The 72,089-nt window shown below is 33.2% G+C and overlaps 7 protein-coding genes and 1 pseudogene across 8 annotated transcripts; 4 read left to right on the top strand and 4 right to left on the bottom strand.

The window, feature by feature from the left end:
• Window positions 1-3,456: 3,456 nt before the first annotated feature.
• LOC107905373 (U-box domain-containing protein 7) lies at window positions 3,457-6,917 on the top strand. Its single transcript, XM_016832016.2, has 2 exons — window positions 3,457-4,242; window positions 5,797-6,917. Exons 1-2 carry the CDS (start codon window positions 3,767-3,769, stop codon window positions 6,641-6,643), a joined length of 1,323 nt encoding a protein of 440 aa, XP_016687505.2. The 5' UTR covers window positions 3,457-3,766; the 3' UTR covers window positions 6,644-6,917.
• A 327-nt stretch (window positions 6,918-7,244) lies between these two features.
• Window positions 7,245-8,294, bottom strand: LOC121217742 (50S ribosomal protein L34, chloroplastic). Its single transcript, XM_041093871.1, has 2 exons — window positions 7,775-8,294; window positions 7,245-7,689 (listed from the first exon to the last, which is right to left on the bottom strand). Exons 1-2 carry the CDS (start codon window positions 7,992-7,994, stop codon window positions 7,436-7,438), a joined length of 474 nt encoding a protein of 157 aa, XP_040949805.1. The 5' UTR covers window positions 7,995-8,294; the 3' UTR covers window positions 7,245-7,435.
• Window positions 8,295-10,025: 1,731 nt separating this feature from the next.
• Window positions 10,026-11,681, top strand: LOC121217087 (phospholipase A1-IIgamma). Its single transcript, XM_041092656.1, has 3 exons — window positions 10,026-10,029; window positions 10,177-10,814; window positions 10,917-11,681. Exons 1-3 carry the CDS (start codon window positions 10,026-10,028, stop codon window positions 11,529-11,531), a joined length of 1,257 nt encoding a protein of 418 aa, XP_040948590.1. The 3' UTR covers window positions 11,532-11,681.
• A 5,901-nt stretch (window positions 11,682-17,582) lies between these two features.
• Window positions 17,583-19,283, top strand: LOC107960751 (phospholipase A1-IIgamma). Its single transcript, XM_016897037.2, has 2 exons — window positions 17,583-18,167; window positions 18,245-19,283. The coding sequence occupies exons 1-2, from the start codon at window positions 17,613-17,615 to the stop codon at window positions 18,884-18,886; spliced, it is 1,197 nt and encodes a 398-aa protein (XP_016752526.2). The 5' UTR covers window positions 17,583-17,612; the 3' UTR covers window positions 18,887-19,283.
• Window positions 19,284-23,883: 4,600 nt separating this feature from the next.
• Window positions 23,884-25,745, top strand: LOC107958419 (GDSL esterase/lipase At1g28600). The gene is made up of 5 exons (XM_041092657.1): window positions 23,884-24,145; window positions 24,262-24,489; window positions 24,674-24,822; window positions 24,978-25,251; window positions 25,336-25,745. Exons 1-5 carry the CDS (start codon window positions 23,884-23,886, stop codon window positions 25,560-25,562), a joined length of 1,140 nt encoding a protein of 379 aa, XP_040948591.1. The 3' UTR covers window positions 25,563-25,745.
• A 7,700-nt stretch (window positions 25,746-33,445) lies between these two features.
• LOC121217743 (pyruvate decarboxylase 1-like) lies at window positions 33,446-37,361 on the bottom strand (annotated as a pseudogene).
• Window positions 37,362-39,488: 2,127 nt separating this feature from the next.
• On the bottom strand, window positions 39,489-40,409 carry LOC121217745 (signaling peptide TAXIMIN 1). Its single transcript, XM_041093874.1, has 2 exons — window positions 39,837-40,409; window positions 39,489-39,730 (listed from the first exon to the last, which is right to left on the bottom strand). The coding sequence occupies exons 1-2, from the start codon at window positions 39,956-39,958 to the stop codon at window positions 39,607-39,609; spliced, it is 246 nt and encodes an 81-aa protein (XP_040949808.1). The 5' UTR covers window positions 39,959-40,409; the 3' UTR covers window positions 39,489-39,606.
• Window positions 40,410-40,590: 181 nt separating this feature from the next.
• Window positions 40,591-42,864, bottom strand: LOC121217744 (pentatricopeptide repeat-containing protein At1g28690, mitochondrial). 2 transcript variants are annotated; one of them, XM_041093872.1, is made up of 2 exons: window positions 41,178-42,807; window positions 40,591-40,861 (listed from the first exon to the last, which is right to left on the bottom strand). In XM_041093872.1, exons 1-2 carry the CDS (start codon window positions 42,717-42,719, stop codon window positions 40,850-40,852), a joined length of 1,554 nt encoding a protein of 517 aa, XP_040949806.1. In that variant the 5' UTR covers window positions 42,720-42,807; the 3' UTR covers window positions 40,591-40,849. The 2 variants fall into 2 exon arrangements, with proteins under 2 accessions (XP_040949806.1, XP_040949807.1); XM_041093873.1 differs by lacking the exon at window positions 40,591-40,861 and having other exon boundaries at window positions 40,985-42,864.
• Window positions 42,865-72,089: the final 29,225 nt, after the last annotated feature.

Below are 72,089 nucleotides of genomic sequence, written 5' to 3' on the forward strand. Positions count from 1 at the left end.
TCAAAATCATTCACTCTCAAGTCTCAAATATTTTAAATTTACTTTTTCATTTTACAAGAATAAATTGGTGAAATGTCTCATCAAAACTCGATATTTAGTTCAAAACTCGACAACCAACCATTTCTTCTTTGGGTCCCGGAAAGTCTTGTTTTCAAACCCAAGATGTTAGGGAGGGAACGCATTCCTTTTTTCCTGTTAGCTTAAATTGAAGTCTGTCAGGTCTCATTTAAAAAGAAAGAAAGAAAAAAAGAAAAAGTTGCAGCAAATATGACCCAATTTAACATTAGGCAGAATCTGGCTGCCTAATGCTTCACCCACCACCCATTGACTCTTCCCTTTTTTCTCTTTCAAAGTTCAGTCTAATGAATTTTCGATGAAATCCCAGAAGGCAAATATTTCTTCATATTTGACACTTCTGTGAGAATATTCAGTTGAACCCAACAACAAAAAAAGCAATAGTAAGTCTCCAGTTTCTCGGAATCTCAAAGCCTTGGAAAAAGGTCTAAGTTTATAGGTAGTGGCTTTTGCACTTTTTCGTTTGTGTCAAATTAGGATTCTGATTCATGTACGCCTCCATGTTTGTACATTGTGGATGATATAATCTTCCAATAAATTTCTTATTGCCATTGTTGCTTGTGGACATTAAATTTTGAGCTTATGTTTAATAATCAGTGGGATATGCACATCACTCCATTATACACTTAAATTAAAGCTTATTTGGCAGTTGCCTGCTGCCATGTGGCACTACTTGGAAATCGACACCTATGTTTTTCAACTTCTTGTGATTTGTTCAGTTTTGGGGTGTCTCATTCCCGATTTAGCAGACAATATTGTTCACGCCCGATTACATAAAAAATTAGAATTGTTCCTCTCTTCTTCTTTTTTAACACTTAATACATTACTTTTATAATTTTATTGAATTTTAAAAGATATTTTTAAACTAAAATAGCAATATCATATATTTAGAGAAATAAGGAGGATTTACCTTCTCTTGGAGTTGGAAGGGGTAGTTATTGGTGGTTCAAGCGCACTGAAAAGTTTTAGCAGATATTGTTGGACCTAAAGCATTAAAAATGATTCTTTCAAGACTTATAATAATAAAATAATTAATTTGCCCTATATATATATTGCTTTCTTCTAAAAATCAAGTTACCTTTTAAAGTTGATAAACGTAAAAGGTGTTTTACCTTTCATAGAACCTTTAAAGAACACTGATCATTGGCTTCCATAAAAAAGGATTGCTTCAACAACAGACAAACTTGATAAAGATGGAAAGATTGCCCCAGGCAACTCAACATTTTTCAGGTATCCATTCTCCACACACGGCATATCGAGTGGAGAGATTACAAAAGCCATAATGTTTTGATAATTATCAATTGTTTATATATTTTATTAAACATGTTATATTCGTGTCCTAGAGGTTGAAGATGGGTCGTGGTACACCTCATAGAAGCACCAAAGCCATAAGTTTTCGAGTTAAAATCTAATTACTACTCTCTTTTTGATAGTTGCCAGGTCAAAGCCATAGGATTGTTGAGGGGGCCTGTTTGGCATGTGGGATAGAAATTAAATTTAGTAGTGGAGTCTGACGTGCAATTTCTACGCCGTCGGAAGAACCCATCAACCACATTCTGCCAAAAGTTTTCACCTAGGCTTTTAGAGATAAGAGATAAAAGGTGGTGGCGGAGAGGTCAACTTTGGTGTTTATTAGCCTAAAGTGATGCACTGACAAATCTTTGTGCCCCGCACATTCTTCACCATATTGCTAGCCCTTTTTATTACCCGCTTTTTAAGGTTTATAAATAATTTAAGTGTTTTACTACTGCTCAAATGGGTAAAAATTGTATGCCAATTATAGAGGTGCTCATGGGCCGGGCAGCCCGCCCGAAATATGAGAGAGTTTGGATAAAAATATAGGCCCGAAATATGAGCTTGGATAAAAAATAAGGCCCATTTAGAAAATGGGCCGGGCCTCGGGCACCACTTTTTTGGTCGGGCTCGACTCGACTGGGCCCGATATAATAAATATATTTATTTTTAAAATTTTTTTAATTTTAAAATATTTTTAAAATACTTTTTTTATTTTTTAATTTTAAAATATTTTTAAAATACTTTTTTTTTAATTTTTAAAATAAATTTTTGGTATTTATTAAAAAAATGGGCCGGGCCGGGCCTGGGCTTATGATTTTTTCCCGGGCTGAGCCTGGGCAAAATTTTAGGCCCATATTTCGGGCTAGGCCAAAATCTTTTATGGGCCTGGCCCGAACCCGGCCCGGCCCATGAGCACCTCTAAATTGCCAAAGCATAAATTATTAGTTTATTGTATTGGAAAATGGCCAAAGTATTATTGAAGGTAAAGAAATTAAATACTTGTATTATTGTCCTTTGTTTAGGTACGTACGTCAAATTTTTTGGTACGTTTCCATAATTGTTTTCTTGACTTTGCTTTCTAGCTTCTTTGTTCTTATACAATGTTAGTAGATACTTTCATTTGAAGATGTCTTGGAAATTTAGATATATATTTGAATTTGAATATAAGTTTAAAATGACGTGGACATGTAAATAACATAAATCAAGGTTTCTTTCTGATTTTACCATTCGGTCCTTAAATTCCAATTGAAGAAAGTTGAGTTGTGCATATACAATGAACCTGAAGTCCACCATGCGTGAGTGAGGCCTAGGCCAGCCAGCAGGAATGGAAACCTAATTAATTAATTAGAGGGCAGATTAGGTAAGAATTTTAGCATTTCACATGAATTATTTATACATATGCACCATGTTGTACCCAATATCTTGATTTGCCAAAATTGTCAAATTAGAACTAATGTTCTCAATCCTGTCGCGAACCACTCGTTTCTGCTACGACAGCCATGGGGGGTATCAATCCAGTGCAGAAAATGAGATGGTGAAACAGACAAAGCCATACCTTAATGTAATTAAATAACCTAAAATTCTGATGAACATCTTAGAAGAGATAAAGCATACATGATTAAAAGAATCAAAATTGTTGAATTTTGTATAGGATCGGTCAGGGCTAGATGCATAGCGGAAACCCAAAACCAACCATGCATTTGAAATTCATTGATACAGATGATCAGATATTCTCATATCAAATTTCTTTTAAAGTAGTTGAGATTTTAAAACCTTTTTTAATTGAAACCCTGTTTCTTAGCACGTAGTCTATAAAAATATAATATACGAGTCTGCTGTTATGGTTGGGAGCATCTAGGCTCATTGCTCCCTGAATCCCACATGCCATCAACATTGGCTCGCATCAATACCCAGATTAAGTTCCTTAATAACTTAAAAGTAAGAATTTAATCTTGGCCCAAATATCTATGATTCATTTTATTTATTTATTTTGATACGTGGGAAGAACTTTCCTGTACCAAATCCATGATTATTGACCCTCAATTTATCACACATATTTTCATTAAACTGTTAAACAACAGGGCAATATGGGAAGCAAGAAAAAAGACACAAGTGAAGCAGGGAAATCTTGCTGTCTTAAAATATGCTTGTCAGGGCATAGGAAATTTAAAAGGCAGCAACGTTGTTTCCTTTGCATGTGATATATGCCCCCCCCCCCCTCGCTGCTTTTTCTCTCTCGTCTCTTACTCATCCTTGTATATTCCCTTCTCTCTCCTTTTAATCTCTGGAAAAAAAAACAAAGATTAAAACCCAAGTGTTACACTTTTAGTTGTTTTGTTATTATATAAACAATGAACCTTTAGAACACTTATTTCAATTTCCCGTCTTCAACCTTATGTTTCCCTCTCAAGTTCAAACTCTGAACATGTCTACTACTACTACTTCTTCTTCTTCTATTTGGTTACTTTCTTGTAGGAAGCTTAAGTTCTTTACTAGAATCAGAAGGTTCTTGCATTCCAAAGCAGCCAGGAAGCAGTACGGGTCATCAGCATCTGATCATTCGAACAAGTTGAGAATAGTAAACAATACTGACGAAGAGGAAGATCTGGTTGTAGAGAAAACTGAAAGTGAGCTCGATGGTTCCATGGCGTTGCAAAAATCTGTGAAGAGACTTCACTTTGGGAGCTGGGAAGAGAAAGAGATGGCTGCTAAGGCCATCGAGAAACTCGCTAAAGAAGACGTTAAGGTTAGGAAGTTGATGGCAGAGCTCGGAGTCATACATATGCTTGTGTCTATGGTGGATACTGAGGTGGTTGGCCGCCGTCTAGCTGCCATCAAGGCCTTGATCGAACTTGCTGATGGAACTTTTACGTAAGTTTTCTATATATTTTTTCTTACTATTCATGTTAGTTTCTTTTTCTTTTGATATTTCTTGTCAATGGAAAAGGATTGTCAGCTTTCAAAGTTTTTAGTTGGTAGAAACAATTCCTAATGTTGGATTATTCTAACATAATCATAAACGGTTTTTAAGATGAATGATTGAATTCCCATGTTATGAAGCAATGCCTGATTAGGAAAGAAATATATTTAGAGGGATGAGACTTAATAAGAGGAAAGGGCCCTGTTTTTGTCCTGGAAGCCGTAGCTTATTTTCTTCAGAAAAAGACGATGCAATGAAAAAGAAAGGTTTTCATAAGGCTGCTCGAAGTGGGGATAGGGAAAAGGATCCCCTATGGTTGATGAAATGTATGGCATAGAACAGTGACAAGTTTGAAATAATGGAGCTCTGATTTTGGCACTATGCAATACGTTTCATCGGGATAGGGAAAAGGGGTCCCCTATGGTTGATCAAATTTATAATTTATAAAATTAGTTGTTGGGATGAATTACAGGTATATCATATTTCAAAAATGTCAAGAAGATGGAGAATTGTTTTCAACCCACATGAAAATTAAATATTGGTGATAATGTTTTAAAACTAACTTCCCCAATTAGAATAAAGAAAATGATTTTAGGTGGAGGGTACTGCTCCACATTAATGAAGATATTATTACCCTGATAGCCTGATTTAATCCTAAATCTCTGTAATCAACCGCCCTACAAGCTGCAGCGTTTTGATAATCATAGGCCTTGGGGTTTGTTTCCAGTTTAATGCTGAGTAATCAAAATCAGAACAGTTATTTTTACTGTTAAATGGCTTTAAATATTGTTTGGTGAGGTGTCAAGCCCTTTCATGAATTGACCCTTTTGAATCTCTGATGGTGAAACTTTGTCATGTGACAGTAGAGCATAACTTTATCCATCCGGAACTTTTAAACATTAATGGCAATGAAAGTGAAATGAAATTTCTAAATCTGTTGCATGATTTTTGAATCATTAATACTTCCATTAAGAAAATGATTTTAATGATCCTCAAATCCTGCGTCCGCAAGGTACGGTGGCTGTCCACTGTCCACCGGACTCCCATGGTGGTAGGAGCTGGAAGGGCAATAATGATGTTAGAAGACAGACAGCGTTGTCTCCAAATAAAAAAAAATACAGATCCATATCATCCAATGATATTATTATGGACAATTAAGAAAAAACAATATTAAGTATTGTTGACCTTCACCTTCCTACCCCGATTCTAAATGTCTGATTCTCTTTGACTTTGTCTGTTTTATTTTATAAACTGGTTAGTTCTTCTCCCACATTTTCTTTGACTTGTAGGGACTCCTATTCATATTTTATGCAACAATGGAGGACTTTTGGGTTATCAACTTATCTACCCCCAATAAAATTATTGTTCTTTCTTCTATTATTCAACTTAAATTTCGATTCCATTGTTGACTTGAAGTTCTGGGTTGATTTTTCTTTTGTCAAAACTTAAGGTAGATTCAAAGAATCAAAAGTCTAAATCAGTTTATCATTTTTTCTTTTATTCAGAAACAAGGAACTAATGCTAGAGGCTGGAATACTATCGAAGTTACCTAAGGACATTGATGCTGTAGACGACCAAACGAGGCATGAATTTGCAGAACTGTTATTATCATTATCATCTATATCAAATACTCCTTTCTCTCTAGCCAAAACTGAGGTCCTCCAGTTTCTTATTGCCATTCTTGAGTCGGCCACCAGCATTGAAACAAAGGAGACCTGTTTAGGTGTTGCTTGTAACCTGTCTGCTGTGCTAGAAAATGCTAGACCTTTGGTATCTAACGGAACCGTGCACACTCTTTTGAAGCTATCTTCATTTAAAGAACTTTCAGAGAAAGCCCTTGCAGCACTAGGTCACTTGGTGCTGACCTTGATGGGAAAAAAGGCTATGGAAGATAGTTCAATGGTACCAGAGAGCTTGATTGAGATTCTAACATGGGAGAACAAACCCAAATGTCAAGAACTATCAGCCTACATTCTAATGATTTTAGCTCATCAAAGCTCCACTCAAAGGGATAAAATGTCAAAGGCAGGGATCGTCCCTGTGCTTCTTGAAGTGTCATTATTAGGAAGCCCTTTGGCTCAAAAGAGAGCCATGAAATTGTTACAATGGTTCAAAGATGAAAGGCAAGCAAAGATGGGGCCTCATTCAGGACCACAAACAGCAAGGATTGCAATTGGCTCACCTCTGCATCCAAGGGAGGTTCAAGAAGGAAAGAAAATGATGATGAATTTGGTGAAGCAAAGTCTTCATAAGAATATGGAAATGATCACCCGACGAGCCAATGCTGCCGGCGATTCTTCGAATCTCAAGTCTTTGGTCCTCAGCACAAGTTCTAAAAGCTTGCCTTACTAAAAAAACGTTTTATGTAATTCTTTTGCAAGGGCCTGTAATTATTGCAAATGATGGGAAAGAAGGATTTCCCAAAGTTAGATGGAAGAAATCAGCAACTTTGCGAGAGAATGCAATGCTTCTGCAGTAATTAGCGTATACAACAACTGTATATGATCATCAATTCATGACCAACAAAAGTAACGAAAAAAATTAAAGAAATTGGGGAAATACTGAAACTTTACCCTTGATGGCATGTAATTGAACACCTCAAGTTTTTTATTTTATCCTTTCCTGACATTGAGTTGTATAGTTGGAAATGAAATAAATCACAGTAAATAACCCAAACAGAGTAATATCTTTATTGCTTGAATGAAATTAAATACAATATAGTACCCTAAACCATGTGCTACGAAGTTGCAAGGAATGCATAAATTGTGCATTTTGCACAAATTTATTAGTAATTGGCATCTTTTTCCCCCCCTTTCACTAATAGTTTTGCCTTAGGTATGTCCCTCGTTTCTGGCTTTCTGCTAATAAACTTGCCATTCAAAAGGCAGTCAGCAAAATGAGCTAATAAACCATTCAAAAATTAGATTTTAGGTCTACGACTAGGAAAAGAACATGCAAGAAAAACAGCCCAAAGCGTATAACTTTGCAAAGAGGTTCATCAAATACAAAAACACTTAAACAAATAATGCCGAATTGAACCAACAAAAGCTGGATTGATTAAGTTTTGCCTAAATTATCCTTTAGACATCATAGAAGAAAGGATCAGATTAACAGAATTCTGCAAACGGAAACAAAAGAAATAGTTTAGCGCTTCCCACTGTTTGGATTAGATTTGGTGCAAAGGACCTTCCGACCCTTAGCACGGCGACGTTTCAATACAGCTCTTCCACTAGTGGTTCTCATTCTTCGACGGAACCCATGAGTTCGAGCCAAAGATTTCCGGGACCTATTCCTCTTTGTTTGACAAAGTGCAGCCTTCCCAGCCCTAACCACCAGGCCTCGCCTTTTCTCATTCCTCACCCCATTATTTGAACTAAAATCCATCCCCAATGATAACCCTACGTCCAAAATTGAAATTAAACGAAAAACATTAACACCCATTGAAGAAACACAGTGAACATATAAAACGGGAAATTCTTTTACCTGAAAATGAAGAATGTAAAGAGAGAGAAGATGAGGAAGAAGAGATAAAGGAGCAGTGAAGCAGGGAAGAGCAAGCTTTGGGGTTGATCGCTGCATTGGAAGAGATGGAAATTCTTCTTCTTGAACCTGTCAAAAGATTGAGAGAAGCTGAAGGGATTTGGGTTCTTATGGATTGAGTAGTAAGCCATTGAGATGATGTTAGTACTGGCATCGAAGCCATTGTTTCTGCCACACCTATCTGTTGTCTCTCACTTACGTTCTTATCTACTACTCTCTCAGTGGTCAAGCTACACCTACAGGGGTAGAGAACTAGAGATGGAATGTGCTGATGGAATGGATTTGAATTCAACTTCTTGTGAGCCCAATCTGGGGTTAACTTAACTAGACTGCAGGATATTGATCTTAGAAACCGTGAAAGTTTTCTTCAGTGAGCCCAAACCTCGTCGTCGTAGAAAAGTTTTCAGTTTCCCTAGAGCCTATGGGTTATGTCATTAGCCCATTTCATAATTATTTAGGTTTCCTATCTGCCACTGGAATTTGGAACCGGAACTTTTTAAAGTAAACCCGTCACAGCCCGGAATTTGATAACAGTTTTTATTTCTACTGATCTTAAGTAGTGGTGTTGAAATGGTAATTCAACCCAATATTATTAATAGAACAAATCAAAAATTTTAAATTCCTTAATCATTAACTGAACTGAATTTTCTGCGATAATAGTTAATAAAGTCCAACTCATTTCGATTACTTCGGTGTTAAGATTTTTGAGTTTTACTTCGGTGTTAAGATTTTTGAGTTTTAGTTTTGTTATTTATTACATACCTTACGTTTTATTTGAACTTTTAGGGTAAATTACTGTTGTAGTCACTTAACTATTAGTAAATTTTTTCGTCATCTAATTATTAACTTTTTTTGTCACTTGTCGTTAAATGGTTAATGAAAAAATGATCTGTCAGTTTTTATGGCATAATAACAACCTTAACCCTCAAACATTTATATACATTGTGTCAATATAATTTTAAATTTTTTTTAAAAAAAATAGCTCTTAATGTTTACACATGACCTAATTTATCCTATTCTTACGTGAAAATATAATTTAATACAGGATGAGTAAATTAGAAATAAAAACAAATTTTTTTTATTAAATTAGATAATCCCAAATACATTGATTTTCTTATACTTTGAAGGTTGAGAACTTGATCTCTCTCAATGACAATAAACTAATTTTTTGTAAAATTAGGAGCTAATTTTTTTTAAAAAAAATTAAGACCAAATTGACATAGTATATGAATGTTTAAGTGTTAAAGTTGTTATTCTGCTATTTAAAAAAAAAGTTGTTATTATGCTATTTTTAAAAGCTGACACGTCATCTTCCTATTAGCCATTTAACAGCAAGTAACCAGAAAAAGAAAATGTCGAATAGTTGAGCAATTATTTTATAACTTTTCCTAGTTGGGTGACAAAAAAAAAAACTTAATAATAATTGAGTAACTATTAATGTAGTTTATCCAAATTTTTAATATATTTTTTCTTTCACCCACTGACATTTACAATTTGGATTTAAGCTTTTTGGGTGAGTGAACTTTTATATACATAAGATTCTTATTATTTGTTATTAATAATTTTGATTAAACAGTTAATTTCACGTTCGAATTAAATTAATTAATAATTGAAATTTTAAAATATTTAATTAAATTAACTCCAATTACCGGCTTATTAGTCAAATTATTTTAATTTAATTATTCAATGAACTATTCGGTTTTAACCTAACTTTGAATTGTTTTAAGGTTATAATTAAGTGCTTTTATTAAATGAATTTAGTCTTTCTCAATTAAAAAGAAAAAAGGGGGAGAGCCAGCGAGGGGAGAGACCCTTTATCCAGAATAATTAAGTTGTGGTGCAAATCTTGTTGAACTTTGGCTCCAAATAGAGAGTTAGCCCGAATTGGGAGACTTGGTTAAAGTATCTAATCAGAAGTTATCTTCTTCATGGTGCAACCATCCTATTGTTGTCTTACTCTCTCCTTTCATGACTTCAAAACAAAGTCATCTATTTTAAGGCGTTGATGATAACAGAAACAAAACAAAGCTTGTAGGAAATATTTGCCTTTCGGTACATGTCATATGGTTTTTGCAAGATTAATAAAACTCTCTTGTCTTCTTGGAAGCTTGCTTAGCTATGCATGTTTCTCAATGTTTCTTCTTTGGATGTCTCCGCCTTTTCCATAACTGTTTTTATACTGTTGTGAGTGACAATGGGTAGTTAAGACTGTCTTTTTTTCTAATGCTAGCCTAGCTGTCTACTTTTTAGAAAGCTTGCTTACTCGTAACAGATTTATTTCCTTGTATTTCAATCTACTTGTCTTGTTGCTAGCATCATTACTTACGAAAATATTCATTAAGCAGTATATATACTCAACATTCTTAAGAAGTGGTTCGGTGAGAAAAAGAAAGTGATGGCTAGTAGCAGCATAGCAAAAAGATGGAAGCAGTTGAGCGGGCAGAACAATTGGGGAGAGCTTTTGGACCCTTTGGACATTGATCTTCGGCGTTACCTTACTCACTATGGAGAAATGGCTCAGGCTACCTATGACGCCTTCAACACCGAGAAGGCTTCCAAGTACGCTGGAAGCAGTTTGTATGGCAAGAAAGATTTCTTCTATAACGTCGGTTTGGAGAAAGGCAATCCTTACAAGTACCAAGTGACCAAATTCTTTTACGCCACATCTCAAATCCGAGTTCCGGAAGCGTTTATAGTGAAGCCAATGTCGAGGGAAGCATGGAGCAAAGAGTCAAACTGGATCGGGTATGTTGCCGTGGCCACAGATGAAGGCAAAGATGTTTTAGGAAGGAGGGATATTGCAATTGCTTGGAGAGGGACAGTGGAGACCCTGGAATGGATCGATGATGTTGAATTTAAATTGGTTTCGCCAGAGAAGATTTTTGGTGATCCAAGTGATGCCAAGGTGCATGAGGGCTGGTACTCCATCTACACCTCGGAAGACCCACGTTCGGCTTATAACAAAACCAGTGCCAGAGACCAGGTGAACGCTACCAATGCCATAACAATGCTCCACTAGCATCGATATCTTGTTTCAATGGAAAATACTAAGGTTCGTCTCTGTTCTTGGCTATTGATATTTTAGGTTCTCAACGAGGTTATGAGGCTAGTGGAGCAATTCAAGAACGAGGAAACCAGCATCACAGTAACCGGCCACAGCTTAGGTGCAGCTCTTGCAACTTTGAATGCCATTGACATCATTGCCAATGGATATAACAAGGCCAATAATCCGTCGGGAGAGGCCTCTCCTGTTACAGCCTTTTTATTCGCTAGTCCTCGAGTTGGTGACTCAAACTTCAAGAAGAAATTCACAGGATACAGTGACCTTCGAGCGTTACGCGTCCGAAATGTTATAGATGCTGTTCCCAAATATCCTATGGTAGGGTACACGGATGTGGGGGAAGAATTGGATATCGACACCCGTAAATCAAAGTACTTGAGGAGCTCTGGGAACTGGTTAAATTGGCATGATTTGGAAGCCTATTTACATGGGGTGGCAGGAACGCAAGGGTGTAATGGAGGATTTAAGTTGGTGATTAGTCGTGATATAGCCCTCGTAAACAAATCCGTCAATGGATTAAAGGATGAATATTTGGTGCCAGTGTCATGGAGGATTGAGAAAAACAAAGGTATGGTCCAGCAGGAGGATGGTTCTTGGAAATTAATGGATCATCAAAGTCAAGACGAGGATGATACTTGAACATCTCTCCATGGTTTGATAAACGATCTTTATGTTTTGTTCAAGATTTTAAAATAAAAACACTAATCCGAATTTTATTTACTTTAAAAATAATTTAAATTCAAATCATTACTATATTAAAAAAATGATATTTTAAAAAAATAATCTTAAATTCGAGCCTTTTATCGATTTTAATATAATAGTATAATTTACTTTTAAAAAATAATTTTCCAACAGAGCTAACATCCATTTGACTTCTACCACTAATTCAATTAATGATTTTAAACATTGTATAGATAAATAAATTGCTATATGGTTCCATTTACGGTATTGGGTAAAAATCTATATGGTAAATTCATATAGTTTATTTAAATAAGTGTCATTTATTAACCAAATTACAACTTAGTTGTTAAAAAATTAAAACCATTTTTTTATATTACTACTAGTTCCTAAGCTCATATGCATTACATATTATTTCAATTGTATTAGTAATGATGATTAAAAAATAATTATTAAAATTTAACTTTCTTTTCAAAATAAATCTACAAAATGTTTTCCACATGTACCAAACAAATAATGGAGAAACAAAAAGAACAGTTTTAAGAGTGTCTACTTCACATAATATAAACAACATAAAATACAAGTAGAAAAAAGATATTATATTATCTTCGTCAATAATAAAAATAATCTTTAAATTTTTTTGGTGCTATTGTAATTTGAATACAATTCAATATTGCCTCCTCAAAGAACCAATGCTATATATATATAATTTATTAATGCTAACAACTTCTCATTTTTTTATCGATAATTTTTTCTTAGATGTTAATTGATCAAATATGTCTAATTACAGAATGTTGTTTATAGTGCTAAACTTAAAATTTTAATTGGTATATAACTCTAAATTAATTAAATGATAATTAAGATGCTTAAAATTTTGTTCAAGTAATTACTCTATTTTACATTAATAAAATTGCACTCCTTTTTTACGTCAAATGTTTTAGTTATAATTATAATTATCTTAGTTTTTTTCCTATATTCTATAGACTTTTATTTAAGTAATAACTTTATTTTAAAATTAACACAATTGTTTTTAATTAATAATTGTAAATTCAATTATAATTATCACAAATTATATTTATTTATAATTATTTTTTTAATTGTATAATCATCACAATATCTATTTTACTTTAAATTGTTTAACTAATAATTCTAAATTAAATACTATAATTATTTTTAAATGTTAGTTTAGTAATACGACAAAAAAAAAAGATATTCTCCCAAGTTCAAAAGTTTCAAAAGTCATGTTTTTATATATATTATAGATCATAGATAAGAATCAACACCAGTAAGTCAAACTACTTAAGCAGAATTCTATTATGATCAGTAGTGTTGGCGACACAGATTCCACGTCCATCCCTCCTAAGCATTTGCCTGCAGAATATTTAGATGAAAACATCCAGGTTGAAGAAGAACTGGAAATTTTTGCCGCCACGAAAGGATATAAGCGTAGAAACTACACGGAAGAAGAAGAAGAGCTGGAAATTGGCGCCACCATCCTAGGATTTATGGATGAGCTTATGGAGAACTTGGGTGAACTTTTCGTTGCTCATAGTTTGGATATTTACGATCGAAACTATTTTTCTTTTGAGTTCGACGTTTTATTTTAAAAAATGAAAATGAAGTCATCATCAATCACTTTCGGGAGGTGTGATCGAGTTATTTCAAAATTTGATCGTTTTAATAAGAGATGTAATTTGCTAAAATAATATTTTTTTGTCTACAAAATCCAGAAAATAAGTTCAGGAGTCGGTTACGCACGAGAAAATATTAGCACCATTGTTATGCCCAAAATTGGTACCTAATAATTACTTCATGTATTTAGTGTTGAAAAATTGAAATTTTGAAAAGAGTTTAAAACACAATCCCACTTAGCATAATATTATTTTTAATCAAAATGTACAAGGGGCCTTTTATCTCAAGGTAACAAAAGGTCACATCCCATAAGTTAGGACACGATAGCTCGAACCCTCGAAAATAAGCTTGCTTTTTTTTATTTTACTATTTAATTAAATCTCATGTATTTTAATTTTAAAAGGATATTCGGTCATTTAGGTTCAACGAGGAAGTCGAACCCCATAAGTTAGGGCATGACTTCTCGAATATCTAAATATGGAACATTGCCTTATTTTAAAAAAATTCCTCCTTTTTTGAATAATAACAAATGTAATATTTAAAACGATCTGTATTTATCTTATTTGGATACAATACATCAATAAATAAATATATCTAAACCTAATATGTAGTATAGTGACAAATGGAATAATATATAATAACTATGTGAGTAGAATGTTAGAATAAATAAATAGAGGAATACTATAATAATACTAATGTAATCATAATAATATTAATAATCAGATCATACTGATACTAAAACAAATAAGATAAAAATAAAAATGAAAAATGCATAATTTAAAAGAGATAAATAAACGTGACATGAAAACATCAAAATAATAAAGTAATAATTACAAAAAATAAAAATAAAATAATAACCACAATAACAATGCACAAATAAAAGAGTATGGATAATCTTTTCTTTTTAAGTGTAAAAAAAGATAAAGATAACTAAATAATAAATAAATTTTTTTTATAGAAAGGTTGAAATATAAAGGATGAAATAGAAGTTTAAATGAAATTAAAAGGAGAAGTCAGAATAAATTGAATAATAAAGGATTAAATTGGAAACATAACAAAATTATCTATAGAAATCATAAATTAGAAAAAGGCACAAACGGATTGGATTAAAATAGGATGAAATATATAGGGACTTAAAAGGAAATTATCCCAACTCAGGACACGCATCTTTTCTCTTGGAGATCAGCAGACTGAGGACTTAAATGAAAGTGGGACAAAATTGAATGGAAAATTTTAAAAAGAGAAAATATAGAGAAATTAGGACTAAATTAAGATAACTAAAAAACAAAAGGATTAAAGACATAAATAGACCCCCTAAAAAATACACGGATCCTAGAACGAATCAGGTCGGGTCATCGGGTTGGCTGAAACGACGCTGTTTCAAGTGTTCCTCTTTTAAAATGGTCTAAGGACCAAAATAAAAATAAAATAAAATTAGGTGGAAAAATCAAAAAATAAATAAAATAAAATAGGACTAGATTGAAACAGACCGCAAAAGTGGAAGAACCAAAGGCACAATTAGGCTATTTTTCAAAAACACGTGGATCCTGTCAAAGGATCGGGTTGGATTTAAGTTTTGGCCCCTAAACGACATCGTTTTGGGACCTTCTGGACTCTTCTGAAACGACGTCGTTTAACAAAAAAATCATTTTACACATACTTTAAAAAAAAACATTTTTCTCTATTTTTTTCTCGCTGGGCCGTTGCTGCCGATCGCCGGCAACAGTGACCACTGTCTATGGTGGCCGAAAAATCACCTAAAAACCTATTTTAACCCCTTTTTCGCATAGAACCCGATTCATAACCGAAAAATCTCAAACCGAAGCCCAAAACTCCCAAAAAGGGAGAAAACCTTTCTGTTCTTAGCATCCTCCGCCGTGGCCTCAGCCGAATCCCCAGGCATCGGACAGCCTTCAGACCGGAAAAGCTAACGTTGGTGGTGGGAAGACCAAGCGGCAAGTAAAAAAGTCCCCTTTATATATATATATTTGTTGTTATTTTTGCTTTCGAATTAAAAATAAATAAAAGAAAAAAATTGACCTTAAGGATTAGAATCTGATTTCTATCTTTTGGATTGCTTTTTCGTATTTTTTTCGTGTGTTAAAAAAAAACTACAATATGGTTATGGCTTTTATAACCATAGATTACATTGTTTATTATTTTTTGCTATTGTTTCTATTGTTTCTGCTTTCGTTTTTGTTGTCCTTGTTTTTGTCTTTTTTCATCATTTTGCAGGTATTCTTGGAGAGTCAACGACAGGGCAAAAAGCCTGCCCTTGCCATTTTGGTGAAACGGCGGCAAAGGCGCGTCAGGCCTCAAGTGGCGTGCCTATTCATGTGGAGAGCAGCAACGCTGAGGATTTTAGGGTTTTTTATTGAAAACTTTGTTTAGGTTATTAGGCTTGGGTCATTAGGGTTTTTTTTTTTGGGCTTGTAATTTTGCAATTGGATTGTAACAGATTTTATTATTTTATTTTTGGTTTGTTTTTGTTGGGTCCGAACTAAATTGACCTATTACATTTACTTGCATGGAGTTACAGGCGTCCAGGAAGATAGGTTTTATCTGGATTACGATCATGATATTGCACTGGTAAACAAGCATTTAGATTGGCTGAAAGAAGATTACAAAATTCTTGGTCAATGGTAAAGAAATGAGAATCGAAAATATATGGTTCAAATGGACAATGGACACTAGAAGTTTGTTGATCATTCGTAAATCGTAATCATGGATCAACATACAATGTGCTCTCAAATTGCTTGACCGCAATCAGAGATCGCCCTTCATCATTATGGATTACTAATAATTCAATTCATAAACAATTGTACGTATAAATGTGTGTTACATACCAATTTTAATAAATCTTGTATCGCATTCTGAATGTTGCTCGGGTTTCCTTGTTTCTTTCTATTCCATAGCCTCATTCATCTTTTATTTTCTGCTCTCTTTATTATTATTATTATTAAAATAAAACTAATTTTATGCGGCTTAATGTTGTTAACTATTAAAATCTAAAAAATATAAAAATTATATTCTTAAAAATAGAAGTATAAGAATTGAATTCAAAATTTGTGAGAATAGAAGGATGTATCTCATATTTTAAGTTATTTTATATTACTAAAAAGATTTTCATTAATGGAAATGAAATAATTGTTCAAATATGGAAAATGAAGATACACGATTTTGTCTTGCTTTTCGTTATCCTTTACACGTTTATTTTTAGATAAAAAAAAATGTGACATTTGAGAAATAAAATAAGGATATAATTGCCATATACAGTCTTTTGGCGGTACAATTGATTCTATTTATAATATAAATTTGAGAATCTTAAAAAAGAATAAGGAGACGAAGGGAAGGGGCCCACTTTGTCTCTATCGCCACTTAGCCAGAATATATAATAAACGTGTAGAAGCACCGGCCTGATATATACCAGAAATAAAGGAAGCCATGCCCACCTTATTATGAATTACGTATGATTAAAGCAGAAAGCAAAATATCAATTTTCCTAGGAAAAATAATCAAGAAAGGTTTGTTCATCAAACCCACAATATCCATTCATTTCATTTTCAGGGTGAGGAGATTGAGCAAAGACATGCTTCACTCTAACATCCACACTCAACAAAAAGGAAGCAACATAACGTGTATGAGATAAAATCATAATTAGATGTTTTCATTCTAAATTCAATTGATCTGTTTAATATGTGTGAGGCCGATCATTTCACCTTGGAGGAGATCTTTGTTAAACGTCTTTTTCTTTTTTCAATTCAGAATTAATTACTTAAAAACATCTCAAAGAAATTACAGATTTTGTATTTAAAAGAAACTAATAAATTTATAATCGATCAAACTTAAGAAACAAGTTAACCTATATGCCTGATGCCTATACATTTCTTTTTCAAGAGGAATTCACGACTTCTCTGTTTTTAATCAGTCGTGTGTATAGTATTTTACGAAGTAATATTGCAATGAGATATACTCAGCTATTCGTGATTAATATTTTTTTTTCTAAACATAGAGGAATAGGAGGATTATATCCGATTATTTTACTTGAAACTATGGGTTTTGTTTATGCAAGATGATCAATGCTAACCAATTATATTATGCAAAATTTTGCTTTCACGAAATAGGAACAAGTATAATAATGGGAAGTGTGTGGCATGGGGCAAAAGAGTTTTATTATTATTTGACCATGTCTAACATGTAGTGCTCAACCATCGTTTCCATGTTGACAAAAGATAAGAGAAACTACTAGTCTTGAAAGTTGAAAACTTAAGCACCAAAAATTCGAAAGTGACACGAAGCGCATGATATTGAGAACCAGGTCACTATATAAATAGGCTGTAATAAGAAATAATTAAGAGCTCAACCTTTTAGATTGTTTTGGCAGACAAAAGGGGAAAAAAATTGTTTTTGATGGGTAGCATTGCAGAAAGATGGAGAGAACTAAGTGGGGAGAAGAAGTGGGAGGGTTTATTGGAACCCCTTGATAATGATCTCCGCAAGTTAATTATTCATTATGGTGAAAGAACTCAAGCTGTTATAGATGGCTTTATTGGCGAAAAGGTATCGAGATGGGTTGGATTGAGCCGATACTCAATGGAGAACTTGTTCCGCAAAGTGGGGTTGGAGATAGGCAATCCATACGAGTACAAAATAACCAAATTCCTTTATGCAAGGTCAGAAATCCAAATCCTTGATTGGATTTGCCCTGGGGAATCCAATTGGATCGGCTATGTGGCAGTGACCACCGACCAAGGAAAGGCAGTCTTGGGAAGGAGGGACATTTTGATCTCTTGGAGAGGAACCAAGCGAACCTATGAAATGATTAACGATCTTCAAGCAGATTTAGTCTCAGCCGCTGATATTCTTGGAGACAATGAAAATCCAAGGGTGCACCATGGTTGGCATTCTATATACACTGCTCAAGACCCCAAATCCATTTACAATCAAACCAGCGCTAGAGATCAGGCAAGTTTAATTTATTTTACGTACTTAATGTATTGTCCATATCGAATGCTAATAATTACCAAGTTATTTTATTTCAGGTTCTAAGTGAGGTTAGGAGACTGATGGATTTTTACAAAGACGAAGAAATCAGCATAACTTTGACAGGCCATAGCTTAGGTAGCGCAGTGGCCACTCTGAATGCAGTTGACATTGTTACCAATGGATATAACAAGCCGACAAGCAGACCAGACAAGGCTTGCTTGGTCACTGCCATTGTATTTGCCAGCCCTCGCATTGGGGACTCAGGCTTCAAGAAAGCCTTCTCAGGACTGAAAAACCTTCGTGTCTTGCGCATCGAAAATGAGTTAGACATCGTCCCTTCACTGCCATTACCATTACCTTTACTAAATTATACCCATGTTGGGATGGAATTAGTGATCGATGCCCGAAAATCTCCATACTTGAAAAGCCACGTAGATTTGAATAAGAATCTGATGATTGCTCATCAGTTGGAGATTTACCTGCATGGAGTTGCAGGTACACATGGGGACAAAGGAGAGTTCAAATTAGAGGTTAATCGAGATATCTCACTTGTAAACAAATACCTGGATGCACTGAAAGACGAACATAAAGTTCCAACTAAATGGTGGATGGAGAAGAACAAAGGAATGGTTCAGCAAGACGATGGTTCCTGGATATTGGATGATCATGAACCAGATCATCCTCCAACTCTAACATAATCTATTTTTAGATAAGCTTCATATGATGAAGGCTTTATGTTCCAACTTACGGGTTTACTTTTAATTACTTGTACAAGTATAGTTATTAAGGATAAGAATTTATTGCAGTTTGTGTATATTTCTTGTGAAATTATACTCATTGGAGTGTATCAACCAAATACAAAAAATGGTATTATGTAGAGTCGGGTAGGGTTTTTCTCATTCTTTTTCTTTTTAATCTCCTTTTTTCCAATTGATTAAGACAAATAATTGCCTAGATTTCCCAGATGGGTAATTGATATTTTTTCCTTTTGACCATGGGTGGTATATGCTCAGTTTTGCCTTGTGGGATTGGACATAATCCAGTGTTGCCATTTTATTTATCCATTTCTTTGGAGAAACATAGATCACTTTTTTTTTCAATGTTTAATAAGAGGACAACTAAGCTTCTTGTTCTTATAAGAACCCGAAAAAGGAAACGGATCTTAATTAGTGTTTTCATCATTTTATTAAGAAACCTTTCTTTGTTTTTATTAAGTAATTGCTTTTTATTTATCCTAAATCAGCAGTGAAATTGATATACAACTAAAGTTGAAACTTTTTTGCAAAGCTGAGGTTACAGCACAATCATATAAACATAGAAGAATTGGTAAAGCTCAATTTAACAAGATGTGAAGAGATGTTTCTTAACACAGCAGTCCGCATCTTATTGGCCCTCCTCGATTGCTTCAATGATATTTATCCTATTCGAAAACTACTTCCCTGTGAAGGTGGCACAATCCTAATACTTTCTTCCATATATCTCTTTAAAAACAAGAACATTCAAAGAAATATGGTTTCTGGTTTCTTGATTTCTTCATACACAGGGTTTCCTTTTAAACTTTCATTTTATTTTTTTTCAACTATGATCCATATCGATTTTATGATCTATAAAGATTAATTCTTTCGACATATATGATTGTTTCTCTCAACAATATCATTTTTTCATAAAAATAAAACATGTCTTAACTTTATACTCGACTTTTGTTGGTAAGCTAAAATATATGTTTTTTCTAAACATTATTTATTAGTTTAATGGTATGTTATCTTATGAGGTATGATTTGATATGGGATGTAAATATGATAGAAACAACATTGTTGGGAGCGATAATCACGAATCTCAAACATAAACCATAAAATAGATATGAAGAATATAAAAAAAAAAGAAAGTTATATCACAAGTCACAACCGCGAAAAGATGATTATTACTATTGTTATAATGAAACATTAGTTTATTTTAATTATTATTAATTATTTTCATATTTAAAGTAATTACCAAAACTTACTTTTTGATTATCGAAATAATTTTTGATATAATCAATCAGTTTTATTTTCTTTGTAGAGTGGAGTGAAGGGTTGATGCAAGGCAAAGAAAGCCTAATTTGGTCCATTGGCATAGTAGTTGGCCTAACTTAAATGAAATATAGTGGGCCAACATTAAATTGGATCAAAGAAATGAAATAACGTTAGTGATAGTTTCTTTTTTCAAAGCACCGTATGGTAGGTTTTTTCTTCTTATTTCTTTTTAGCAAGAAGGAAGCATAAATATTTTGGAGGGTAAAATTTGAATTATCACTCTTTGAAAGATATAAAAAATTGTAATTTCATTATTAAATTTTAAATTTTAAAAAGAGTTAAAATACAAATTTCGATCCCAACTTAAGTGAAATTATGAAATTGAATTTTTTTTGTTGTTATTATATTTATAAATGATGATATATACCTATTTAATTTTAGTGCAATCTTTTTTTTAAGAATAGTAGTGCCAATCTTAAACTATTATCTTAACTTTAACTTTTATAATTAGCAAAATATATATTAATAATATTACTTTTTATAAATTAATTTATACGTAATTAATTAAATTAAAAAGTTAAAAATCTCCTAGCGTAAGTGGAGAGTTCATTCTTTTATATTTTTATATGATATTTAGGAGTATTCTTTTTCCCTTATAAAATTTTAAAATATAAATAAGTTGGCATACTTTATGTTATTTACACTAAAAGAATTATATAATTTATAAATAAATTTCTTTCGATTACACTTAATCAGAGATGAGATGAGGATGATTAAGAATTTATAAGATAAAGAGTAAACTATGGAGGGGTCGTAATTTATGCTCTAAAAGACTCTTTAATACTTAAATTAAATAGTGGATGATAGCAAGCTTTGGAGAATTTTTTAATAGAGTATAGTTAATATGTGAGCTCATACCTCTTGCTTAACGATAGGCCCTTAGGTTGTTAGTTACTTTTGAAGTTGTTGCTCTCAAAGATTTGTGGGACTAGTTGTAGTCAATTGAAGTGTATGTCACAGGTTGTTTGTTACTATGCCTTTCGCCTGTTTGTCAGCCTTATCGTCTAACTTCTATCAAGAGTTGTTGTCTAGACATGATAGTTATGTGTTATTCAATTATTTCATACTATCTATCGGTTTACAAAAGCTTAAGTTGTAGAGATTGTTAATTATCTTAGGCTTAAAACCTAAACTTTGTGTATAATAATATCTTCTCTCTTAAAATGACTTGGTGAAATCCTATATAATGCAACTAGAGAAAAACACACAAGGTTGGAATTGTTCTGTCATGAATGTATTTAGTGGGTGTAAGAGTGTGTATACCTTGAGGGAAGAGAAATGTGTTCCTTGAGGCGAGAGAATATATTGAGGAAACGATGATGTGTCCCTTGAAGGAATAAGAATATATCTCTAAAGAAATGATCAGTAGTACTAATTAAGTGAAAGTAAAGTTTAAAGAAGTCAATTCATTTGACTTTGTTGTTAAGAAATAAAGTTCTATGGTTTAAGTGAGAACACAACTTGAAAAAATTAATTTACTCTAAAAATCAAAATTCAAAATTATACCAAAAACATAAAGTTAACAACTTACCATAAAATTATTAAAATTACATTAGAAAGTTACCAACTTACCATGGGGATACAAAAATTTTGTATATAATTTTAGCGGGTTATTAAGATTTATTGCTTTCTTAAAATTACGTTAGGAACTTACCAAAATTTAACAATAAAAAAGATTTAAAGTTTTCATTAGTAAAAGTTACAAAATTTATTTATTATTTTCCTTTTAATAAAAGTAATTAACAAAACAATTAATTACATGAAGTAGTTTTAAGCTGCCCATATGTTGACATCCACATAAGAAATCTTTTAGTTGCTTTAGCTCCACCACCACATACATATATTAATTTTATTCCATGCGATTTACGGGTTTTATTTATTTAATAATTAAAATATATTAAATTAATTTACACTATTTTTTTAAAAAATAGATAATTAAAAATTAAAATAAAGTAATTAAACCATAATATATTAAAAACATATATATGTGATATTAACTTAATTTTTAAACAGTATTAGAATGTTTTTAAATATATTTACATATTTAATTTTGTTTTTCTAATTTTTTTAATAGTGTATAAAAAAATTAAACATAAATGTATGTTTTAGTTTTTTTTTTTAAAATTGATAAATTTTTTGTATAATTTCTTAAAACCGTTAATTTTATTTTTAAATTTAATGTAATTATTTATAACTAAAATGTAGAATATTGTATATTATAATGGATTAGATATTAATGAATGAAGATGTCAACTTGTTGCAGTTTTAGTTTGCGATATATGAATGTTTCCATGATTTTAATTTAAAAAGGTGCCTCACTAGAAAATCACTGGTGAAGATGACAAGTGAAAAAAGAGAGTGCATCCAAAATATTCTTTCATCTAAAACATTACAAATGACGAATATAAATAGGTGGATCCTTCCACTAAATTACAACTGGATACTACATTGAAAAATAATTTCTAAATTAATATAATATAAAAATAAATAAATTGCACACAATGGTCAAAGTTTATATTAAAAGTCAGATTAATTCTTTATTCAAAAAATCAATAATTTAATTTTTTTACGTTAGATCAAAAAGTAAATTAGTATTTTTTTTTTGCTAAAAAACTAACATGGCTAATAGAATATATTAGGGGTGAACAACACTTGATTCGATTATAAAAAATCAAAAAAAATTTAAATTTCGAGTTAGTCGAATTGAGTTATTCAAATTATTTGAGTTATTCGAGTTTCGAGTTCGAGTCTAGTTGCACTTTACAATTTGAATAACAGATTGATGTAAATACCCTTTTAGTCCCTATCAGTTTTGAAAATAAACAAATTGGTTCCTCTAAACAAAAATTACAAAAAAAATTCAAAATATTTATAAAAAATTCCAAATTTTTATTTTAAAAAATTATATATATTTAAAAATCTAAAAAATATATATAAAGAAATTTAAAATTTCAAAAATTTTCTAAAATAATAATTTTGGGATCTAAATAAGTTTATTAATAATTAAATTATCATACTAAAGCAATTTTTTATGATTTTGTTTTGAAAAAGTTTTCAAATATATATGGTTTCAAATTTATATACTTTTAACATGTTTAATATTTTAAATGAACTCGAACAATTTCACTCAATTTGACTCGATTTGAATTTCATTTTACTCAACTCTATTCGAAAAAAATTCAAATCGAGTTAGGATAATAAAATAAGATTCGTCAATTCGATTAACTCAAAATTTTTTTACTCGATTTGATCAAATGCTCACTCCTAAAAAGAATAACTAGATAGTTATATAACATGCTATGCATATCTCATAATGATGTACAAGATCAATTTTTAAAGGTAAAAAATAAATGAAATTTTAACAAAAAAAATAATTTTTTTTATCTAACATACATAAATTAATTTACGCATCCTTTTAGTAAAAAAGACAAACTATAATTTAACTCCTAGTATCGAAATCCATATACCTACAACCAACTCATCTGGTAGCTTTTCTAATTTGGTAGCTTTTAAAAAATTAACTAGGCGGCCGTTTTTATCACATCTTACCAAAAATTATGTTATTTGTAGTAGGTAGATTTTATTTTATAACGTCTCCCCTCCTGGTATTTTGCATATCCAAAATGGCTTCATTGTATTCTCTCTGTTTATCAAAACAACAATTGTTTGGCATCCTTTTGATCCTAACTTTCTTTTCAAGTTCGAGAGCAAAGAGATGCTACAAATCAATTATCAGCTTTGGAGATTCCTTGGCTGATACAGGGAACTGGGTCATACTTTTACAACGAAATAAACCTACACCTGCCTTTCCACCATTTGGGGGGACTTACTTCAATCGACCAACAGGCCGATGTTGTGATGGTCGTTTAATCGTTGATTTTTTTGGTACTGCATCTTTGAAACTCCAATCTAGTAACTTTAGATTTTGGAAACATGATTTTAGATATGCTTGATGGATAATGATCTTTTTGAGTGTTTGTTTGTTTGTCGTGGATTTGTAGCTCAGAAACTTGGACTTCCATTGGTGCCACCATATTTTCGAGATGCTAATTGCAGTAATTGCCGAAAGTTTCAAAAGGGTGTAAATTTTGCTGTGGTGGGAGCAACAGCGCTTGATAATGCATATTTGGCACGAAAAGGAATCATTAATGAACTCACAAACGTTTCTTTGGGAGTGCAATTGGGTTTATTGAAAACATTATTGCCATCTCTTTGCTCCTCATCTTCAGGCAAGTATCTGCAGATGCTGTTGTTCTTACCTAATAACCAAAAATGTACCATCGTTTTCAATTATATGGGGCAGACAGGCCAAGAATTTATAAACTGTCATAATTGCTTAGTCATTCGGCGACGGATTTTCTATTGAAAAATAGTTGATACCAATTATTTTACGTTCACGGTGATGATTCACAGCTTGCAATGAATTCCTTAATAACTCGTTGATTCTTATGGGAGAGATTGGAGGAAATGAGTTCAACCTTGCATTCATTCAAGGAATTTCGAGTGAAGTGATAGGAGGATTAGTCCCTGAGGTTATCAAAGCCATTTCTGCAGCAATTGAGGTAACATTCCTGTCCTCTTCTGCTAAAGTTTTTAGTTAGCATAATCAACATGGATAGTGACACCAAGCTTTTCACACAAAATTTTCAAAGAGTAAATCAACTGTATTGCATATATCTTTAATATTAATGGACGGTTGCTTCAATACAACGTGTAGGAGTTAATCGAGTTGGGGGCGATGACATTTGTGGTTCCTGGAACTATACCACTTGGATGTCTGCCGGTTCTTCTAACGCGTTTTCGGACTTCTAATAAGCAGGCTTATGATCGCTATGGTTGTTTGATATGGCTAAACGACTTCGCCCACTACTATAATGAATATCTTAAAAAGGAACTAGAAAGTATGCGAAGGCTTCATCCTCGTATCAATATTATCTACGCAGATTATTACCAGGCTTCAATGCCACTTTATCTTTCTCCAAGATCGTTTGGTACGTTTTCTGTTCTGACCACGAAAACCTGATAAAGTTAAAGCATATATGTTGTTATTTTTCACTAATAGGTTTGTATGCCAGGATTTAAAAGCACTCTGACTGCATGTTGTGGAGGCGAAGGTCCATACAATGTTAACGTGACGTTAAGTTGTGGTGATCCAGGCACGAAATCCTGTGATGACCCTTCCTCCTATGTTAACTGGGACGGTGCTCATTTCACAGATGAAGCCCATAGGGTGATCTCCAACGGTCTTCTGGATGGTTCATGTACCATTCCTCGGTTTGAGTTCCCCTCATGTGCCTCATAATTATATTATAATCTACTCCAAGTGAATAACGGAATTAAGATCAAAGCAAAATGATGCTTTGCTTCTTGTATTTAAAGTTCTTTAAGTGTGCATTCCTGCTAAAAATGTCATTGGCTGTGAAAATTGAAAAACATCGAGGCTGGAAAATAAAGTAAATTCCTTCTTCTCTGGGATAAGTAATTGAAAGATTAATTTCTCCTGTTAGTAATATGTACGGAGTAGGTCTTGTACTTTTCCATACATCGCCTACTTTTTTGGATGAAAAAAATATTGCATCGTCATAAATTTAGTCCTCAACATTTATATTTTTGTTAAAATATTAATTATTAATGTTGTTGGCATGACAATTCGCATAGCAGTCTATGTACACACCATTTATTTTATATGTCACGTTAATAAATAATTCAAAAATTATAAAATCAAAATTTAATAAAAATAAAGTTCATAAAAATTTAAAATATTTAACATGGAGTACACGTGAATTCTCATGTAGACTACCGTGTTTAAAAATTAACTTTTAATTAGTATTTTCTTAAAAAAATATTATTTTGGGTCTTTTTAAAAAAGAATCTTTTAAAAATGTTGAATGTCAAATTTAATTAGAAAAAGAATAAGGGTCAAATTGATAATGGATGTATATGTTAAGAACTAAATTTTATATAATGAAAAACCCGGTATATAAACATTGAAGCATTGAAGTAATCTTAGCTAACTTTTAACAGGTAGATATTAGAATCCGAGGGTTTTTTACACAATAATACAAAAAAATTTAAAAAATATCAAAATAATACAAGCATTTTATTATGTACCAAAATGGTACAAACAGTAGTGGAGGGACTGCCACAGGCGGCACCAATGGTGCCAGTGGCAGAGGTGGCACCCCACATTTGTTCGTATTTTTCTTATTTTCGAATTTTATTACTTTCAAAAAATATATTATTTTCGTGTTTTATTATTTTATATTATTTTATTACATAAAGTTTGAAATGTATTAATTTAGTGTGTTTTTTATATAAATTTTGTAAAAAACCCTCATTTTGGCCATTTGTTCGTATTTTTCTTATTTTCGGATTTTATTACTTTCAAAAAATATACTATTTTCGTATTTTATTATTTTATATTATTTTAGTACATAATGTTTGAAATGTATTATTTTAATGTGTTTTTTATATAAATTTAGTGAAAACCCCTTATTTTGGCCATTTGTTCGTATTTTTCTTTTTTTTCGGATTTTATTACTTTCAGTAAATATACTATTTTCGTTTTTTATTTCTTTTCGTATTTTATTTTTTCATAAACATATTTTTTCGGTATTTTATTTTTAATACTATTTTTATAAAAAAATCCAAAAATAAGAAAAATATGAACAAAGGAGGGTGCCGCCTGTGGCAGTGGCATCTTTGGTGCCGCCTGTGGCAATCCCTCAACTACTGTTTGTACCATTTTGGTACATAATAAAATGCTTGTATTATTTTGATATTTTTTAATTTTTTTATATTATTTGTGTAAAAAAACCCCAAAATCCGAATTTCATCTTGACGTAGAAGGCAAGCACAGCCGCAAACACATTCTGACAATGTCAAATCCATTTTTTTAAAATCCGTAAATGCCTCCTTAATACGGGTTTTTTACCTAAATAGGATAGAAAAAAATACTGAAATAGTATGTCAGAAAAAAAATTTACCAAAATAGGTTACTTTTTCATTGGAGCCTATTAGATAGGCGCCAATGAATAAAATAATATTTTTTTTGAATAAAATATAATTTTATATTTTTCCGGGTTAGTATATAACCTGTATAATACATAGTATTGGCGCCTATCTGGAAGGCGCCAATGGTGGGGCCTATTTGGGAGGCGCCAATGGTGGTGCCTATCTGGGAGGCGCCAATGGTGGTGCCATACTGAAAGGCGCCAATGTTGTGATTTTTCTCTATAAATACCCCCAACACAGACATAAATTTGACTACAGAAACGGAAGAAAGAAGAAGGAAGGAAGCAGAAGAAAAGAAGGAAGGAAAAGAAGAAAAAAATTAGGTATTTTGGTTTTTTTTAAAATAGAATGTAGAGTCTTGTTAGTAATTTTATTATTTGAAAGTTATTTTGTCATGTTATTAATTTTGTTAGCTTCTGAATGAAAAATTTTGCATTAAAATTTTTATGTATTTTGTTTACATTTTGAAACTGTTTTAAGAAATTTGAAATTCTTTTTTACAGATCTAGTATTGAAAATGGAGAATCAGTTTTTTGTATGTGTTTATTTCGATGGGGAAATTTTAACAACAACTGTGGGATGTATATTTGAATGTCGCAAACAAGTAGCAATGAGATTTGATAGAAATATCTTGTTTGATGATATGAAGGAAAAAATTAGTGAAAAAATTTATAGACGTTGTGGGAGAAGGATATCAAAAGTTTTCTACAAGTTTCCAGTATCAACAGATCCAATAAAATTTACCGAAATGGAACTTGTAGACGATGAAGACGTGGAAACAATGGTCGCTCTTTATTGTGGGACTTCGAGTAACAAAAATGCACCGATTCAGTTATTTACTGAGTTAGCCAGTGTGGAGGCAACTGAAGATCCCACTCCATTAGGTGAAGAAGATGGAGTTGAAGCGCCGTGTATGGTGGTTCCGGTATCGTATGTTGATAGTCAATCACCTATACATGGGATAAATATTGATCTTAATGCTGCAGTTGAGACTGATGTGGTTGGTGATGATGTATACTATAGTAGTGATCCTGTTGATTACGAAGTGGATAGTGAGAGTGATCCCGACGCAGACGAGGTCCCGGATGATGTTGACGACGAAGGGGTGAATGAGGATGGAAATGTTAATGCGTCTTCAGTCGGAAACCAGATTCGTCGTATTGTGATACACAATAATACTGGGGCACACATGTCTCGGATAGACCCCGATACGGCACGGGCAGTTGAGTTTCCGGAGTACCCTGAAATACCACATGCTTACCGAATGGGTGTATATTCTGATCCAGATGAGTTACGCGTGGGCCAGAGATTTGAAAGTAATGAAGAATGTATGTTTGCGATTAAGCGGTATAGCATGAATATATCAGTAGATTACAAAGTCATCGAGTCTAAACCAACATTATATATTGGAGAGTGTTAGAGGTCGGCAGAAGGCTGCAATTGGCGGGTACGAGCTACATTTATGCAGAAGTCACAGATGTGGGAAATACAAAAATTTGTTGGGCCCCACACATGCACTTCAACACGTATGACAGAAGATCATCGAAAACTTGACTCCAAAACTATCTGTACATGCATCATGCCAATGGTGAAAGACATGCCGACCATTAAAGTTTCGGTACTGATTGCTGAAATACAAGCACGATTCCAGTATCGAGTATCATACCGGAAGGCATGGATAGCTAAACAGATAGCAATGGAGCAATTGTACGGAGATTTCAATGCATCGTATAATGAATTACAGGGATGGATAGCCGCCATGAGGGAACACGTGCCGGGGACTGTAATTGAGTTGCAGACATGATCTTATGACGGGCCAAATGACCAACTACAATCGAGAAAAAGAATTTTCCATTGGATGTTCTGGACATTTGATCAATGTGTGCACGCATTTCCCCACTGTAAACCATTTGTGCAAGTAGATGGAACCTGGCTATATGGAAAATACACACAGATCTTACTTCTTACGGTTACTCAAGACGGCAACAGGAACGTACTCCCGATAGCATTTGCCATCGCCGATAAGGAGAACATGGAATCGTGGGAGTTTTTTCTTACCAACCTGCGGAGGTATGTGATTAGCAATGATAATATTTGCATCATTTCCGATAGAGGGAAAGGATTAATTGCAGCCATTAGGCGTTCTGGTGTACCATGACAATCTGTTTACTGCATCCGGCACATCGCGGCTAACTTCCAGCGAGATTATAAGAATATAGATTGGAAGAGACAAGTTGTGAGAATGGGTAAAGAATTACCTTATCTTTTAAATATAAGTTTTAATGTTTTAGAGCAATACTGTAACTTAAATTTTTTTAATACATATGCAGCGTATGAGCTAGAGCCACACGTTTTTCGCCAAAGAATGGCCCGGTTTGAGAGTGACATGGAGGGTCAAACCAACACATCTTTCCGGCAGTGGCTGGGTACCATGGAGCCGTGGAAATGGGCTCAAAGTTTTGATGAGGGCTTTCGTTATGGTCAAATGACTACAAACTTAGTGGAGGGGATCAACGCTGTGTTATTAAAAACACGACATCTTCTAATTTCATCTGTCTTCTCGGCAACGTTCTACAGGTTGGCTACCTTGAACTTAGCAGAATACGGCATCCAAATGAACTGCACAATTAATAACGTTGTTATATTAACGCGGGTCGAGTGAGATAAAATAATAAAATTAAGTTTATATTCGAAAAACTTACCCCCTCTCCAGCATGATTCTCAATCATTAGACGATATATCGGAACCGACGGTGACTTCCCGATACCCGGATTAGTACTCCACCTACGAAAACAAATTGTTAGAATAATATATTATAAAAAATTCAACTAATTATTATAATGAGGAAAAATTCATCACCTATTTACGAGTGGAAATACATATGATTGATGACTAATGGATGCCAAGAATGGCATTCGGTAAAGTGCCCACGACTGCAGCAGTATGAGGCATCCGCCTATGTCAACCGCAGAAGGATTTGTTGTCCGACAAAGTTCGCGATACAGCATGGCTAAAACTGCGGACCCCAACTGTATGAACGAGTGTTATGCAAATTGGATAATAAGGGTAAGTACATCAAGTGGACCGTACTGCCGTTTGCATCCGGCATGAGTACACCCCCTATAAGGTGCATGATGTAAGCTCGAGTAGCCTGCATCATCTCCCGTTCATTAGCAGTACTTGGCAAATGCTCAAAATTGACATGTAGCCATGAAAATCTCAAACTGGTAAATTTCCCCTGACTTGGCGAGCGTCCAAGTAATTCATTGCAAAGGGTAGCTGACCTAGAGATTGAACTTACGCCCGTGACGCATTCCCGTCTATGGGAAGCCCGAGCTGTACTGCAACATCCCCTAGAGTGACGGTACACTCTCCGCACGGTAGATGAAATGTGTGGGTCTCCGGACGCCATCGCTCGACTAAAGCGGAAATCAAGTCGTATCGCAGATCAAAAGTCCGAATCAATGCCGCTGATCCGAACCCGGCTAACTCTAAGTATGGTATTAGGCGTTCATCTGGCTGAAACCCTACACTATTAACACGGCCCCTCAATGCGCGGTACGGACCCTGACATTATTAAATTAGAAAAATAGTTAATACAATATAATTTAATTCAACAAATAACATGAATATCAAAAATAAATTTTATTACCATCTCATTAATAGTACTTGGTATGTGTTATTATTATTAATTAGAGAACCCATTTCCTGCAAATCTGCAATAAAAAAATGAATTCAGTTAATTTATTAAAAATCAATAATTACTGTTAAATAAATACAAAATCAAATAAAATTTAATTATATAAAAGTTACATTATATAAAAATTAAATGAGTTAACAACAACTATATGATTAAAAAGTCAGTTATAATTAAACTTTTAATAAAATGATTTTTAATTTTTTTATAATTAAACTTTTAATGAAATGATTTTTAATTTTTTATAAACTTTATATGTTAAACTCACCAAATACTAAACTAAACACAACAACTTATAGCTTAATCATAAATTACTAATAAATTAAATTTTAAATAATTACAAACACAATATTGTGAATTTTTCCCAAATTACTAACAAATTAATTATAAAATAATTACAATATTCATACAAAAAATTACAATATTACAATATATCCCCACATTACAATATTCATACAAAATTACAATATTACAATATTCATACAAAAAAATTGCAATATTCATATAAAATTATAATATTACAATATTCATACAAAAAAATTGCAATATTCATATAAAATTATAATATTACAATATTCATACAAAAAAATTATAATATTCATACAAAATTACAAAATTACAAAATTACAATATTCATACAAAAAAAATTGCAATATTCATACAAAACTATAATATTACAATATTCATACAAAAAATTTATAATATTCATACAAAATTACAATATTCATACAAAAAATTACTAATCTAAAACTATAAATACAAATTTAATTATAAAATAATTACAATATTCATACAACATTACAATATTCATAAAAAATTATAATATTCATACAAAAAATTTAAAATATTCATACAAAATTCTAATCTAAACTATAAACACTAAATATAGATAATTTATAATTAATAATTAATAATTAATAACAAAAAATTCACAATATTTTCTAAAATATATCCTAAAAAATTCACAAACTATAAACCTTTTAAATTATAAACAAAATTATTTATTAAAAAAATACATTACCTTTTTTTTTCTTTCTTCTTCTTCTTCTCCTTTCTCTCTTTTTTTTTCTCTACCATGTGGAGTGAGTTTGAGACCATTTGCTATTACTTATAGCCAAAATAAAAGGTTTATGAAGGGACAATTCAATGGCAGCATCAGCAGCATGCAGGGGGGGCAGAGGCACCATTGGCGCCTCTCCATCAGGCTCCTTCATTGGCGCCTACTAGACAGGCGCCACTCGACCCGACCCGACCGAACCGTATTTTGACCCCGTATTTTTTAAAAAAATATTAAAATATTAAAAAATTATATTTTATTAAAAAAAATTATTATTATTTTATTCATTGACGCCTATCTAATAGGCTCTAATGAAAAGGTAACCTATTTTGGTAAATTTTTTTTCTGACATCCTATTTCAGTATTTTTTTTTCTACATTATTTGGGTAAAAAACCCCTTAATACCATCCAGGAATTAACAAATCTACTGAATGGATGTCGGCCAGTTTATCTAGTCCTTTTTCAGACTTCTAATAAGCAAGGTTTTTTTTTTCATCAATAAGCAGGTTTTATTAGTAATAGCAGCAGTCCATAGAAGCAACAGCACAAAGATACAACAAGATCACCTTAGCAATCAGCCAATCACCGAGAACAATTAAAAGCCAAGCATAAAAGACAGTTCCTACTAGACATCTAATTTAGCTAATGAATCAGCGAAACCATTAACTTCCTTGTAAATATTCACACACACACACACACACACACACACACACACACACACACACACACACTACCAATCAAGGCAATAAGCGCCTGTTCATGCAGCCATTGAGATGTTACAAAGACCAAGGCAATTTTAATGGCATGGACCTCTGCATCATTCGACGACATAACACCAAGAGGGCCTGAGAACATACACCGATGGCACAGCACCCCGCAGCAACCAGCAGGGCCGAGTCAGCAATTGGAGGCATCCATTCAACTCTACGCGTCAGGATCCTCACCCTCAAATCGTCGTTCATCAGTCTAGGAGAAATCCAACAAACAACTTCTTTAATTAAGTCAGAACCACCCAAAGCATTAACCCAATGCAAAGATCGTAATTTACGAAGGAAACCATCCCATACTTTGTTGTTAAAGATCGAGTCGTTTCCCATAGGCTACAATATCCAAATGGTTGTCCCACAAACATCTAGCAACCTTTTCCTAGTAAGGCCCCAGAACTCAAAATCAAATCATTGAATCAAAAGATCCTTAACCGACTTGGGGATTCGATTCCTCACTGCATTCTTCTGTTCATAGGAAAAAATTGTAGAAAAGATGGTTTTCTCGGGAGTTTATTTATCCCATTGAAACAATAGTAGTAGTTGGTTAATTTCAAGTGACCTCCAAAACAATTGACATAATTAATGCATTCAAGCTTTACCAATTTTACCCTTTCGGTAACAACTCTATTCTTAATCATTGCAAGGACTCGTTTGGTCTGATTCTAACAGACAACACTACTATTCACCATTTGGTCATATCATTTAGCAATCATTGCTCAAAATAGTTTAGTAAGTGGACCTTATGCATCAAAGAGAAAAGCCTCAACATTTAATCAAGTTGCTATGATTACAAAGTTTAATGCAGTAACAAGATTAACAGAAATCTCATCCAAGCCAAGCTAATCTGCCCCATCTATCTTATTTCCAGCTTATGGTGCTTCCAGTTTGTCTTTCCCTAAACATTTCAGAATCAACAGCTCTACTGAGGATTTGGAGGCCGGCTGTTTGCAGAGGAAACTCTGGATCCCCATTCCAGCAACTCTTTGCTGGTGTCATCTTTGTGTGCAAAAACTTCAATGAAACACAGTGAATCTTTCTTTTCTCCTGTTGCTGCCGCAATTGCATCTATCAGTTCATCCTCGGTCCTCACCTAGATTTAACAATGAAAGTATTAATCTATGCATACCAAAGAGGTACTCCTCAGAGTTAACAGTGGATGCATCTAATTATTTGAAAAATGAAACTATCATATGTAGATGGGAATTTCTGATCAACACTAGTTTATGCTACACGGGCTTTAATATTTACTAACCTTGGCTGTCCAGCATTTGCCTTCACCATTGTGGATGGCATCAACAAAGGCAGTGTAATTCCAGTTCTTGATAACATTGTAAGGGCCATCATGAATCTCAACTTCAATTGTATAGCCTCCATTATTGATAAGAAATATGATGCTTTTTTGTCCACATCGGATCATTGTGGAAATATCTTGAGCTGTCACCTGAATAATATATCAAAACAAAAATATTATTTCCTTACCACATTTTTTATTTTATCATATACTTGAAAAGAACTAAATCAGTTACTTCATATTGCTTGTGGTTACCTCTAAATGAGTTATTAAAAGTTCTAAATGAAAATTATGTGGCTCACCTGGAAACTACCATCGCCAATGCAAGCAATCACACGTTTGTCTTTAGCTGCCTGAGCATATCCAAGCGTGGCACCAACTGACCAACCAATGGATCCATACTGCATCTGGAACTCATAACTGCAAGCAATAAAAATAAACATTTACACACTGCAAAACACACATACACGAGTCTAATTCAAAACACAAAGAAATGTACCATTTGAAAAAATCTTGCTTACCCGCAGTTCTCCGGAAGATGGAGCTTCTGACAATTGAACCATGAGTCTCCAGTTTCAGCAATAACCGCAGAGTCTTTGCTTAGCATATCCTGTTAAGCAAGGTCAACCAATGAATGAAACAAAATCTAATGAAGTGCCCACATCTGGTTACGCATTGATAAGTCTAAACGATTCACATTTTGCTCTTACAGATATCATAAGAGCAAAGAACAAAGGGTAAGAATGTTGCAGCATATACAAAACCAATTCTTCCCAGTTTCCAAGACACAGAAATTAAAGTAGTAAGAGCCAACACTGCATGTCTTACACACTTAAGTGTGTTTGTTAACCATACTAATTATTCCCTATGAAGGCATTGAAGGCTACCTAAATGGCCAATAGGTGTCATAAGCTCATTCCATCAAGAAATCTATATTATAAGCTAAAATATTATAGAGGAGTATTTAAAGTCATGTCCCGAGTGCCTACCTGAATGTGCTTAAAAAGAACATTGACTCTCAGAGGCTGTCATTAGAGGAGTATCTATATTATAAGCTAAAATATTATAGAGGAGTATTTCAAGTCATGACCCGAGTGCCTACCTGAATGTGCTTAAAAAGAACATTATGACTCTCAGAGGCTCGTCATTCCCATGCTTCAAAGGCATGCCTGGAGGGACAAAGATTCTCCGATAGTTCTCCACGGCAGTGGTATTTTTCTTAAGTTTCTTTGCCAATGCACTTAAGAAGTCGGCCATGAAAACCCAGCCAAAAGAAGGACCATTGCCTATCGTCACACGATTTGGTTGTACTATGATTGCTTTATCCTTCTTGATCAACAAAGAGTAGCCTACAGAGCTATAATCATTGAAGATTGGGCCAACAAAAACATAGGCATCAGCAGATTCCACTATTTCCCCACAAAAAGCTAGTACTAACCGCACCCCAGTATGTTCCAATAAAGTGAGGATGATGTTCAGGTACCAATCCTTTGCCCGAAGGCATTACAGCAATGGGATACCCACAGGCATCTGCAAGCTCCACAAAGGCATCTTTTGCATTTGCAACCCTTAATTTAGGTCCACCCACAAGGACAGGCTTCACAGCTTTGTTCAGAAAATTGGCAGTAGCTTCCACAGCTGCTTCTAATCCTAATTGATTGCTTACCCTGCATATAATTGTAGAGAATCAGCAACACAAGCATGTAACTTGGTTCCATTCATGTCTAAAAAAAATATCCTTTTAACACGCCATTCTAATGAATGAAAATATCACTCAACAATCAAGGGTATTACCTTGCTCTCCCCATAGTTTGATACATGCATGTAGCATCATATTCTACCTATAAGTCATACAAACTTCAGCTAAAGCTAGAATAGTTACTACGCTATGCCAGGGATAGTTTTAACACAAATTATGCCTCTGCCTCGGGTTATGGCTAGCACTAGCTCCTTTCTAATAGTACTGCAAAAAACATAACACTTCTGTTACAAATTTAAAAAAATTCCAAAAACTTCTTTTATATAAACTAATTCTCTTTTCTTTAGGCCAGGTTCCTTCGTTAGCTTCAAATAGCCTCCATTTACCAAGCTAACCATATATCATTATCAGCAATAAATGAAAGAACAGGTCATGATAATCACAACTCTCACCAGCCTTCTATATATGAAATGTACAAGTAGCAATGCAAGGAAAGATTAATCTTCACTAATAAGAAGTCAGATAAAAACTTTACTTTGGAGCGAGAAAGAAGGGCACTGGGTCTCTAGCAAATGTTGGATGAGGAATCCCAGGCAAATTACAGCCGATACTAATGTAAACGGGCTTGCTTTCCTTCAAAGCTGTGGATATGGCAGTATCAAGAAGCTCATGCGCATCATCCAGGTTGTTCACCACTGCCTGTCATATCAGATCACCACCAAATTACATCATCAATCTATCATTTACTCTACAAGTTACTTACAGTAAAAAAAATTGCAAAAAAAAAAGACGTCATATTTCTTATGAATGCATAAAAAGGGTTTCCTTCTAACTTACTTGGGCACAGGTGATCGTCTGGAAACACCTTAATTCTTGACTAAAATCTGGCAAGCCAATAGTATGATGCAAGATCCGGTTGGTCCCGTAATCATTGGAATTAGGCCCTCCAACTATGCAAATCACAGGCAAATTCTCACTGTAAGCACCGGCAATAGCGTTAAGCACACTCAGGCCTCCAACAGTGAAAGTCACGACGCAAGCTCCCACGCCCTTAGCGCGTGCATAGCCATCAGCCGCATATCCGGCGTTAAGCTCGTTGCAGCAACCGACTAAGTTCAGCTCAGGTTCTGCTATTAGATGATCCAAGAGGGTCAAGTTGAAGTCACCAGGAACTGAGAAGACGTCCTTGACACCGATCTCCACGAGCCGCCTTGCCAGGTGGCGTCCCAGGGTGCCACTCGAGGCATCTCCGCGGACCGGAGGATGTAAGGAAGTGGGATGAGCTGTTGAACCGATTTTATTACCGGCTTCCATGCAGTAAAAGTTTTTGCAATAAAACAACACTTGAAAAGGCAAATAGAAAGGAGAATTGGGAAGTTTATGAAATGGGAGAATGGTTTAGAAACTATTGGAACTGGAATACAAGTGGTGGGTTTTTAAAGGTTTTGAAGTGCAAAGATTTTGTGAAGAGAAAGCGGGTTTGATTAACAATGGGCTGGTTAGGGTGGGTTTTGATTAATCAAGTGAAAACCAGGTTTTGGTTTTGGAATATTTAGGATTTGTGCATGTGTGGAAGAAGTACGGGCATGGCTGTTTGTGGAGAATGAATGGAGGGGACCACTAGATTGAAAAACAGGAGCAAGTTAGTCTGGTTTTCTATTCCATTCGGCTCTTATTGGGTTTAATTTTTCTTTTTTACAAAGTAACGTGAATACTTATTTTTAAAATCTTTCTCTCAACTTTTTGTTAAAATGAATGCGTCATATTTTAAGAAAAGTCCGGTGATGGATGTTTGCTTCAAATTCAAAGGGCAAGGAAAAATTTACTTTCTGAACCAACTAATGTCTGCTCTTCTTAAGGTGCCTGCCTAAACATGCACGAGCTACTTTGCTTTTTATAGCCCACTGTTTCTTTCATCTCTTAGGTCTTAAAATAGGAAACTTTTGTGTAATTCCTCATAATCATTTATTTATTGTATGTTTGGAAAATTAATGCTATTAACTCATATACCTTAATCTCATTCCAATTCTTAGAGAAAAAAAAAGTGAAATTTTGAATAATTACATTTAAATCCATTTATTTTTTAATTTCTCAAATATGCTCATACTTAATTTAAGTTCTACATAATAACAATAATACTATTTTGATTTTAAAATATATTTATTTTTTAAAACATGATTATCTGTTATTTTATTGACCTCATTTAAATAATTTAAAAATTTTATTGACGAGATATAATAAACTATTTATAATAAATATAATGAAAATTACATATTACTTATTATTAATTATTTATACTTGGGCAATAATTAATCGATGATAATAAGTACTATATGTTTAATGTTGAAGAGAGAATAACCTGACAAATACGGAATGCTAGAGTAATTAGGTAAAATTACATAGGATACATATTTTTTTTGTTAATTTTATTAGTAATCATATTACTGAATATTTTTTTGTACTAATGTATTATATAATGATTTGATTTGATTTTTTTTTACTTGTTAAGATAATTTTTTCTCGAGTATCATTGATAATTTTATAATAAGTAATATTATAATTTATACTACCAAACATTACAAACAAAATTACAATATAATTACATTATCTAAATTCAAATTAAATAATAAAATTATCTAAATTTAAGTATAAAATATATAAATATTAATATAAAATATTTTTAAAATATTATAAAACATAGACGGTAAAATTGAGTTATCAAGTTAGGTTAGACCAGCCAAATTCGAGATTTAATATAAAAAAATATTTTAAAACTGGACCATGACCCAACTTAACCTACAAATAATTTTACTTATAAGTACATCATTAAAAACATTATATGTAGATTTAAATAAAGAAAACTATAATTATTGATGAAAACTTTTAAAAGTAAACACGAAAGGAAAAGAAGATGGAAAACACTTTTCTTTCTTTTGTTTTTTTTCTCTGTTTTTCCTGTTCATCAATTTGAGTTTAAAGGGCACTTATTGGATACATAGGTAGGATTAGGAACATCAGTGCTATCTTGTTTTTATAAAATTCATCAAGAGTATTTGAACATTTGATTTTGAACCAAGTGACCATTGTGAAGGGGTATTAGATTTTAGCACTTCCTTTGCCTGGTTTAGCCCACCGTTTGCGTATTTCTTTCTCGTCTCCCATGTTAAAGTACCAAAAAGCATGAAGCATGTGCATATGGGGAAAGATAGGCGCTTCATTTTTAGGGTATTTTATTTCTTAAAAAGATGGTTGTGGATTAATTGGTCAAGTAATAATATATTATATTGCAAAAACCAAATACTGTATACTATATTGTGCAACTGAGACTTTGCTTGATTAAGTTAGAGGCTTCGAATATTGATCTCACTGTACATGTTTTGACATATAGTGACATCAAACTTCTATTTTCGTTTTTTTTCTCTTCAAAACTGTCAATACTAATTCATTAATCTTCAAATTATCTCATATGCGACACCTAGTTTCGTTGCTTGAGCTAAGGTCAAAGATTACCAAAATGTCTTTCCCTCTTTACCCTTATTTGACCACCTTTTTTTTTCTTCTCAAAATTAAAAAACCAACTGCTTGCATTGACAATTTTGCTATACTACATTGCTAGGCTTTTGAATGAAGAGCCCATCATCTTCATGGACTGGCTTTTCAAGTATGAGTTAAAGAGAAAATATTACTAAAAAAAATTGAAACCTGAATGAAATAAGATTTCATAATTAATCCAAGATTGAGCCGAAAAGGAAGAACAATCAACAATGGTTACTACTTTATAACAAAAACCATAAATGAAATCAATATAGAATTCAATAGTTCTAACAAGGGATCTTAGAGGTGAACCACTTCATGACCAGAACGGGAGCCTTGATCAAACAGAGTGCAAACTCTACTATGATTGTTACGCACAAGCAACACGGACAGATGCAAGTCAACACCAACCTGCCATCATCACCAAAAGCCAACCCATCAAATCGATTTTGCTTTAAACAACTCATCAAACCAATCTGAAAAGAAAAGAAGAAGAAAGAAAGAAAGTGAGACTAACCCTACAATCCAGACGATTATGCCGACTATGGAGATAAGGAGGGATAAAAACGCAAAGGGCAGACCCAAGAGGAAGCCTAAAGGCCTGCATTCACAATCGTCATCACAGCAGCAGCAACACATATTGTTTATTCCTTGTTCCTAATTATGCTCTTAACTTTGTTCTTTGGTTATCTTTCTGCACCTCTTTTGCTTTCCTTGATTTCTTCGGATATGGTACAATAAATAAGACAAGACAAGCAAGGCTATAAATAAAATAAGTAAATAAAATCTGGTGCAGACGTATGTGCCGTTTACATTATGCCATTCCACTATATTTGAAAGGGAAGCGATGACCAACCAATACCAACTCTCCACCAGATCTGTTATCTGGTCCGATGATTAACCTGTCTTAGTTTCTTCTGGGCTTACGCTATTATCTTATCTGTGCTGTTTATCGCCGACGTATATAAAATTCTTCTTTGAATTTATTTTATATAGATAGCTATTATCGAAGAGAGCAATGCCAAATTTGCCAGTTAAATCTTGAATTGTTAGCACAGGTGGAGCTGTTGCAATTCTTTCGTTGAGAACAAATATTGGCAAAACAATAATTGGATTTGGAGGGGATGAATTTAGTCTGACATTGTCATGTGGTGGAATAATGGAAATTACAATTAATAATCCGACATCGCTTTTCGTCTAATCTTGATCTTTATCAATAAACAAAGCAGTGGGATTGAAATATTTAGCAATATTTTATCAACTCTGTTATATTATGTCTAAAAAAATCAATAAAATTAGAAATTCACCAGTAAAGTTCAACAAAAGTGAAGTGGAATATCAAAATTCAGAGTGTGTATCTTACTCGAATACTTGTTAGGACTGACGTTACGAGGTCAATTAAGGCATACATGACAATTGACATGACATGACCCGGCGGCTAGGCTGGCAAGATAGATTAGTCTCTTGTAATATGGGCTTGATCGTTCCTCAAAGTTGGGCTGGCTGGCAAGGCAAGCCTACTAGGCGGCATCACTTGATTATCTTCAAGACAGCAATGACATAAGACACTTGTCAAGGATTGAATTTGATTTTCACGCAATAATTTTACAATCAAAATTACATCTCATCTAAATGCATGAACCATGCAGAGCTTGAGTCGAGTTATTAAGCAAAAGGACGAGCAATGGATTATACATGTTTCTGAAGATTACTAATTAAGTCGAGTTTTGGTGCAACTGCACTAGGAAATTTTCTAGTACAAGCACCATAATGGCAAGCAGTTCAAAACTTCAAAACATTATAAACCACCATCTGTCCCTACCCAACTGCAGGCAGTATCTTTTGATATCCCTCTTACCTTCATCATCTCCCTCAAATCACTCACACCATCCCATTTTCCAGCAGCTGCCAAAGTATTTGATAGAGCAACAAATGCCCCTGGCCTACTGTCGACATTTAACTTAAAAAGTTCGTTGGCAGCTATGCTAGCCATTTGTACATCGCCATGTAGCCTGCAAGAACTGAGCAAAGCTGCCCAAACATCAGAATTGGGCTTCTCAGGCATCCCCATTACAAGTTCCCATGCCAGATCTAAACGCCCTGCACGTTCCAGAAGGTCAACCATGCAAGCATAGTGCTCCATCTTCGGTTTTATTGAGTAATCTCTCTCCATACTCTCAAAGATCTCACGGCCTTTGGCAAGTAAACCGGCATGTCCACAAGCAGAGAGAGCGCTAAGGAATGTTACATCATTTGGTTCGACACAACACTCTTGCATCACATAGAACAGTTCCAGTGCTTTAATTGGGTTCCCATTCTTCCCATATCCATCAATCATTGAGGTCCATGTGAAAACATTCTTTTCCGGCATGTAGTTGAAAACTCTTCTGGCATCCTCAATTCTTCCACATTTTGCATGCATATCAACAAGAGCACTTGCAATCTTGATGTCCATAAAGGACTCAGTCTTCATTAATTGACCTTGAACTTGTTGACCTATTTCAACTACAGATAAAACAGAACAAGCTCCAATTAGACTCACAAAAGTTGAAATATTAGGCCGGAAATTCAACCGTTGCATTTCAACAAAAATCTCAAGCCCTTTCTTAGCAGTTTCAACTGATTTACTGTAACCTTCAATCATTGCATTGAAAACTACGATATCTTTTTCAACCGTTTTATTAAACACATTTTCAGCCTCCTCTACCGATCCATTGTTCATGTAGCCAGTGATCAATGCCGTTGAGCAAACCACATTCTTTTCCAACATCATATCAAAAACAGTCCTGGCATATTGAACCTTCCCACTCTTCACATATGAGTCAACAAGCGCTGTATAAAGCACTTCATCAGGCTCTACATCCAATTTCACCATCAGGGCATGGGCCATCCTTCCTAAAAACCGCGGTAACGTCACTGTACTACTCCCACAAGCAGACGCCTTTAAAATCATCGAAAATGTGAACCCATCAGGCTTTTCACCTGAATCAACCATTCTACGAACCAAACCAAGTGACTCCTGAACATTCCCATTTTTAAGGTACCCACCAATCAAATAATTGTATGCGGACAAAGTGTGCTGCGGCAATTCATCGAACATTTGGGTGGCATATCTCAAGCACCCAGTTTTTAGGTGCAATATAAGGAGTTTGATGGAAATATTCGTATTGGGAGAAAACCCAGATTTTATAATGTGCGCGTGAATCTTTTGGCCATGGAAAGGGGTATCTGAGTTAATGAAATGTTGAATGGCAATAGAGAAAGTTGTGGAGGTTGGGTTAGAGAGATAGTTTTGGTGGTTTGTCGAAACAGTAGTGTTAAGCGGGATCAGCAAGCTTCGATGGTTGGGTGATGATGAGAAAATGGACGATTTGATCAAGGGAAGTCTTCCACTTTTCATTTTCCCATTCGATCATTATTGGAGTATTTGCTGATTTATAAATTTATCAACCAGGAACTCTTATAGTTTTACAGTTTCCAGGTTCAACTTAGCCCAATTGAAGTTTCGATTTGTGATAAAAATGGACTGATTGTTGGGCCTATTTCAATCCACTGCTAATAATGCTTTCATATCTTATATGGCAAGAACCGATAAGATATAGGCTTCCTTTGGATTCATTTGCACCACAGTATGTTGAAATTTTTTGTCTTGATTTTTAATCTCACTGCATCACACTGAATTCAAGGGCTGTTTGGGTTAAATGAATTCCAGCACAATGAGAGGTTTTGCTGCACTGGATGACCTTATACTCACTGGTGCTAAAAGTTCCAGTCAGCTCTAGTTGGGGCAATTGGTATTTTTGTCTATATTTTAATTTATTATTTTATTATTTTAGCCTTAGATGCTAAACTAATTTCTTTCTCAAGCTTAATTATCATTTTATCTAATAAATAATTTAAATTAATTATATAATTTAATAAAATATTGGAAGATACATTTTAATATTTTATTAAATGAATTTATAAATTCACATATTTTAATAATTTTTAAAAAGTAAAATAATTTAAAAAACTTTTATTATATATCAATTCTAATCCGATGTCCTTAATAGTCATTTTTTATTCTCAGCTCACCGCTACAGCTACGTTTGAATCCAAACACACACTCCACCATTGTTTCTAATCTCACTGCTACAGTATCCAATCTCACCACTACAGTAACTAATCTCACCACCACCGCTGTTTTTAAACTCACCGAAAATAAACACACCGCTTATCCAAACTAAGCCATAGTCTCTTTTTTTTTTAATTAGCATGACATATAGTCAATCGCTCCTATATGTATTTTCTTCGTAACTTTTGTCCTCGATTCCTGAAGAAACTTTGCGGACCATAAGTCCATAATTGACATTTGGTTCGGATAATTCTACATTTACATTTGATTAGTTTTAGCTTCAAATAATTTTATTAAATTTTATTTTTTTTGGTTTAATGATAAAAAAGTTATGTCGAAGGTAACTGTTATTATAGGATCAAGTAATTCTACGCTAGTTAAACTAAATATCAAAATATAATTGTCAAGTTGCTTTTATCATGATTTGTGAAGCTCAAAACCTCATTTTTATCATTTGAAATGTATTAAAATATTTTAATAGTTATATAATAACATATATTTAATAATTAAATAATAATTTGAATCAAACTATCTTGATTACAAAGATCTTGCCCTAAAACTGACCTATAAGCAAGTTTTGTATTACAAGTCTTAATGTAAACCTACAAACAATTTAAACGATATCTCTCAATCAAACTGCCACATGTTTTTTTTTTGTTTACAATATTTTTCTCCTAAATTTTATAAAAAAAAAGTTAAAATAATAAGAGGTCAAATTGTTTTAATTTTGACCAACAAAAGTGAAAATTTAAAATGAAGCGAATAAAACTCTTGCGTGGTATATTAAATGTAGTTATCAATAGATATCTTACCCACAAAATATAGAAGAAGTTCATGGTAGAATTATATCACTAACTATTTAGTTAGTAGGGTTAAGTATATTGGACTCAATATCTAATACCACAGAAGAAGCTAACATAACAAAGCTCTCTCTTGCATTGAATTATTCAAAACTTGGTACAATATATATAACTTGCCAAGTAGGTAGTTTTCTAAGCTATATAATCTTAGCATGCAGAAGAAATGTTCTATTTATGAATATGAACAAATCTCCATCACGCAAGTCTCGCGATTCTTAGTAGAAATTATTGAAACTGACAATTAATAGAGTTTATTACTTATTACCTCAACCACATTGTCACTTAAAGTGCTGATGTGTAAGACAATTCAATTATAATATGCCAGTGGTTGATCCGCAAGTAATAGGTGGAGCTAACTAGTCGTGTTGAGGGTCCGGTCCTCCAGGTGAAATTCTTGAGACATCCGTCAATACCCTCTTCCCATCATGCTTCATTGCAGACAAATCATAGCCTGTCAATGCCTTTATAATGGATCGGCTGTCGATCCTTTTCTGCATTGTCTTACGCCCACCATAACTCTTTGCTTCTAAAATGCTGATTGCATTTCCTGACAAAATAAGAAAGATGACTAGGGAAGCTTGGATGACGGTTGAGTTAGGCATTGCTAATTAATACAAGCTTGAATATACTGAAGCCGGTGGGAGTGATCTGATGAGTAGTAGTAGTAGTAGTAGGCAGTGGCAAGTGGCAAGTGGCAAGTGGCATTTTATAGTACCATCTATAATCCTATTCCATTGCACACGTCCAATATTCCACAGCACAGGAAGCTGACAAATCCTGAAGGGATATTAGTTTTTGTTTTTACATGGATTATAACTTTTCCTACCCATTACCAGATTACTTAATTATCCCACAAATTGCATAAAGGCTGAATCATTTGTCTTTGGTCCCCACATGAGCATACTCTATACTATATTTCATCATTCATTTCCCATTAAAAGTTGCCTACACAGTCATCACCGATATCATCGTCCAAGTAGGATTTGGGGCATTGCTTAAAAAGACAAAAAAAAACTTCAACAAAGTTTAGCAACCCATCCTTGGACTACAAGACAAGAAACAGACATATATTGCCAAATTCCATTGAAGTCATTCTTGCATTTGATTTCTGTCTTTTCCTTTAACCCAGAGTACGTGACTCTGAAAAACGAATTTATCTTTGCGCGCTTTACATGTTAGGACATAGTGTCCTTCCACATGGTGTTATATATAATATATAAGATGGCACCTATTTGATTCCCAATAAGTAATCCAACTTGCATTTGCTTTAGGTTTTTTGGATTTTGGCTCAACGCTGACTCGTAACCTTTTTCCTCTTACCTTTAAATCTTATCACCACCCTAATCACATATCTCCATCCTTCTCTTGGACGAAGATCTTTGCAACTTTATGTTTGGTTTCGTCAACGGCTGAATGATGTACCAGTTTTTGTCTTTTTAAATTCCTAATCAAAATACATAATATATATGTCTTTTCATATAATCTATCATATTGCCAAATATGCAGTATCACTTGATAGATACACCTTATTTTCTGGCTAAAGATTGTCTTTTGCAATGGGATAATTGCATTCACTCTTAAACTTTCAAAAATTATTGTTTTAAGGGAAAAATTATGCATAAACTTTGATCTAATATATAATTTTATTTTGTATTATTTTATACTTGAGATATTAATTTAATTCAATTTTTACAAACTATTAACACTATTATCAATATAACATCATTTTATGTCTACATATTACATAGATAAATAATAATATTTATCCAATATACAAACAAATTGAAATTAAAATGTTTTATCTATTTTTTTAAATGTGTATAATTGAATTAAAATTAAAGTTTCATATTATTATATATTACAAGGTAGACAACATATAAAAAATAATCTTATGTGTCTTCATAAAATTTTGACAAGTGGCTATCCTCATTATTGGACTCATCAACAAAATATTAATGTTAATATGCTTTTAATATAATTTTTTATTAATTATTAATTTCTATTTTTATATGTTATTTTATCTTATTTTATGTTTTTTAAATGCAATTATTTCATTTATTCACTTGGTTTTCTTTATATTTTTATTTTAATAAATTTGACTCGTAAATTTAGTCATAAAAATATATTTTAATATTTATTTAGATTAATATAAATAAATTCTTTAAAGCCATTGAAAAACAAAAGTTAATATTTTATATTAATATTGATATAAATATACAATTTATATCTAATATTGATATATAATATTACGTATAATATAACTTATAACATACCATGCTACTATAAATTTATTACATAAAAAATATTTCAATTAAAAAATGTAAATTTCCTTAAAAAATTAAAAAAATGTAAGAACTAATTTTTTTTAACATAATAAATAAAAACAAATATTTTTCTTATCTGTCTATTATTTAAACTTTCGACTGAGTTAGTGTCACGAGTTAACTAAGCACCAACTTTGTTAGGAAATTATAGGGATGCCCTTCAATAATTAAAATAAATAATATTATTTGAGGGCGTTTTAGTCTTTTCACTTAAATCCAATTAAAATATGCATATGATGGAATTTGAACCCATGCCAATCACATTAGTGAAACCTTTAATTTATCACTCAACTAAAGTTTTATTTTGATATTTTTATACATTTTAATTTAATCGAATTGGTGCCGCAAGTTAAACGACTTAATATTGATGGCGACACCATAATAAGCAATTTAATTTATTTCTTTTTCATTTTAATAACGTGCATATTTCATGTATTATTATTAATTAGTTTCAAATAATATGTTTCATTATTTATTGTATGTTATTTTTAAACACACATTTATGTTCTAAATTTATGGTTTCCACACGCATATGTCACGTGCCGCAGTTCAAAGCCCGTGACCAGCGCACCAAATGCATCCAATGGAGGTCTGTTGCTCAGATGGGGATCATTTGGCCCACAAGAACTGGCCCGATTCAAAGAGATATTGGAGAAACCTGTCAGATTAAAGCCTGGTTGGCCCGATAGCGAAGAGATGGCAACTTAGGCTAATATGGTAACAAATCTTAGAAGATAGAGAGAATCATATCTTGTAAAGATTAGATTAGATTTGATAAGGCTTATCTTGTAAATCCCTAAAATTAAGGGATATGGTTAAATCACATCCGTCGATGTAATTGTATCTTGACCGTCGGTTTTGGGGAGCTCAACTATAAATAGAGAGCCTCCCCCTCATTTGTACTCACTATAAATAGAGAGCCTCCCCTCATTTGTACTCACTCCTGAATTGTTTCATTATTCTTTGTGAATAAGAATTGAGAGCATTTACTCAAACTTTTCTCTCAAGCGTTCTTGCTTTTGTTCATCTTTCAAAGATCGTTCTTAATTCGTTCTTTCGCTGTTCTTCGTGGAAACTTTAAGGGAATTCTGTTGAATCCTTTATTGTTACGAGTTGAGCTAACTTAGGCGTTTTTACGGTTGAATCCTTTATAGGTGGAAGTTAGGCTGACTTAGGCGTTTTTAAGCCAAGAAACTGTCTAAGGCCGCACGGATGTGTGGGAAAACTCCAAGTCCGTGACACATATGTGTGTGTTGAGATTTCTAGTTTATTTTAGACTATTTAACATAAAAATAAAAGTTAAATAATGTTGGAACTTTTTATGAATTTTTTTCTGTAATCTTCATGTCCGTTTTAAGGTTCATGTTTGGGATTCGTTGTAACATCTCTAGCCCAACCCGACCATCGGGTCCGAGTTACGGGATGTTACAGTCGTTGTTGGAGAAACTACGAACAAATAACATTCAAATTAAACATAAATCATATAATCATAACCATTTTAGTTCATGATCACCATATTCAACCTTTCTCGGGTCTTATACAATCCTACATATGCTCTAGAATTGACCCGAAATCGAACAAGGACCAATTTGCAACAATTTTAAAATTTCAAAACGACATCGCGACGTGAAAGGTTTTGTAACGCCCCTAACCCGAATCGTCGTCGGAACAGGGTTACGAAGCATTACTGGAGTTTACAAATTAATTATCAGACATTTCATTTCATCTAGCATTCATATTTGAAACCAATCAAAATCATACATATTGTCCCTTAAACGAGCCCTTGAGGCCCAAATTTACGCATTAGAAACACATGGGGACTAAGTCAAAAACTCAAAAAAAAAATCGAAAATATTTAAAGTTTCCAACACTGCAGGGGTCACACGACCGTGTTTCAGCCCGTGTTTGTACCCGTATGAGTATACTGACTTGGGTCACACGGCCAAGTCACACGCCCGTGTGCTAGGCCGTGTGAGCATTTTGTTTTGTGCAAATTTAAGATACAGGGGACACACGACTATGTCACCTGGCCGTGTGTGACACACGGTTGAGACACATGCCCGTGTCTCTGCTCGTGTGGATGAAAATAGACCATTTTACAAGCCATATTTCTCACCCAATTTTGTGTCTATCTACAATCAACATGACACATATCAACAAGCCATAATTAAACATTCAAAACAAGCCAAAATAAGTGGCTAAACTCAACACACTACATATAAGCCATCATTAAACAAAATACCTATACATGCCATTATAACCAAAATCAAAACTTTCAAAAATATCGATAGAACTGATGGATAGTGTGATATATCTTCGACAAGCTTCCAACCCAATCAAGTTTCCGATAATTTGAAAAGTAGAAGAAAACAAATACATAAGCAATGAATGCTTAGTAAGCTCGTATAAAATTTAATCATAATACTTCCTTTTCAAATATGAAATTTATACTTATCAAGAATAATCTAATATTGCTACGACAATACTCATGAAGTTATATTTAACAACTCACTAAGTGAATAAATATACAGTATCACTTATACATAATATTCCTAGCATAGTAGGTGTAACAACCCAATTTTCAGTAGTGTCAGAATAGTGATTTGAGATCACTAAATTTGATGAAAAAGTTAGAAAAATTTATTAATTAATAATTATAAGTTAAGCGTGATTTTAGAAATATTTTTGAATTAGTGAATTTTGTGATTTAAAAGAAATTATTAGGTAATTTGGGTCGAAAATGAGGTATCGAGACCTCGATATTATAAACTGAGCTGTAAATATTTTTATAAATATTTACGGAGTGTCATTAGGGTAGTATTAAAGTTTCGTTAAGAAATTTTAACGTTTCGATGGTTAATTGATTAAAAAGGATTAAATTGCAATAGAGATAAAAGTTTAATTAAAGATTAAAAAGGGTTAAAAGGACCAAATAGGAAATTATGCCTTTTTCTAAAGTTGAGGCCGCATAAGTAGATTTTTTTAAAAATCTAAAGTTAAAATATATTAATATTATTATTATAATATTACTTAAAAGTTAAGTATAAATATTATAAAATATAGAAAAAGAGAATTGAAACAGAATTGAAAAACGAAAACAGAGAAGAAATAGGGAGAAAGAAAGAAAGAAAAAGAAAATGGAAAATTTGGGGTTTCAAAGTTCAAAGTTAATTTGGTAAGTCAATTTAATCCATTTTCTTGTAATTTTTGAGTTTTTGGAGTTCTAGAGCAAAATATTTCATGGTTTATGTTAAAATTTTGAAAGATAGTTGATTTTTAGATATGAGTTATGTTGAATTAATTGACGAATTAGGGGTTAAATTGATTGAATTTCAAGTTAGAAGTTTGTAAAGGGTTGATTTGTAAAATAAATTATAGGTTTTGAATTAATAGGGACAAAATTGAGAGAATTTTAAAATTAAGGATTTATGGTGAAATTAGATAGTTAAATTAGTTTAAAGTGGGAATGGAATGAAAATATGAAATTAGTTTTGAGAATAAAAGTTAGTATCGGTTTAGGGACTAAATTGAAATTTAGGCAAATATTGAGTAAAAATTGAAATATTTAATGTGAGATTGAATTGTGTTGTATTGATGATTTTTAATTGTTTTAATTCCGTAGCTAGCGTTGTACCGAAATTCTCGACTAAAAGGGGAAAAAAATATAGTCGACGAGGAATAACTCGGAATTCCTTGTTTGTATTTCTATAATCCAAATCTAATTATTAATTGTTGTATTTTTAATTAAATGTTATGGTAAGTGATTGAGGTGAGAATTATTGTTTTTTTTTACAATTGATAATTCAGTAATAAATATGAATAAATACATAATATCATTCATCAATTTAATAAATAAATATTAAAATTTAACCATACAAACTTACCTGAATTGAATTGTAATAATTGTAGGAGTTCAAAGACTATTCTGCTATTTTTCCTTTTTTATAAGTATCTACGAAATCTTAATCTAAAATATAAAATAACTCATTCATTAGCATATATTTCAGTTCCAATTCATTTCACTATTTATACCCTTCTATTTTTTGAATTTACATAATTACCCTAACTTTTACAAGTTTTACAATTTAGTCCCTTAACTAATTAATCTATCAAATCAACTAATTTTCCTCAATTAATAATTTATCCAAATATTCTAGGCTATTAAACAGCCCTTAATAAAACAAAAATTTAATACCAAACTCTAATATTTTAACCATTTTCACAATTTGATCCTAACATCAATATTTAACAAAATCACTTTATAATATCATCATACAAAAAAATTAAAGCTCTAAACCCACTTGATATTAATAATTTCTTTCAATATATTAATTTAGATAATAAAAAATTTATTTTATGAAATTCGGTCATTTTTTATATTTTTACAAAATTACCCTTAGAGTTTTTCTTTTATTCAATTTAGCCCCTGAGCCTAAAACATGCAAATTAGCCATTTTTAATTTAAACCCATGCTAGTTGAATATTCATATATTTTTCTCCTCCTCCTCTCCATTCCACATCCTTAATGTATATAACATGCTTATATGTAATATTATCTATAATTCTACTATTTACTTATGTTCATATCAAAGTTGTCCACTTGAGTCATAGTCAATAAATTATTTATATCTTGAGCTACAGAATTCTAAATTAAGATTCGCTTGATGTTTTTGAAACTAGACTCAAATATATTTCTACCATAAAATTTTCAGAATTTATAGTTTAGCCAATAAGTACATTAAAATCTTCAAATTTATCCCTATTCTGCTGTTTAAAAGCTTTGACCTTTGCTTACTAAAAATTAATTATCTCTTAGTACAGGGTTTGGATGATGTTTCTGTTTGTTTCTCTTGAAAATAGACTCATCAATAATTTAAAAAGATAAATTTAAACCATTAATTTTTTTTTACAATTTTTTATGATTTTCCAATGTCAGAATAGGGGAGCCCGAAATCAATCTAACCTTGTCTCACAAAAATTCATATAGCTCATAATATGAAATTATTTTGCTTACACTGCTTATTCTATGTAAAACTAGACTCAATAGGATTTAATTTAATATTTAATTAACCTCTAATTTAATTTATACAATTTTTGGTGAATTTTCAAAGTCAGACTACTGCTGCTGTCTAAAACTTTTTTAGTGTAAAATGTTTATAACCAAATTTATAACGCCCTCCTTTCCTTTCTCTACAATATTTCCCATCACTTCCTCTTATTTCCCTTCACTAACATATCAAGAACATAGAAACTTATATAATAAAACTCTACTTTAACATCATTTTCATAATTTTTCAATAATATCAAACTCAAAAATATATTGAAATCTTGATATTCTTACCTTGTGATCCTATTGATTTCAATCTTTAACTTGATTTTCTCTCTCCTCCAGCTTCTATTTCTTGAATCTAACTTGATATTCTAGCTCCCCATTGTCTCCTTATTATTTTTCTCTCTTGGTATCTATGGAAATTCTTTTGATTTCTAAGTGAAAATGGTGAATTTTTTGTAAAAGGACCAAATTGTAAAGAAAAAAAATTTTCTTTCTTCTCTTCTCTTCTCTTCTCACGTGGGTGCATGGAAAGACGTTTCCTTTTATACTAAATAAAATAATAATAAAATATCTTATTAAAATATTAATAAAATAATATTTATCTAATTAAATAATTATAAAATATCATCAAAATATCTCTAATATCATCATTGCCTTCTAGAGTTCTCTCTCTTTCTAATTGACCATTTTTCCCTTTATAATATTTTAAAATTCCATCATTTAGTCATCACTTAATTTGGTAAAATTACGATTTAGTCCCTCATAATTCTTCACCTATTCAATTTGGTCCTAATTCATCCATTTTCCTCAGTTTCTAGATCATTACACCCTTAAAATATTTGCACTATTGGTCCTTAAGCTTTTTCATATTTACACTTTAACCCTTCAAAATTTGAGTATTTACTCTTGGGCAAAAAAACTTTTCTCACTTTTGCAATTTAATCCTTTCTTAAATTAATATGTCATAATATACTTCCCAATATTGACATAACTCAAAATTTCCCTTTTTGTCACTTTATTTCCTTATTTTACTATATCAAGGATACTATCTTACGTTCTTACTGTAGTAATTTTCAAGGTATTACATGTTTCCTCGTTACGACGTGACATACTGACTTGCCTCGTTGTGATGGCGAGGTTTCTCATCACGTCGTGGCCCGAAGTCCAGGTCTCGTCATGACAACCATCACTTGACATCGTGACGTGGACTCTGTTTTTGACACAAATAAAGCTTTTTGGTACCTATTTCAAGGCAACCATAAAACTGCCTCATTTGGTGCCTATTTGCACCTTTGTACCTACATCATACTAACCAAAATACATTCCATAACATTCATTTAACCATTTCCCAAAACCAATCAGGCTAATATGCCTCAATTTGGCACCATTTTATACCAATTCAACCTATTCAAATGTCACTTATACAACCATGCTTTTAAGCTATTCAAACCAACATTTAACCATGTCATATCAAGCTTAATTATGCTATTCAAAATTTCATATACAATATCATGCAAATTACCAAATCAAACATATACAAACTTAACATTAGTTTGCACAAAATCAAGCATTAACCAAAGTTTCAAAACAAACTAACATTTTTTAAGTTAATATAGCAACACCTATGTACAAGCCACAAATCCGAGTCTAAAACGATTAAAAGACTACTGAATAGATGGTAGGGTAATGTGGTCTTCAAGCTAATTCGATCAAAAAATTTCACAAATAACGATCTACAAGGAAAAGGAAAAGTAAAGGATAAACATAATGAATGCTTAGTAAGTCCATATGAAATTTACTTAACTTACATTGACATTATAACAATTTAGCAATTAAAACAAATCGGTGCAAACATGACATCTTTTGGCAACATTATATTTTCATGCACAATTCAATCACACAATCACTATGTTAGTTCATTTGCAGATCAAACCATAATACCAAAACCTTGTACATATATAACCATTTCATATTATAACATATACTATTAATTATGCTCAATTTATAAATATCACATTTCAGTTCACAATCAATCATTTCATTTCCGTTTTTAACTACTATTTTCATTTTTGTTTCGCCCGAAAAACTATAGCAAAATGAACTCGGATATACAAAACTAATCTGGTCATACAAGTTATCATAATCAGGTTGCTCACAAGAGCTTAGTTCAATGATGCTAACACTAACTTTAGAGATTCTGCAACATATGTTGGATTTCAAGCCATCGTATTATCTCTGATCAAACACCCATTTCCCTTTTTCGATTGAACCATTTCCTTTTTCGTTTGGAGCTTAATGACTTGTCACCATATCCTAATCATTTATTAAGTTCACACGAGCTCTAGTACGATATTCAATTCATTCCAATCCCTGTAATATCATCATATACATATCATTCAAGTATATAAACATTTCACATCTATTCCATACATCATGTTCACTTGTAATATTATATTTCTCATACTTAGGATTTAGTCCTTTAGATGCCAAAATCGTCAAAATTGTAATTGACCAAAACTAGTAAACATTATAAGATACATTTTAAACACAACATAAATAACATAGTAAGTTTCATATGAACTTACCTGGAAAAAAACCAACAAGCAAGATGTCGAGAACTAATCTGAAATTTTGTCTTTTCCTCGATTATCCTTCAGTTGGTTCAAATCCTGATTTGTACGATAACTCATTTGAGTTTATCAATTCCAAATACCTTATATCACTGTACTATATGCATATGAATTTTCAATTTCACTTTTTGAATGTTCCCTGAACTTTTTCATTTTATTCAATTTAGCCCCTAAAATAAAAATTGCTATAACTTTTAAATTTGAGGTTTGATTTCAAAACCGATCTCAATTACATCCTTATATAGCCCTATATTATCTATAGTTACAAAATATAACATCAATTTCAAATTTTATGCACTTTAGTCCCATAAACTAGCAATTAAATTTTACAAACTAGTCCTTTTTTAATATCTAAGCTTAAAATCTAACAAATTAACACTAATTTCATCAAGCATTCAATAGTAGTAACTTTGGAAAACTTCAACAAAATTAAAATTGATGCACAAGCTAGTTAAGTCAAGCTTCCGGGACCTCAAAAACATAAAAATTACAAGAAAAAAACTAAAAAAATCATACCTAAATAAAGGTCGAATGCTTGAAGTATAAAAAGGGGTTTTCTTCTTTCAAATTTAGGTGAACATGAAGAAGATGAAGAAATCTATCATTTTTTTTTCTATTTTGTCTTTTATAGTTTAATTAAAATTCAGTTAAATGGAATTAATCAAAATTTAACCTAATTAATTATAATTAATTGACTTTAATCAAATTTAACAAATTTAGTGGGTTGTAATCAACATCCACCACCCGTTTGGCTAATATAAAATGGTTAATTTGTTCATTTGGTCCTTCAACTAATTAAAAATTTAGAGCGATTAATTGTTGCCATTTTTACAATTTAGTCCTTGCACCTTAATTAACTATCCATTTGAAAAAATTAAGGGACCAAACTTTAATAAAACTTTATACTAATCTCGCAAATATTAATTATTGGAAATGGGGTTCCGAAACCACCATTTTTGACACCATTGAAAAACGAGCTATTACATTCATAATTGCCTCTCCTAACAATGTTCTCCAAAATTTAAAATTATATTATTTTTAATTTCAAAGTTATATTAAATGTATAAATATATTTTATAAAAAATGTCTTTATTAAATATATTTTTATATTAAATTCAATAAAATTGCGTGGGATGCAAATTAATATAATATGTATTTAAACCACAATCAAAATTTAATATCTATAATTATACCAAATCAGAGTTTATCTGCATCAAAATTCATGTATAATTTTAATGCTTGTCTGTAACGACCCGATAGTCAGAGGTGTCGGAAAGTACATTCTCGGGACTCCATTTTCGTAAATCGGAATAAATATTTACGAAGTTAGTTGTGTAGTTAATTAGGTTTTGGTTAAGTGAAATTGCATGAATTAAGAGCAATTAGGTATAAGGACTAAATTGCATATAGGGTGAAAGTTAAATTAGAGATTAAAGAAAAATTACAGGGACTAAAGAAACAATTATGCCATTGTTCTTTAATAGGGCGGCGTAAGGTAAGATATTTATAAATTTAATATATATTATAATAAAATAAGTTTACTTAATATTTAAGTATATATATTATAATAATAAATTAATGTATAATAAAATAAAATAAGTAAATGAATAAAAAAATAATAGAAAGCCAAAGCAAAACGAAAAAGAAAAAGAAAGACGCAAGGCTTAGGGACTTCTGGGGTTCAAAGCTCAACTGGTTAGTCAATTTAGTCATTTTTCTTGTAATTTTTATGTTTTTGGAATTCCAGTGTTAAGTGCTACTCGACCCATGTCAAAATTTTAGCAATTATTAAGTTTTTAAATGTTGTTAATGTTGAATAATTTTAGTATTATTAAATTGATAGATTTTTAAGTTAGAAACAAAAAAGGATTAAATTGTAAAATAAATTGTAAATTATGAGGAATAGGGACTAAATTGTAAAAAAATCAAAATTTAGAGATTTAAGTGAAAATAGGGAGTTAAATTTAGTTCAAAGTGGAAATTGTATGAAAATAAAGAATTAATTGTGAAGAATAAAAAGTTGTCTCGGTTTAGGGACTAAATTGGAATTTAGGAAAATATTGAATAAAAATTGAAATATTCAATATGAAATTGAATTGTGTTGTATTGATGAATTTTAATTATTTTAATTTCGTAGCTAACGTCGTACCGGAATCCTTAACTAAAAAGGGGAAAGATAAAGTTGACGTGGAATAGCTTGGAATTCCTGATTTGTATTTTTATAATTCGAAACTAGTTATTAATTGTTGTATTTTTTTTATTTAATGCATATGACAAGTATTGAGGTGAATATTTGGCACTTTGACATTGAGTTGAATTAAAAGTTGATTGAATGGATTGAATTTATATATATTATGAATATACTGATTATTTGAATTGAAATGAATATATATGTGCAAATATGATAATTGAATATTGGTTGTATTTGGAAAGTGAAATTAAACTCTATTAATTGTATTGGACTGAGTCGGTTATAGATGGCATGCTATAGGATTGGAAGAGTTCAGGGATTTCTTCGACTTCGAGTCGATGAGGCACTGGGTGCCAATTTACTTCGGTTTAACCGATGAGACATTAGGTGTCAAATTTATATAGCGCTGGGAGCAATTATTACTTCGGATTTATTCGATGAGGCACTGGGTGCCAAACTGGTGTGTTGGTTGGATCCGTGTATCCGTTCGAGTCCGAGTTGTGTTAATAGGGGTAGTTAAATAAAATAGTACTATGATTGATATTGGATGATATTGTATGTGAATGAAAATGGGATAGTGAATTGAAACATGAAAATGAGACACATGAATTACGTATTCATGAATTAGATATGAATTGAATAATATTATTGTTTAAATGATATATATATTAAATTGTGAAAAACTATTATATAACAAGTGATGAGATTTGGGAATGGTAAAATGATGTATTTATGAATTGAATATTGAATGGCTAATGTCATTGTATGAATAAAAGTGCTTATAATTAAAATATGCATATTATATTATCCTTGTTTTTAAATATTCGAATTATAGAAATACCACTAGGTTTTACTCAGCGTACGGTTTTGTTTTCCGTGCACAGATTAGGTACTTCAATTTTGAACGCCGATTTAGCATCCAACAACGCTCCCGAACTCAAATGTGGTGATGTCTATCTTTTGTGTCGACATGTACCTAGGGTGTCTAAATAATAGTTATTTTATGGATTGAATATAAATGAGATTATAAGTTTAATATTGGTTGGTTTTATACATATAAATATGTGTTTGTTTTTGAATCCATATTATGGCATGGTAAATTGAACTAAACCTAGATAGGTGAATGTGAATTTAATTCTATGTTTAAGTGCTCATGAACTAGGCAAATTGATTTGGATTTAGTATGTTTATTATTTGGACTAAAGTGATGCTTTGATGATTTGTTTTGATGATATGAAATGTTTGAGAATTCTGCCTGTTTGATCGATAAACTTCGGTAATGCTTTGAAACCCTATTCCGGCGACGGATATGGGTTAGGGGTGTTACATTATCCTTTATTTTAATAAAAAAATATTAACAAATAATAATATTTTCCTACTGGATTAGAGTTAATTTTATTGTCGATGTATTATTATAGAATTATCAAATTTGAGGTTGAAGTTAAAGGAATCCATGTGCTTTAGTACATTTGTTAATTATCAAGTTAAAGAAGTGCATAGTACTTAGAATATCTTATGATCATGGTATAAAAACTGAAAATTGGAACATTGATTTATGTCGACCGAAAACGGAAACATAAAATATAACATTCCATGCCTTGTGTTCCTCAAGTGGACACATTTTGATGTTTTTATCTACAGATATTTATAGTAGAGGAAGAGAAAGATATAAGTTTTAAGGAGATATGAATTTTATTTTACTCTTTAAAGAAGATATCACTGTGTACTCGTTGCATAAGTTAGTATTATTCTCTTTACATGTCCACTTACTTCGTATTATCGCTATTTTAGGACGTGGGTATCATGCTCATAAGTCCGCATTATCATCTTTGGATGCCTGTTAACTTCTCAAAACTATATTATCTAAACCCGCGTCTCTCAATATTCAAACTCATACCCTGAAGAGTCGGGTAGATCAAGGCTTGGGTTTGAACATGGGGAGATGTACTTTTAGATAATAATTTTGAGAAGTCAATAGGCATCCGATAAAAAGATAATACGTACCGATTTATGGCTATTGACATCGACACCCTAAAAAGGTAGCGGTACCTTGTTGGCTGGTGGGCTGTGATAATGGTATCTTCTTTAATGAGTACAACGGAGCCACCTCCCATAAGAAAACTAGAATCTAGTTATTTATGAAGTGGTGGTGGGGGTCAGGTCCCCCAGGACTTGTTCTCTCAGGCTGTTGATACCCCTTTTTCTCAGCTTCTTTGTTCAGGTACTGTCTCCAGGCCTCGATGGATTGTTTTACATTCGTCTTCTCTATCAAGAGGCGACTTTCAGAGGCTGCAGACAAAAGTAAAATCAAGGTAAGGCACATCAGACACCTAAAGATAGACATTGTTGCTTTGACATGGGAAGTAGAAGAGGCTTCCCGTATTTATAGACTTCCGAATCAACTTAATCACAAAGTGGATGAGAGATCGTTCATCAATCAGTCGACTGTAAAATGTCATCTGACTGGTAAAGACAATCGAGATCATGATAGCACAACTAAGTTTAAAAGCCGCAGAGACCATTCTGACGACGCTTTGCCAATAAGATCTCCATGAGCCAACATTTATTTTGGCGTATTGCAAGTTTTTGGATTATTAAACTCGTTGTTGCCTAATACTGATTCTGATTCATTTACGAGGTTCGCAACTTCACACATGGATAAAATTGAGAATACGTCACTGCATGTTAGGCATGGTCATTCATGTGTCTGCCAAGGAGGATTAGTGGATAAACCACACCGACCAGTGACAGTTTATAATAAAAAGTTCAATAAAAAAGCTTTTCATTAAACCAATTCCATGAGGTAAAGTAGAAACCCCTTTATTTGTCACCGGTTATTCATTTATTGGTAAGGGCCTCTCGGGGATAAGACAAGCGTCAAATTAATATACACAAACGATGCTTTCGGATAATCAAGGATTTTGCCTTTAGTTTCAAACCCTTTTTCCCTGGCTGCTTTGCAGTTCTAGATAAGATCAACAATCAACATCAGCACCTACAAGCTATTTTACTGTCATTGGTGACACAAAAAGGATTCGAAAGTTGCCGAGTACTTAGCCAGTTAGTCCAGTCAGACGAAGGAGCATCAATTAGATCCCCCTTGTTCAGAAATCTCTCCCAGAATGATGCTGCTGATCAGTGAGTGAAAAGAGACATTAAGCGTTAAATGAGAGAGACATGCACTTTCCCCAATTTGATAGTTAAGTTAGGCCTGGACTTCCTTTTCTTTTCTTTTTTACTTCCCTATATGTACCTGCCCATATCATGTGGTTGCTATTCGTTGGGATTATTAACTCCAAAAAGTACCTAAAATGAAACAAAGAACCGACTAATCAGTGATTAACAATGAGTTGTCCATTAGGCTAGAATTAATACCAACAAATGCGGACTAGTTTTGGATTCTTTCCATTATCCAATCAGATGGTTATTTCCTCTCCACAAAATGCACTCTGAGTATATTTCTCCAGTGAGGAGTTTGGATTAGACCCAGCAACTTCTCATTTCTGTCAAGGGTCAAGGGCCTTGTTTTCGGCTAATAGGGTAGAGTAAAGACAAAGCATTTTTTGGCCTTAATCTATGTCCAATACTTGGCACGAACTTGAGATTTTGTCCGTATTGTATATTCTTAAGAGCTACCAAACAAACGTAAAACCTTATTTCTTGCTTTCGTAATATTTCTTGTCTTTTCAACTGTTTCTCTTTGCATTCTTAATATTTGTAGCTACACGAGCATGGATGCAGCTGTAAACTTTTAAACGATCTTTTCCATTAAAATATGCAGTCCTGTAGAAGTTTGTGCACTCAATCTAATGGTTTAGCTGAAATTTCTGGTCTTTGATTCAAGTGTACACAATTTACTTGGAGGATCCTGCAACTATGAACCCGAACTCAGGAGCGGTCTCAAATACGGGTATGTGCCCAAGAATTAGGTATATTCAACTTTTTTTTAATGTTTTTTTTTTATATTTGAAAGATCATATCTCACAGGCTAATCATTCCATAATCTTTTCTCAGGATATCATTCCATATATACTCTCCCTTATATTATCCATTCTAATAAAGCACCAATTGCAGTGCACTTCAAAAATGGTGTTATGAGTTTATAGGATCACATTTAATAAGCTTGAACCTTGTAATGAAAGAGACAATATCTTTTATCAAATCAATTTTTTATTATTTTTTCCATATGGAGAAGCTATAGTTATATCATCGTCTTTCCGTCCCATAATCTGCAGTGATAGATAAGCATAGAAATAGAATAAAGCTCCATGGTTCAATTGTTCTTGCTTTAACTCTATAACAACAATATCTTAAATGTACGTACATGGCCTTGATTTCGACACCAAAAGAAAAGTTGAAGGAATCGTTGGTGGAAGTGGAGTTTGGATATAAATCCTTGATTTCAATTCTTAGTGCTTCTTCTGTTATTTCAGAACGAGTCAGAAGAGGAATAAAAGTGGCAGATATGCATATATAGTACTTGTTAATAAATTTGCATTCGATACGCGACAACCGCACTATGTTTTATTCAAATCATGCCGTCAATCTTTATATTTTGATGTTGAAACTTAATTTATGTATTTAAAAATTAAAATATATATTTTTTAAATTGTAGTATAATTGTTAACATTAACAAAAATTCCTTTACTATCAAGTACGCTCGAATTTATACTAATTTGCTTATGAAATTGATACTATTGCACGAATCTATCGATGGCAAATCTTAATAGAAATTACCAAACACTATTAACGATTGAGTTTAATTTTTTAGCTAAGATTTAATACAACATTTTACACTTTCAATTTGACTTTTTTTAATAGATAATTAATTTTTTTTAATTTTGTAACTGAACTTGACATATTTTCTTAATTTAGTACCTAAGCTTTTCTTTTCCAATTGGTATCTAAACTTACATTTTTTTTTCTAATTTGGTACTTAGATTTTTTTTTGTCAATTTTGGTATTTAAACTTGTCAAATGTTATACAAATTGCTCCAATATATTAACAATGTTATCTTTTATGATATGGCAAAAATAATCACTGTATGACCAACATGTATTTTAAATGTTCAGTTACTTTTAGTTTAATTTATTTTTTTATTTAACACAATGGAATTATTTTAGAAAGGGTTTTTAACACTTTTGATTTCTTCTTCAATATCCATTTGTTAAGCATATCTCAAAGCACAGTTTTTGAACATGGATTTTCTTTGATATTGACTATATTTTTGTGGAATTGAAAAGTTTGGTGAAGACTAGACCATGCTTTAAGCTTGTTGTCCCTCTCAAGTCATTCCTACCATAATATTCAAAGTAATCTCAACCCCAATGAAAAATAAAATTTGAACATATTGTTTAGCTAAATAGAGAAAACTCCAAATAAATGTAATATTTTCTACAATTAAATTTCATGTCATTTTTCACATGTCCGTTACACAAAAAACTTAAATACAAAATTTTTTAGAAATGTCAAATTCAAGTATGAAATGTTTTAGAATTGTTTAGACATTTTTTTACCAATAAAGCAATCAATCCCATTTAATAGATGAAGAGTCTAAGTGAGATGCAAATCATCAAGTCTATTAGGCAAAACCAATTTTTAGTGGCTTTTGTCATGCACAATACCATCCGGTTCTTACGAGACTCAAGCCAAACCTCGAATGTTGTTAATGAGCTTAGAGCAGTTCGATTTGAATATAACTTTGATCTTTTTATTTCTAGTATTTTTTACCCTAATTACATTGTGTGTGCCTCGGTGTCATGGTCTGACATTGTGGCTACATTGCCACTATGACAACCCACTGGGTGGAAAGGACGAGGCCAAAGTCTAGGGACAAGAGTTCCCCAATGATGGATCCTAAAGGGCAAGTGTTTTGCAAGAAGCATCAAGTAAGTAACATGGCAAAGAGCCATGAGTGGACAAGGTCGACGGGGTGGTGGTCCCATGCAATGAGTTGAGGCGATGAGTAGCCTAAGTGTGGGGCAAGCATGCTTGGAGAATGCCCACAAGATGGCCCTGGAGTGCCAAATACTGTGTTCCCTATAAGGATAGTTATAAAAGCTATTTAGCTCTTTAGGGGGTAGCGAAAGGTGTTAGCTCTCCACCTCCCCCTCACATTGGCTAGTTGATAAGGTTTCCTTAATGCAAGTGAGTTGCTCCATGGCAAGCGAGATGTTATGGTGTGCGTTCACTGGCAAGTGGATACTCTATGTCTCTTCGAGAGGAAACTCGGGGATGGTTTGGGGCCAACGAGCCTCGTACCGTGTAGTGGTTGGAAAGCTAGGGTTCGACCATAGATTTTATCTAAGCCCTGCGGGATCCTCCACCCAAAGTCTATTGGGTTATCTTTGGGATCTTAAGACGATGCTTTGTAGGAGGAGCATCAAAATGCGATGGAACATCGGGATAACTAGTAGGTGAACTAGCTACTAGTATTGTGGGAACACATAGATAGAAATTAAGCATAGTGCTTAGAGCTGGGACAGTGCACTAGGGCAATCCTTGCGTTGAGTGCATGATTGTTGAAGTTGGCCTGCATGCAGACAAAGAAGCAGACCAAGCTGCCGAGCCATGCAATTGCAGCTGAAGCTCATGTTGCTAATTTTCATTTTGTTACTTCAAGTGTTTATTTTGTAACTTAGTTAGATTAAAACTAAGTTGGTAATGTACTTGATGTAATTAGGTGATGTTTGAGCTGATAAATCAGCTTTACTAAGTGTGCAAGTTAAGTTTATCAATTTACTAGGTTATTAATGGAGTTAGGTGATGATTAGATGACATTGTATCATTTTGACCAACTGAAATACTTGGTATTTGTAATGGCTTTATGCCTCAATTCAATTGTGATGATATCTTTTAGAAATTCTTCTTCATTCTTTGGTTTTTTACTCAAGTTCTTAAGCTAAATTTTCTTTTTTGTTCAGCAAAACATCGATGCTTCTTGCTTAATCTTCTGTCAAATTTATCATGTTGTTTTCTTAATTCCAACAATTGGTATCTAGAGCTCATTTTCTTAGTATACCTATCATTTTTTCAATCTTAAAAACCATGTCTTCATCCGGATTCTCTCCAGCTCTACCACCAGTGTTCAATGGTGAATGCTATCATATTTGGATAGTGAAAATGAAGACCTACTTGTAGGCATTCGACTTGTGAGAGGTTGTCAACTCTAATGTTGAACCACACCCTTGAGAGCCAATCCTACAGTGGCTCAGATCAGGCAACACTCTATTGATAGAGCTAAGAGATACAAGACCATGTCATACATCTAAAATCGTGTATCTGATGTAATTTTCACGAGGATAATGGCTTGTGAGTCTTCAAAATAGGCCTGAGATAAGTTCAAAGAGGAGTTTCAAAGAACTGAAAGAAGGAGGCAACAACAACTCTTGAATTTGAAAAGAGACTTTGAAAATTTAAAGATGAAGGAAGAAGAAACAGTGAAGCAATACTCAGACAGGATTATGTCTGTTGTGAACATCATCAGATTGCTTGGGGACCAGTTTAGTGAAGCAAGAATAATGAAAAAGGTTATTTCAACCTTACCTGAAAGATATGAAGCCAAGATCTCATCCCTTGAAGACTCAAGAGATCTGTCAAGCATCAATTTGACTGAGCTGATTAATGTTCTTTATGCTCAGGAGCAAAGAAGAGCCAGCAAACAAGAAGAGCATCAAGAAAGTTTCTTCCAAGCCAAGAGTAGACCAACCTCGAGCTCCTCTGGCTACAAAGGGAAAAAGATTTGGCCAGACAAGCCTAGAAGAGATGGAGCAAGAAGAAGATATCCACCTTGCCCACATTGCAAAAGGCTTAGTCATCCAGAAGTAAATTGTTGGTTCAGGCCTGATGTGCAATGTAAAATTTGCAAAAATATGGGCCATATTGGGAAGGTTTGCAGAAACAAAGGCAAATAGAGGCAAAACCAGCCTCAATAGCCTAAAGTTGAGGCTCAAGTGGCAGAAGAAGGCTGTGACCAAGAGGAACAAGCCTTTGTAGTGTCCTGCTCAGCTGCCAGAAAAAGAACAACAAAAGGGTGACTGATTGACAGTGGTTGCACAAACCACATGACAACTGATGCTGCTATCTTCAAAAACATAGGTAGAAGCTTCAACACAAGAGTAAAAGTTGGCAATGGACACTTCACCAAAGCAGAAGGCAAGGGAGATGTGCTGATTGACACTCCTACAGGTATCAAACGTGTTTCAAATGTCTTTTTTGTGCCTGAAATTAATAAAAATTTGCTTAGTATAGCTCAACTGCTTAAAAAGGGTTATTTAGTTGTGTTTAGATACAATGAATGCCTAATCAGTGATCTAAGTAGATCCAAACTCATGTCAGTAACCATGGTTGACAGAAGTTTTGTTGTGGACTGGAACAAAAGTTCAAACAGTGCCTACATAACAATATTAGATGAGTCTAAGATATAGCACAAAAGGCTAGGTCATGCTAACTACAAGTCACTGGTTCAGTTGACCAAAGGGGACATGGTTGAAAACTTCACCAAATCAGTTGAGAAAGAGGATGTTTGTGAAATATGTCAGCTAAGAAAGCAAGCTAGACAACCATTTCCTTTGAAAAAAGCCTGGAGAGCCTTAGAAAAGCTGCAGCTAGTCCACACTGATGTGTGTGGCCCTATGAAGACACAATCCTTGAATGTTAGCAGGTATTTCATCCTTTTCATTGATGATTTCTCAAGGTTTTGCTGGGTATACTTTCTAAAGCACAAGTCAGAAGTGGCCTCAGTATTTTGGAAGTTTAAAGCTGTAGCAGAAACAGAATCAGGTTACAAGCTCAAGACACTAAGGTCTGATAATGGCATAGAATACACTTCAGCAAGATTTCATGGCTTTTGTGATGAAGCAAGCATCAAACACCAGCTCACCAATACCTACACACCTCAATAGAATGGTGTCAGTGAGAGGAAGAATAGAACCTTGATGGATATGGCTCGATGTTTAATATTTGAAAGGAATTTGCCTAAGATTGTTTGGGCTGAAGCAGTTAACACTGTAGTTTACCTCCAAAACAAGCTACCAACCAAGGCTTTGGTTTAAAAAACACCATCTGAGGCCTGGTTTGGGTTCAAGCCATCAGTTGCTCATCTAAAGGTCTTTGGCTGCATTTGTTATGCACACATGCCTGTAGTAAAAAAGGACAAGATGGCAAAAAAGGCTTAGTCTGGCATCCTAGTATGCTACATTAGTGTCAAGAAAGGCTATAGGATTTTGGACCCTACATCCAATAGGGTTTGTGTGAGAAAAGATGTAGTCTTTGATGAGAAATCAAGTTGGAACTGGGATAAGAATGAGCCAGAATGTGCTGCTGAAGACTGGTGACAGATCAGATTGAAGGTGATCAAGATGATCTTGAAATGGACATTGATGATGAGCTAGTCAGGGGAGCCATACCACTGGCTGAAATTTAGGCAAGAGCAGATGTAGCTACTGTAGAACCAACTTGTCTTGAAAAATTTGAAGCTCAACAAGGATGGAAACAGGCCATGCTCGATGAAATGAGCATGATTGACAAGAATCAGACCTGGGAGTTAGTTGCAACGCCAGTTAACAGGAAGGTCATAAGAGTAAAATGCGTGTTTCGAGCTAAGCACAATACTGATGGAACTCTGAACAAGTTAAAGACAAGGCCGATAGTGAAGGGATTCAATCATAAGTATGGCATAAACTACTTTGAAACATTTGCACTAGTGGCTATGCGACACAATTAGGCTATTGGTTGCTTTGGCTGCATAAAAGCAATGGAAAATTTATCAACTCGATGTTAAATCTACTTTTCTCAATGGTTTTCTTGATGAGGAAATCTATGTTAAACAGCCTGAAGGTTTCAAAGTTGCAGGCAATGAGGGCAATGTGTATAAGCTAAAAAAGGCATTGTATGGCTTAAAACAAGCACCAAGAGCCTAGTATGACAGGATCAACACTAACCTAGCAAGCCTGGGATTCGAGAGAAGCATCAGTGAGCCAACCTTGTATGTGAAGAAAGAAAGTGTTGAAACACAGCTCATAGTCTCCTTATATGTGGATGACTTGCTGGTTACAGGAGGAAACAATGGCATGTTGATTGAGTTCAAAGACAAGATGGAAAGCATGTTCGAGATGTTAGGCTTGGGACAAATGTCCTACTTCCTTGGCATGGAAGTGTCACAGACTCAACAAGGAATTTTCTTAAGTCAAAAACCATTTTCCTTGAATATTCTGAACAAGTTCTCCATGTTGAATTGTAAAGCAACAAGTACACCAGTTGCTGTTGGAGAAAAGCTGACCAACCAAGGTAATTTTGAGAAAGTAGATGAGTCAACCTACAGAAGTTTGGTTGGATGTTTACTTGACAGCCACAAGACCAGACATCATGTTTGTTGTAAGTTTCCTATCCAAGTTCATGCATTGTTGTAATGTGAGTCATTTTCAATCTGGCAAGAAAGTTCTCAGGTACATTAGAGGTACATTGAGCTTTGGAATGATGTTCCCCAAGGTTGAGAGCATGAAACTCATTGGTTTTGCTGATAGTGATTAGGCTGGTTCGATAGATGACATGAAAAGCACCTCAGGGTATCTGTTTACCCTTGGATCAATCATTTTTTGTTGGAATTCAAAGAAGCAAAGTGGTGTAGCTCAATCAACAGCTGAGGCAGAGTATGTGGCAGCTGCAGGAGTTGTTAATCAAGCTATTTGGCTAAGAAAAATCATGGCCAATTTGAATCTACACCAAAGGGAAGCAACGGATATCAAATGTGACAATAAATTTACTATTGCAATTGCAAAAAATACAGTGTTTCATGGGAGAACCAAGCACTTCAAGATAAAGTTTCATTTTGTTAAAGAGATGGAACAATCTCAAGAAGTTAAACTGATTCATTGTAGTTCTGAATATCAGCTTGCTGACATCTTGACAAAGCCTCTTTGTGTGTCAAGGTTCAAGGATTTGAGAACCAAATTGGGAGTATGCAGCATGCAAGCTAAGGAGGAGTGTTGAAGTTGGCCTGCATGCAAACAAAGAAGCAGACCAAGCTGTCGAGCCATGCAATTGCAGCTGAAGCCCATGCTACTAATTTTCATTTTGTTACTTCAAGTGTTTTTTTTGTAACTTCGTTAGATTAGAACTAAGTTGGTAATGTACTTGATGTAATTAGGTGATGTTAGATTTGATAAATCAACTTTACTAAGTGTGCAAGTTAAGTTTATCAATTTACTAGGTTATTAGTGGAGTTAGGTGATGATTAGGTGACATTGTATCATTTTGACCAGCTGAAATACTTAGCATTTGTAATGGCTTTATGTCTCAATTCAATTGTAATGATATCTTTTAGAAATTCTTCTTCATTATCTGGCTTTTTACTCAAGTTCTTAAGCTGAATTTTCTTATTTGTTCAGCAAGACATCGATGCTTCTTGCTTAAGCTTCTGTCAAATTTCTCATGTTGTTTTCTTAGTTCCAACAATGATGTTGGATGTTTATGCTTGAGACGAGCCTTCAATGGGGAAAATGAGCTTGACCCTTGGAGTAGCCCTTATGGGCAATGTGATGAGCTAGAAGCACTCTTTAGTTGGCGAGTGGCCAACAATTGAGTAGTGCCATTGGGTTATGGCACTTGAGATGCGACAAGCGAGCGTGGATTTGGTGTTGGGTTCCACCAAGCCTTGAGCCACGATACCTTGCATCTTGGAAAATGATGGTCAATGCTCAAGATCATCGATGGAGATAATAGTTGAGACGTCTTGCGTAAGGCCAGATTAAGCGAGAGGCCTTTAAAACAAGACATCGGTAAGAACTAATATAGTCCACGAAAAAAAAGATATGAGAAAACTTGATTATAACTAAAAGTAATAATGGTGCCACACGAGGTTGTACTGTTCAGGTCAACGGCGGTTTGTGACACTCAACTAAGAGGGCAGAAGAAGTGTTGGCGTGGACATTGCCACCATCAATAAACCATAAAAATAAATACTAATAATTTTTTATTTTTTATTTGGTTATGAATGTAATAAATCGCATATTAATTGTACAGGTTAAAAAAGTGTCCAAAAAGAAATATAGCTTTCCTGGAGCAAGCTTTAGATGGATTTATTTTCTGTTTCTTTAACTTAGGAAGTGACATAAAGGTGCTTCAAGTATGAATTATCCTCGGTCTTTTGTTAACCGATAAGACCGGATTCACTTTGATTCCGAAAGTGATGCTTCTTTGTATGATATCAGTGTAAGATTTCAGCACTGAAATGGGATGATCCAACTTGTAGGTTAGTAGGATATTATATATAGGGTTGTTTATATTATCCATGGATCATGATCAATCTGTGGAAATTGTGTATTTGGTAAAATTTTTACTTGTATTTTCATTCGTTCAATGAATGTATTTATACAAATTACAAGAGAAGAAAACTGACTAAACTGACTATTAACAAACTAAACTATAGTTTGTTAATTCTAACAAACTTTGACTATTTCGACTAATTAAATTAGCAATATACTAATTTAATATACTAACATCCCCCCTCAAGCTAGAGAATGTATATTCAACATGCCTAGCTTGAACAAATTTTCTCGAAATGGAGCAGTAGCCAAGGATTTGGTAAACATGTCAGCCAACTGATCTTTAGAAGAACAAGGCAACAATTGTATCACACCAGTTGAAACTTTCTCCCTTACAATATGACAATCAATCTCGATGTATTTTGTTCTTTCATGGAATGTTGGATTAGCAGCTATCTGTAAAGTAGAATTATTATCACAATACAATCTTGTTGATGAAGAAACTGGTTGATGAAGATCATCAAGTAGATAGTGCAACCATTGAATTTCACAAGCTGCTGCTGCTAATGCTCGATACTCAGCTTCAGAGGATGAGCGAGACACTGTGGTTTGCTTCTTTGCTTTCTAACTAATAAGGGAGTCACCAAGAAAAATACAAAAACAACTTATAGATCGTCTGGTTTCTGGACAACCAGCCCAATCAGAATCACTAAAGCCTCGAAGTAGCAAAGAAGAAGTTGCTGAGAAAAATATTCCAGAACTAGGAGAGTTCTTTAAGTAGCGTAATACATGATGAGCTGCCTGAAGATGCAACACAGTTGGTTTATCCAAGAATTGACTTAGCTGCTGAACTGCAAATGAAATGTCTGGTCGTGTTGATGTAAGATAAATGAGTCGACCAACCAGCTGTCTATAGAGTGTATTATCAGCAAGTAATTCACTGTCATCACTTTGCAATTTTGAGCTTGATTTGGTTGCCATTGGAGTTTTTGCTGGTTTACATTCCATGAAGCCACTATCAGTCAAAATCTCAAGACAATACTTCCTTTGAGATAAATGAATTCCTGCAGTTGACCTTGCAATCTCGAGACCAAGAAAATACTTAAGCTCACCAAGATCTTTGATTTTAAATGCCTGATCTAGAAAACTCTTAACTGTAGAAATTTCATATTGATTATTACCAGCCAATATCATATCATCAACATAAACAAGCAAGGCTGTAAAAGAATCATTTTCCTTTTTGACAAAGAGAGAATGATCAGAGGAGGATTGTTTGTAGCCAAGGGATAAAAGAGAAGCTGTAAGTTTGGAGAACCATTGTCTGCTAGCTTGTTTTAAGCCATATAGAGATTTTTGTAATTTGCAGACTTTGCTCTTGTCTGATCCTTCAAATCCAGGGGGCAACTTCATGTAAACTTCCTCATTCAATTCACCATGTAAGAACACATTATTGACATCTAACTGCTGGAGAAACCAATTATGAGATGCAGCTAAAGCAAGAAGAAGTCGCACAGTAGTAATCTTTGCAACCGGAGAGAAAGTGTCAAAATAATCAACACCTTCTCGTTGTGTGTATCCCTTAGCAACCAGGCGAGCTTTGTATCGCTCAATTGAGCCATCAGCCTTATGTTTGACTCGAAAAACCCATTTGCAACCAATTTCTTGCTTACCAGGTGGTAACTCAGTAATAATCCAGGTCTTAGTTTGTTCAAGAGCAGTAATCTCAGCTTGCATTGCCTCTCGCCAATGTAAATGTTTTACGGCTTGTGTGTATGTTTTTGGTTCGGTAGTGGCAGTAATGGCTAAAGTATAGTGTAAATGTGTAGCTGAAAGGTTTGAATAGGAAAAAGTTTGAGTAAGAGAGTAATTATTACCTGGGAGAAGATTGGTACCAGCCTGCAGAGAAGAGCATTGATAATCATTCAAATAACGAGGTGGTTGTCTGTTTCTTGTAGGACGGGTTACATTTGGAGTTGGTGGTTCAATATGTGGTTTATCATGTGGTTCAGTATTTATGGGTGGTGGTTCAATATGTGGTTCAGTATTTGTGGGTGGTGATGGTGTTTCAATAGAAGAAGATGAATCTGATATAGGTTCATCATAGGTAGGAGAGGAAGCTAAAACTGGTAATGAAGGTGATGAAGGAGACAAGGAACTGTGAAGAAATGGAAAATGATGTTCATGAAAGGTTACATTTCGAGAGATGAAAATGATTTTGGTATCTAAGTCAAAAAGTACATAACCTTTAACTGTAGGTGAAAGGCCAAGAAAAATACATGTTCGAGAACGAGAATCAAATTTATGCCTATGAGCTGTTAAAGTAGATGCATAAGTCAAACAACCAAAAACTTTTAGAATAGAGTAATCTGGTTTGGTTTGGTGAAACTTTTCATAAGGTGTAAAGTTGGAAAGGAGAGGTGTAGGTGTTCTATTTATGAGATAGATAGCATGTAAGACTGAATATCCCCAGAAATATTGAGGTGTATGAGAATGAAACAAGAGGGCTTGAGCAACATTTAAAATATGTTGATGTTTTCGTTCCACCAAGCCATTTTGTTGTGGTGTTTCCACACAAGATGTTTGATGTATGGTTCCTTTAGAAGCATAAAAAGAAGGCATAGCAAATTCAGAACCATTATCAGATCGAATCACTTTAATTTTGGCTGAAAATTGGGTCTCAACCATTTGGAAAAAATTTTGAATATGTTCTCGAACTTCAGACTTTGTTTTTAAAAGAATAAGCCAGGTATAACGGCTGTAATCATCAACAATTGTCAAGAAATATTTATGGCCATTAATAGAAACAAGAGGATTAGGGCCCCAAATATCAGCATGTATAAGATCAAATCTCTTTATTGAAACAGAATTACTTACAGGAAAAGAAAGCTTTTTGTGCCTTGCCAAGTGACACGTTTTACAAGCTGAATTATCAAAAAGTTGTAAAGTAGGTATTTCTGGTAAAAGGAGTTTTATTCTCGAGTCTGAAAGATGACCAAGACGAGAATGCCATACATCTGTAGTAGGAGTAGCAGTAAAGGTTGTAGTAGAAAGGGTAAAAGTTTGAGATGGATAGTCAAGTAGATAAAGACCTCGATATGCTCTAGCTGTACCAATCATCTTCCAGGATGGGAGAGCCTGTATCTTGCAAACATTAGAATGAAAGGTAAAACAACATGGCAAAGTAGTAGTAAGTTTGGTTACAGAAAGCAAATGGAAGGTAAAAGCTGGAATATAAAGAACATCATGTAAACATAAATGTTCATGAAAAATAACAGTACCAGATATACATGCTTCAAGTTTGGTACCATTAGGTAAAGTAACAAGGATGGGTTTA

The sequence above is a fragment of the Gossypium hirsutum genome, chromosome D05 (genome assembly GCF_007990345.1).
Source record: "Gossypium hirsutum isolate 1008001.06 chromosome D05, Gossypium_hirsutum_v2.1, whole genome shotgun sequence".
Lineage (NCBI taxonomy): Eukaryota > Viridiplantae > Streptophyta > Magnoliopsida > Malvales > Malvaceae > Gossypium > Gossypium hirsutum.

Bases quoted from the DNA above. Each gene is read 5' to 3' on its own strand.
- LOC107958419 (XM_041092657.1), top strand. From the start codon at position 23,884: ATGGCTTCATTGTATTCTCTCTGTTTATCAAAACAACAATTGTTTGGC. The intron at 24,146-24,261 runs GTACTGCATCTT...GTGGATTTGTAG, and splicing joins TTTAATCGTTGATTTTTTTG to CTCAGAAACTTGGACTTCCA. The intron at 24,823-24,977 runs GTAACATTCCTG...TACAACGTGTAG, and splicing joins CCATTTCTGCAGCAATTGAG to GAGTTAATCGAGTTGGGGGC.
- LOC121217745 (XM_041093874.1), bottom strand. From the start codon at position 39,958: ATGTGTTGCTGCTGCTGTGATGACGATTGTGAATGCAGGCCTTTAGGC. The intron at 39,731-39,836 runs GTTAGTCTCACT...TGATGATGGCAG, and splicing joins ATAATCGTCTGGATTGTAGG to GTTGGTGTTGACTTGCATCT.
- LOC121217742 (XM_041093871.1), bottom strand. From the start codon at position 7,994: ATGGCTTCGATGCCAGTACTAACATCATCTCAATGGCTTACTACTCAA. The intron at 7,690-7,774 runs GTAAAAGAATTT...TTTTGGACGTAG, and splicing joins TTTACATTCTTCATTTTCAG to GGTTATCATTGGGGATGGAT.
- LOC107960751 (XM_016897037.2), top strand. From the start codon at position 17,613: ATGGGTAGCATTGCAGAAAGATGGAGAGAACTAAGTGGGGAGAAGAAG. The intron at 18,168-18,244 runs GCAAGTTTAATT...ATTTTATTTCAG, and splicing joins AAACCAGCGCTAGAGATCAG to GTTCTAAGTGAGGTTAGGAG.
- LOC121217744 (XM_041093873.1), bottom strand. From the start codon at position 42,719: ATGAAAAGTGGAAGACTTCCCTTGATCAAATCGTCCATTTTCTCATCA.
- LOC107905373 (XM_016832016.2), top strand. From the start codon at position 3,767: ATGTTTCCCTCTCAAGTTCAAACTCTGAACATGTCTACTACTACTACT. The intron at 4,243-5,796 runs GTAAGTTTTCTA...TCTTTTATTCAG, and splicing joins CTTGCTGATGGAACTTTTAC to AAACAAGGAACTAATGCTAG.
- LOC121217087 (XM_041092656.1), top strand. The intron at 10,815-10,916 runs GTGAACGCTACC...TTGATATTTTAG, and splicing joins AAACCAGTGCCAGAGACCAG to GTTCTCAACGAGGTTATGAG.